General features: G+C 40.4%; 2 protein-coding genes across 2 annotated transcripts; both read left to right on the top strand.

The window, feature by feature from the left end:
• The first annotated feature begins 1103 nt into the window (after positions 1–1103).
• LOC131252744 (serine/threonine-protein phosphatase PP1) lies at positions 1104–26428 on the top strand. The gene is made up of 4 exons (XM_058253420.1): positions 1104–1474; positions 18431–18990; positions 19067–19288; positions 26082–26428. Exons 1-3 carry the CDS (start codon positions 1276–1278, stop codon positions 19250–19252), a joined length of 945 nt encoding a protein of 314 aa, XP_058109403.1. The 5' UTR covers positions 1104–1275; the 3' UTR covers positions 19253–19288; positions 26082–26428.
• A 33913-nt stretch (positions 26429–60341) lies between these two features.
• LOC131252746 (mannose-specific lectin-like) lies at positions 60342–60999 on the top strand. The gene has a single exon (XM_058253421.1). The coding sequence runs from the start codon at positions 60350–60352 to the stop codon at positions 60860–60862; it is 513 nt and encodes a 170-aa protein (XP_058109404.1). The 5' UTR covers positions 60342–60349; the 3' UTR covers positions 60863–60999.
• The last annotated feature ends 11090 nt before the right edge of the window (positions 61000–72089 follow it).

The raw sequence follows: 72089 nt of genomic DNA on the forward strand, positions 1-72089 counted from the left end.
TTTCTTCCTTTTGCTATTGTAGAGCAACTTATAGATGATAAGTAAGTTGGAAATGACTTCAGTGTCTTTCCCATAGATGATGCCAATTGCTGATAAAGTTTTCCAAAAATTCTCAGTAAACTGTTGCGCACAAAAGCAAATAACAATAGAGACCCTGACTTCAACAAGAGACCCTTTGATGCCTAAGTTAGGGTCGGGAATCCCGATATAGTAGAACTTAGAGTTTTAGTGCATACCTTTCACCGTAGGTGTCGTTCTTATTTATGGTCGTTTAGTGCTAGTTATGTACATGGTAATGAATCTGCCATTCAATTGCATATCACACCGTCATCAGAATCCAAGGCATTATCCTTGGTGTGATTCTCAACGAAGATCTCGGGAGATTGATTTTCTTCGGATTTGAAAGAGATCTCCCAGTGGTCAAGTTTTGAGGAGAAGGAAATCTCTCGGTGGTCGGCTTCCGAGGAGTTTGTGATAAAAGGCCTAGGCCGACCTCCAAGTTGGATTGACCTTGGTCCTATAAACCGAGTTGAATTATCAATTATGATCAAGGCCCTTTTTTGAGATAGGTCTCGTTAATACTTAAGGTCGTTTATTGGTCGCAATAGCAAGACATTAACCAGAGTTGATGTAATCGTTGGGGGCTAGTGCCTAAGATGCTCGTGGAGGTCGTACTTGATTATCGGGACTGAGCTCTTATTTGACCTCCTTTGCTCGTGCTTTATGTTTTCTTTTATTACAGTTGTTTTGGTCAATCCATTTATACCCATAACAAATGTATACAGAATATGAGCCCAAAAATGCTTTTAATTGGTTATTAAATATTATATTGTGGGCTGAAATGAAAATATATTCAATGACCTTATTTTAAAAATATCCTATGTTCAACCAAGCTGAATTTTATATTGTAACTTAAAAGCGGTCGGTTCAACAATTTAGTCCGTTTAATTTGGTTATTGTATGCCACGTGTAACATTTATAAATCAAACAACTTCCTTAAAGCAAAAGGAGACATCAAAGTCCCGACGAAAGACAGAACATCCAATGGCATTTCCGAAATATTATCAAAATAAGAACGCCATTATCGTCCATTTAAAAGTCCAAATTTAAGAAGCCAAGCCTCTCCTATGGGCTCCTCCACGACATAGGAGTTGCAGTACTCTTTCTCTCTCTGATAATCGAGACCATTTCTAGGGTTTCTCTCCTCTTCGATTCTCGGCCGTCGGATCGGTAGGCCGAGCAGATCGAGATCGATCGGCTGAGAGAGATCCGTCAATGGCCTTGCAAAAGCAGGGGATGGACCCTGCCGTCCTGGACGACATCATAAACCGCCTCCTGGAGGTCCGATCTGTCAGGCCGGGGAAGCAGGTCCAGCTCTCGGAGTCCGAGATCCGGCAGCTCTGCATCGCTTCCCGAGACATCTTCCTTCAACAGCCCAATCTGTTGGAGCTCGAAGCACCGATCAAGATCTGCGGTAGGATCTCGATTCCCGATCTGTGAATTCCATCGCCTTTGCATTTTCTCTCTCTCTTCATTCTCTGGATTGAGATTGGAGCCCCCTTTTTTTAGTATTTCTGATAAGATTTTTAGCATTACTGTATGAATTCATGTGTTCTTAGGATTTAGGAAGGTATATGAATGGTAATGTAGGCGTGTTGGATTGCGCTGTGAATTAATTGTATTTTTTAATTATCTATTTTTCTACTGCTTGCTGTATTACAATGAAAAAAGAAAAGTTTCATCTTTGAGAAAACAACATGATAGAGGGAAATTCTTTATTTAAAAAAAAACTCTGTTCCTTTTGCCTCCAAATGGATATGATTCAGAGAACCAACCTACGGGTGCTATTGGAATTCCTGAAACTCCTGGCAAAGTTGCCGACTTTATTGCAGACAAGTCTATCATGAAGAGAAGCCTATTAGAATATTCTTAGATCTTTTAATCTTTCTTTGGCTGTTGAAACATTTGAACCCAAACATGTGAAGCTTCTTTAACCGTCTTCTTCAGAAAAACCTAAAAAAATGGTCATGTAGCAAACTACTTGTAGAATTTGACACTTAAAGGGTTGGGGTAGATATTATGTTCGGATTGAAGATAAAAAAAAATAGTCATATGGCAAACTACTTGTAGAGCGTGACACTTAAAAGGTTGGGGCAGATATTATGTTCCGATTGAAGATAAAAAAAATGGTCATATAGGAAACTACTCGTAGAATGTCACACTTAAAGGGTTGGGGCAAACATTATGTTCGGATTGAAGATGTGAAAGACTATTGGCAGGGAGGTACTTTGTGCAAATGGTAAACTGGTTTTTCTGAAAGAAACAGATTATGATCCTTTTGGATGAAGTAGATTCCCTATTGGATGAAATAGATTCCAGGGCATAGTGTGTTGTAACGGCCGTTATGGAGCTGTAAAGGCTGTTACATAAAGGTTATGGTGGCAACCATTACACGTTACGGGGTCTTAATGGCCTTTACGGAAAAAAGACCCGTAAAAACCGTTACAGCTCTTTTAATGGCTTGTTACGTCTCCCATAAGGACTATAATGGCCCCATAAGTAGGGCTGATACAATTTTTTATTTTTTTTAAATAAATAAAAAAGAGAGACCGTAATGGTTGTTACGGGGGCCATAATGGCCATTACAACTCATACCATAAAGGTAACGGTGGTGGTCGTTACGATCACTGTTACTGTTACGGAATACCTTGTTCTAGGTGGAAAGCGTTTCTAGGTGTTTCTATGCATTAGAATGGGATAACCAACACAACCTATGGAAATGGATTCCATAAGTTGCCGTTTCCATGGGAGAAAAAAAGACCCCCTAAGCATTTTTACTATAAAACAAGGGATTCATTGGGCTACATGGTAATGACGATTTATCGAATCTGTTTCTAGAAGTTGTCCTTTCTTGCGTTTAGCTATGTGGGAACAACTTGAAATAATTTCTCATAGGAATGCCTTTTCTCCAAAATGGATGCTTCTTACTTTCATATAATCTAGTTTATTGTTTCCATATTAGTCCTTTCCTTAAGACTCTTTTTTTTTTTTTTGAAATTGTTGAAGCTCCCAATCATTGATTGTTTGGTGCAACTCAATTATCGAGTCAATGAGATCTCGATAATCGAATCCCGAATCGCAAAGAAATGGATAAGAGTACACCCACAAGAATATTTGAGTAGAGAGGGACGAATATTTTATTGATATCAAACTTTTTTTTATTTTTTTATTTTTTTATTTTACAGAACTTAAGAAAACTCACATATAGAAAATTTTGGAATGTCTACTTCCCATCTTTAATGAGAATCCCCTCAATTAAGAGATTGATTTTAAATCAATCATGGTTGACTTAAAATCAATCTAATCTACTTAATATGGCAAAAGCCTAATGGTAAAAGCAAATAAATAAATAAAAAAAAATTCTAATTATATCTCTAAATCAGTCCTATTTCTTCAATCACATCCCCCCTCATATCTCCAATCACATCTTTAAATTAGCTCCCCATCCCCCCCCTCCCCTCTTCCTCTCTTTTTTTTTTTTTTTTTTTTTCAAAAATGGTAAATTGCAATCTTTGATTTAGGCCTCCAAATTTATAAATAAACAGTCTAAAAATCAGCGCATGTTGATTACTATGGCAGGTTGTGGACCTAGGTCATTGTTGGGCCCTATGGTGGGCCTAATTGTGCTATGGCCCTACATCATTCCTCTTTGGTTGGAAAGAACTTGACTTCGACTAGTTGGATGCTTTATACAAATAGTAGCGGTTCGGATCCAATCTTTTCAATTCGTCGCTCATGATCTATGTGCATTCAGAATATAGCTCGGTCTTCCATTTTACCAAGTATTGCCTATATTGGCCATGTTAAGTGTCAATAGTCTTCGTTTGCAACACTTGTTCAATTTCTTCCTTCTTTTTTCTTTGGGAGTTGTTTATTTATATCGATAATGGCTTCATCTTGCATGTTAGATGTTTTTTCATGGCACTTGAACAAATTCGTCGCATTGAAAGTCGACAAGATATCTAAGGGCTTGTTTGGTTCATGGACTACGACAATATTGTGGTGTAAAACTCATATAATTACATCTTATCTGTGATATGCGTAGCGTCCATTGACTTTTTTGCATGGAATGAAGTGGGCCATTTTCAAAAAATGGTTCACCATAATGAAATTCAAATTCGCCCCCATTGAGTTTTTAGAATACCCCTAATGAAGTCCATAAAAATGTCCACCCATGGTGTGATTCGAATGAGAAGCGATGTATAAAGGCCGTTATTCTACATGTGATCTTTAGAGACTTGGCATCGGCGACATAATGCTATGAATGTCTCCCGCTTATTAGATGAGCTGGTAGGGACAGGGTAGTGTGTGTGAGTGATATATGGTTCAAATTCCTGGTAGTGTTATCTTAAAAAAAAAGACATCGTGCTACGAACTGTTTAACGTCATGGTGTATACAAGTCCAATAGAATTCTTCCTCCACCATGGCCAATGTCTTATCTCTTCCAAAGTATTTAACTAGTCCTTGTAGCTCAGGAATGATCTTCTCTCACAACGATCCTTTGGGAATGCATAGGTGATAACTCTTAAATGGATATCCGTTGTATGAGATGAATTCACACTTTGGATCTCAGCCATCTACACACCTTTCAAGTGGGGTCCAAGGTATTCTGTAATGGTAATGGTGGCTATAACGGCCACAAGGTGTTCCAAAATAGTAACACTGTTACCGTTATGATACGGGCCGTATCAGCCTTATGACTCTTTTTTATTTTTTGAAAAAACTGTTATAGGACCGTTATAGGGTCATTCCGGTCTGTTGCGGGGCTGTTATGGTCTGTTACAGGGCCTTTATGGCGGTTTTGACCTCGTAACGCGTAATGGTTACGACCGTTACCGTTATGTAAATATTTGCAGTCCAGAGTAGTGCGATCAAGGTGAATAAATGGATCAAGACTAAAAACAAGCACGTCATCAAAATAGACAACTAAGAACTTTCACATAAAGGGGGCAAAGTATCTTTGTTAGTCTTATGAAATTGCCCGATGCATTTGGAAGGTCGAATGATATGATGAGCCACTCGTATAACCCATCTGAAGTCTTAAATGCAGTCTTCTACTCGTCCCTGAGCCAAATACGTATCTAATGATATTTGCTCCTCAGGTCGATATTTGAAAAGTCATTTGTTCCATGCAACATGCCCTGCATATCGTCCAAGTGAGGAATAGGAAATCGTTACTTGACAGTAATCTAGTTAATCGTACGATTGTCCACACACATCCTCTAAGATCCATGATGACATGCTTTTTTGAATTAAATCTTTCTATAGCAACTTAGTAACTTATTGGTGGAGCTTGGCATGTTCAACTGGAATCTGGATTCATCCAGCAGTTCGCAAGATTCCATAGACTCGAACTCGACGTTAAATCAATGTGGAACTAAATGTTCCTCATAATAGGAAGTCCAATTGGGAGTTCTTCGGGCACCAAGTCTCCATATTCATAAAGGAGCTCTTACATAGGAGACGGAATATCTCACTAATGTATCTTCTTCAGCAACCAAGGTATAAATGATGTCAGTCCCCTTGCTTTTCTCATCAAACTTCTACACACGGAGTGATTTTTTATCCTCCTCTTTATCAAATTTGGGTGTTGGAGATGTTTCATTGGGTGCAATGTGATATTAACACCATCCTTGACAAAGGAATAGGTGGTGGTTTGAGTCAAATGTACCATATCTCAGTCCCACAGTCACGGTCTCCCTAACAAAATCTGGCATGCATCCATGGGGATCACATAACACTAGACCTCATCCTTGTATTTAGATTCAATAGAGAAGAAAATTAAGCATCTGGAGTTAACAGAAACTTCCCCCCCCTCTCTTGAACTAAAAAATCTGATATGGTTGCAGATGCTTATGTTTTTTGAGTTTTAATTTATTCACTATTTCTTATGAGAGAATGTTCTCATTGCTTCCACATCTACCAAAGTTATGCAAATCTTCCCACCAGAAGCATAAGTGGTGCGTAAGATATTGAGTTGCAACCATTGCCCCTCATTAACCACCCGAGGCGTTGATAGCATAGTCAGTTGGATAATCAATGACTCTCCTTTTACCATATGCATTTATTACATTTTTCTCAATATGCATCTCATTCTTATATGCATGTTCTTCATATTCTGTGTCCACTTCAAATTTCATTGTGGTCGGGAGTGTCTTCAACATATTATTCTTTTTTTTTTTTTGGAAAGATGACGAAGATTTTATTAAGAAACAAAAAGGAAACAAAAGCTACAACAAGACGGGGACATCAAGAGAGCGACCAAACTATATCCCAAGAAAATCTACATTACAACCTTTAACTTAGAAACACAAGAAGCCCATTCAATGATCAACACTCTAGCCCTTTGGAGATGCCTTCCACCAACTTCATAGCATTATTAAAGCATCTCTCATTCCTTTCTTCCCAAACAACTAACCAAATAGCGAGCAAAGCCATTCTCCAAAGCACTTTCTTCCTATTCCCAAGGACCACCCCATGCCATTGATTTTGGAGCTGTCCATATCATCAAAACCTACTTAGAATATCCCACATCGGTCTAACAAAAGGGCAGTGCACAAAGAGGTTGTCCACTGTCTCCTCATCATGCGTATATAAAATGCAAATATTTGGGATCACCATAGATCTTTTCCGAAGGTTGTCTATGGTAAGGACTTTCTTCATTCCTACCAACCAACCAAGAATGAGAAAAAAAGAAATACAAAAGATCCATCTTTCAAAAAAAGAAAATGAAAACAAAGAAGAGAAATACAAAAGACACAAGCTTAAGAGGACCACTCCCTTATACGAAAAATGGCTTTGCTAACCACCCAATGGTTGGATCAACCAAATTTATTTTAATTTTGGACTGATGTTCAGGACAGTGAAAAGAATAATGTCCAGGTTGGCCACACTTAAAGCACGTGAAAAGAGTGTTGCCTTTTCCTATCTTGGGTGCGCTAGCCTCTTGTCTATAACTACCTCCTCCCGTGTTGGGGCTTGGCTTCATTATTGGACTTTGGCCCATTGTCCCTTGACCTATGGTCTTGTTTGGGAGCTTGTATTTGGAAGGCATTGGAATCCAAATAACAGTTATGCTGGAATCAAGGTGATTCCGAATCCTTTGTTGTGTTTGGCAACTTGTAATGGGAATGCATTGGAATCCACATCCGAATCCTTCTGCTTGGGAGCTTGTATTTTAAATGCATTGGAATTCTTTTGTATATTCATAGGACCCAAATTTGATTAACTAAATCAGCTTTAATATCCCAAATTAGTATACGTATGCGATATTGGTTTGAATGATTGTAATAAGCTCTTCGAAATATATACTTTAGCAAAAATGAGGAAATTCCGAGCCAACATTAAGATCACAAATGAGTGACCAACATTTGTAACTGTCCATTTAGATGGCCAATGTTTAGGCAGTTCGGATCATTCTATTGATTTGATATAGTGTTGTAGCCGATAATTAGATTGTTTTGGGGTATCATTAGCATGTCGCGTGTAAAGTAGATTAGTAGCCTAGTGTCGCCTTTTTTACACATGAGACTCTCATGCCTTTAAAAAGGAAGCCAAGAAAGGCATTTCACTCTAATTACACTCAGACCACAAAGGTGAGATTTCAAAACACACAAAAATTGTGTATTTCAAATACCTCCGATTCCATTTACCTCCAAATACACGGCACCAAATGATGATTTGGTGCAAAATCCCCTCAAATACACTCAAATACAAGATGTCAAACGACTCCTATGGGAGGCCTTGTGGTTGCCTTACGTGGGAAGTGAACATGCTGCCCCATCATCGATGACGATCCTTGTGGAGCGCCAAATCATCTCCCGAGTCCCCTTAATTATCTCATCGACTTTCAATGCAAGTGTATATTCATAAAAAAATTTAAATACATCTTTAAAAACCAATTCATTTATGATGTTTGGGTTAAGAACTTGAGACCATTAAGATATCTCGAAATCTTTGGTCTTCATACTCATGATTCATGAAACCTTGCTCGTGATGTTAATGTATGGAACTCCTTGGTGCAAGGTGTACCATTACGTGTCCACCGTTACCGATATGGTTACGGGCCGTAACGAACAATACGACCCCATAATGGTTGATACTTGATACGCCCCTTGTAATAGTAAGAAGTTTTTATGTTCTCAAAAAAATCCAAAAAAATATCCATTAAATTCAGAAAATTTTAAATATTCCAAATATTCATTAATTTATAATTTTGAACGTGTTTATGGTAGTGTAATGGTTCACTCTTTGGTGAGAAAACTATATCGGGTGGTTTAATGAATTTATAAACCTAACAGCCTAGAATTGATTGCAAAACTCATAGAGTTAATTTTCTAATTATCTAATACTAATGATAGATATATTAGAATGAATTTAATATCAAAATATCTCACTTGTGTAGGTGTTTGCTAATTTTTAAAATTGATCGAAAATAGTCTGAAAATAAAGAAATACAAAATAAAAAAAGAAAATCGATTGCACAATCTGTAAAATACATATTCATATGTTCTAAGTTGAATAATGCATCATATTTAACCACAACATCGGAGATTTAAAAAAGGTATAAATACCTATTTTTGAAGATTTTTCGAAAAATGGCCTATGGAGCTTTGATTCAACAAAATCCTTGAAATAATATGTTTTGATCTTCAAAATTAAGCTAAGAGTGGTTGGAATTTGTAGTAGAATAGTCTAGGAAAAAATTTGGAAGAGAAAAGTGTAAAAAAAGTGAGAAAATCATAACTTAAAAAGACAAAAAAAAAACTAGCATTTATGACCGTTACGGAGCAGTAATGACCGTTATGGGGTGTAACGGACATTGTGGCTCCCGTAACGGCCTATCCAAGCCAAAAAACTAGGGGGGTCACCGTTTCGACCCCCGTATCGCGTAACGGACTCGGCCATTACCATTATGTATCAGCTGTTACGGCCGATATGTAACCGATTTGGTATACCTTGCCTCGGTGTATTAATTTACCGACTTGTTCTCTTGATGTAGATTTTGACATCTTTGATATAGGTCACGAGCATTAAGTAGTAGGTAGGAACTTTCCTTTTAACTTCTTTTTCCTCTTTTTTTTTTTTTGGTGCTCTTGTTATTCTTTTCCTAAGAATTTATTTTTATCTTTACCTTGACAGATTCATCTGGCTTTGAAATCATCCTACAATGCTAATGTGTGATTGGAAAACTTCAAAGCTACTAACTTCGCTTTCCAATTATCCATGGTTTCCTTGTACCCGAACACATTTTCCACCTTGCTTAGCCAATTGAGGAAGCCATCAACGTGCAACTGACCATGGAATTTTGGAATGTCTACCTTTATTCTTTGTTCTCTGTCTCAACAATCGAAGGATTTGATCGTTGGTGCCTTCACAAGCCGGGGGGCCGCCCATTGTTTGTTAAAATCTTGGTGGGTAGATTCCCCTTCGTATCCACCTGCTCCAACTTTAGTCTCTGGATTCCATCAATGTTAGAGTTCTCTTAATCAATTAGTGAGATTGCCTATCGTATGCGTGAGTTGATCTACTCGCTTAGTGAGTGCATGAATCAATTGAGTTGCACAAACTCTTCCTGTATTACCCCTTTCAACACCATTAGGAGATGACTTGGAGTTGAAAATCCCTAAAGAGTCTAATAACAAAATGGTGCAACTCGGTTATTGAGTCGATGAAATCTCGACACCTGAATTGCAAAGAAATGAACAAGAGCACACCCACATGTACATTTGAGTAGAGAGGAAGGAATATTGACATCAAACTTCTTCTTGCAAGACTTAAGAGAACTAGCACTTATATTTTTATAGACTAAGTAAATCTTTAATGAGAATCTCCCAACTAAGAAATTGATTTTAAATTAATCATAGTTGACTTCAAATTAATCTAATATACCTAAGATGATGAAAGCCTAACAATAGTAAAAGTGATGTAGGACAGATGACCTAAACTAGGATGATGCAAATAAATTAAATAACGGATTATGAGAGTAAATCAAAGCATAAAATAAAGCCAATCTACTACAAATGTAGAGAAATTAAATATTCAATTAAGCTCAAGTTCAAGACCATATCACAATCCTGCAAAATAGATCGTTAAGGCTATCGATCGGACATGGCCCAATGGAAGGTAGAACTTCCATCTAGCAATGATTCGTTCTACATTTGAGGATTCACTTGTGTTTTGCTAGGGTTTGAATGGATTAGGGTTTGGAAATCAGGAAATTGGGAATCTAGGGTTTTATAAAAAGGCTAGGGTTAGGGTTTTATAAAATAGAGAAGAAGAGAGATGATCAATGAGGGTACGGACGGGTCTGTGTAGTGTACGGGCACGTCCGTACAATTGTACAGATGATGTGGTGGGGCTAGGTCGGTTTGGTCGGTGATGGGTTGGGTTGATGATGGAGTTAGGGTTTGAGAAAGAAGAGAAAAATATACATTGGAAAAAGAGAAGGAAAAAAAAACCTTGATAGGAATAAGAAAGATAACTTGGAATCATACCAATGACTTCACACCAAATTCTATTCACAGGAAGTTTTCTTGCTCAAAAGAAGTAATGTAGAGAAATTTCATTCAATATGTCCATAATCTCAAGTCTCAAACAAGTATATATAAGAAAACCTAAGCAAATCCTAGGTCTAGAAATATTCTTGACCGTTCGAATCTACTAATAGTCAAGATCAAAACATAAATCTCTAATAACCTAAAATAAAATTGAAAAATAAAGAAGAAATAAAGATGTGCTACATGGCACAAAGATGATCTCTAATGTGCAACAGGTACGTCCACAAGTCCACATGTGATCAACGGCTAGAATAAATGTGGTCCAATGTGTCCAATGCTCGGATGTGCAGACTAGAGTATTCGTACACCTAAACCGTAGTTTCCTAACATATCCAATGGTTCGGATGTGGTCCAGATGTGGTTCAGAAGGGATTGAACCAAAGTCCTTGTTTTGGAATTATTTTTTTTAAAAAAGTAACAAAGAAATAATATTAAAAGAGAAGAAGGATACAAAGAGAACTGCTGAGATAACAGCCAGAAAAAACTAGGAACCTAAGAAAAGAAGATTATAATCTTTTAGACCCGTAACATTCGAAACCCACTCAAAGACCAACTTTTTGGCGAATGAACCAACTGATTTGGCCGTGGCCTTAGAGTCATTGAAAACTCTGTCGTTCCTTTCCATCCAAACTGCCCACCAGATTGCAATGATCGCTATTCTCCAAATTATGGTTTTGACTTTACCAATTTTGTGACCACGCCAAACTGCGAGTAAGGATGCAACAGATTTAGGAATGCATCCAATAAAATTGAATCTAGACGAAAAGTCCCACAAGATAAGGTTAATAAAAGGGCACTGAACCAGAAGATGGTCAACAGTCTCTTCTTCCCGCATGCAGCAGCTACAAATGTTGACAAGCTGCATCCCCCTTTTTCTGAGGTTATCAATCGTGAGGATCTGATTCATGGCAGCGAGCCAAGCAAAACATAAGAACTTAGGAGGAGCAACATATTTCCAGACAAAAGGGATGACTGAAGACGCCGTGGAGGAGATGGGAGCCATTGCAGCATATAATGATTTCATCGAAAATTTACCGGACCTATGGCGATTCCAGGATAGCTTGTCAAGGGAGGATAAATCCAAGGAGACGGAAGAAAGACATTGAAGCAGATGGGCATACTTGAGGACCTCCCCATCATGCAGATTTCTAAGACAATTGATTTCCCAAACCCCACTGGATCTCGAATAGGAATAGTTGCTGGCAATGGTGCTGTTTTTGTTAGCCGCAATTCTATAGATGGCCGGGAATCTATTTCTGAGAGTCTGCTCTCCCGTCCACTGATCTTCCCAAAATCGAATTCTCATGCCATTGCCCGGAACAAAAGATATGTTAGAAAGCATAGTAGATTTGTGGCGCAAGATGCATTTCCAGACAAAAGAGGCTCTGTAAAAGGAAGAATCAGTTGTCCACCAACCACCAGGACTGGTCCTGTATTTTCCTTTCACGATGATGTTCCATAAAGCTTCGTTTTCATTGCCCAAACACTAGTGCCACTTACCCAGAAGAGCCGAATTCATGATCTTAAGATTTTTTATATTGGTTCCCCCATTCCTGAAGTGAGAGCAAACTTCCTTCCAATCCATTAGATGAAATTTGTTGTAATTTTCCTTGCTGCACCAAAGAAAGTTTCTTCTGAGCATATCTATATGCTTCAGCACAGGACCCAGACATTTGAACAGAGACATGAAATAAAGAGGAAGGTTGGATAGTGCAGCCTTAATTAGAGTGATTCTACCCCCAATCGACAGATAACGACATTGCCATGTAGCTAATTTCTTTTGACTTTTAGTAACAATCTTTTCCCACATCACCGGGGGGGGGGGGCGACCAATAGAGAGGGGGAGGCCAATAAAGGACATAGGAAATGAAGCCGGCGTGCAACCGAGAATATTAGCAAAGTCAGAGAGCTCCTCATCAGAAACGTGCACACCATAAATTTTGGATTTAGCCATGTTAATTTTCAGACCTGAGACAGCCTTAAAGCACCTTAGCGTCGTATGAAGATGGTTGATAGAAGAATCAGCTGCGTCGATCATAATTAGGGTATCATTGGCAAATTGGATATGTGAAATATGATTTACATTGTTAGCAACAATAGAGCCTCCGTATAGACCTGCAGCCTTCCCTCTAAGCAACATTTGCGACAAAGCCTCAGCAATGAGAAGAAACAGCAGAGGGGAAAGAGGGTCGCCTTGGCGTAAACCTCTCGAACCAGGAAAGAATCCATGAGGAGATCCATTTAAGAGAATAGAGAAATGAGCAGACTGAACACACGATCTGATCCATCGTCGCCATCTATCACCAAAGCCCATTCTGAGGAACATGTAATGCAAAAAATCCCAATCAGCGTGATCATAAGCCTTTTCTATGTCTAGCTTATAAAATAATGTTTTTGTGCCAGATTTGTGAGAAGAATGCAAGCATTCGTTGGCGACAGCGCCCCATCATTGATTTGTCTTCCTTTAATGAATGCATTTTGGTGGATTGAAATGAGGTTCCCCATAACAGCAACAAGTCTTGTGGACAGAATCCTGGCCAGAATTTTGTAAGGACTGCCGATTAAACTGATAGGCCTATAATCTGAAAGGGAAGAGGGACTGGAGACTTTGGGGATCAGAGTGATGAAGGAAGCACCTAAACCTTTAGAGATCGTACCCCTTTTATGGAACTCGTTTAGAAAAGCCATGATGTCTGATTGAAGAATGTCCCAGAAAACCTGATAAAAAAACACAGTGTAACCATCTGGACCAGGGGCTTTATCTCCTGACATAGCAAAAACAGCTGCTTTCGCTTCTTCGACAGAGAAAGGAGCCTCAAGCAAATCCGCTTCAGATCTTTGAATAGCAGAGAAAGTGATACCATCAAGTCAGGGTCTGATCCATCCTTCAGAGGTAAGGATAGATCGAAAATGATTGATCGCACATTGTGTTATCTCATGTTTGTCTTCGATCTGTCTATCTTCCACAGTGATGGAACAAATGATTTTACTACGAGCTCTTAATTATTGGCAATGTTGTGAAAATATTTGGTATTTCTGTCGCCTTCTTTGAGCCACTTCACACGGGATTTAACCTTCCAATTAAGTTCGTCTTCCAAAGCTTGGGCCGATAAATTCTGAATAATATGAATCCGCCTTGATAAGAATTCGGACGGGATTTCCTCGCCATCAAAAGAGACATCGATCTGCTATCGATCTGCTGTAGTTCAGCTAAGAGAGAATCAGTCTCCTTCTCTCTTTTGTTGAGATCATTGATCTTCCAATCCTTGATCTTATCTTTAAGCAATCTGAGCTTACATAATAGACGGTGACCCGCGAATCCTTCCACCTGACAAGAGTGCCACCATTCCACCACTTTTTCCTTAAAACCTTCAACAGAGAGCCAAGCCGGATTAAATTTAAAAGGTTTAGGGCCCCAATTAGCGTTGTCTGTGGCTAGCATGATCGGACGGTGGTCAGATGTTGTTCTGGGGAGGGTGACCTGATAGACTGAAGGATAGGACTCCAACCACTCAGGTGATAGAAAGAACCTGTCCAGTCTTGATTGGATAAGAGATCGGCGACAATTAGACCACGTGAATGAGGCGCCTGACAGAGGAAGGTCGATCAGTTCTTGAGAGTGGATCCAATCGGAGAATTGGATCATGGCTGGAGAGGTTCTCCTGAGACGAGAGTGGTCCTCAGAGAATCGCGTGACATTGAAGTCTCTTACGAAGCAAGTAGGCCCTGAGAAAGACTGTCTAGCCGAAGTGAGATCATTCCAAAAAGAGGACCTGATAGAATCGTCATTAGGACCGTAAACATTTATAATATTACAGTAGAAATTAGAGAACTTAGCTTGAAGAATGACGGAGACGGAGAACTGTCCTATCACAGAGGATTGCAGAGCCCAATTGGAGGATTTCCAAGCAACCAAAATGCCTCCCGAAGATCCCACCGCATCCAAAGAAACTCGGTTAACATCACCATCTCTCCAAATCGATGACATGAGCTTGTTTGAGAAGCGGGGTACTTTCATTTCCTGAAGACAAACAATGTCCGGATTCTTTTTCCTAATGGATTCCCTGATCAGACCCCTCGTTTGTTTAGACCCCAAGCCCCTAACATTCCAGGAGATTATAATCATTGGGGAACTATGCTGCCCCGGACTCCTTTGCGACCACGACGACCCGCCGACGAAGATGCCGGATTTGGACTCAAATGAAGACGAAGGAGTTCTCTGTTGGAGGACCATAAGCTGGGTTTGGAAGGAGTTAGGGAAGCAGGAAGGGGTCTGCCACGATCTTCAATAAACTGGAACAAGCTAGTGAAATCTTCTGGTCTGTTCCCGAAAGATAATCCGAGGGATCTTCCAACGTGTCTGATCGCATCACGAATCCATTTCTTATTCTGGATTTCGTCGAATATAGCCTCTCTACTCTTACCTTCCAAGCTATTCCCTGAGCTGTCTTCCAGTTGCATGACTGGAGGTGATATAGTGAGGTCTTGCTGATGAGGGTAGCAGTTGGGATAGGCCTGCAGCGGTTCAGCGTCTAGCACTTCATTGGGTTGGTTCTCGTGAAACAGAGTGAGGGGGCCCATTTCGGTCCAGTCGGATATCTGCACAGGGGATAGAGGCGGGGAGCTGGAGGTCTGACAATCGGAGATCATACTATCAGAGTCGGCTCCCCCAGACGAAGCGTCTCCCCACCTGATTGGAGGAGAACACCCAGAAGGACCGATAAAGAGGGAAGGACTAGAAGGGGACCTTTAGATGGGGTAGATATTTTAATCGGACCCCAATTGTCCGGCGAAAAATGGAAACGGGTCGAACCCGGACCCGGACCGAAAGACCCGTGCGGAGATATGGGATCGGCGACGGGCTGCGAAGGCTGATCAGACACGTGGACGGCCGGGATGGGAGTTGAAGCAGCGTTAGAGATGAGATGAGTTGAATCGGGAGGCATGCCTCCTTCATTAATGCAAGCGTGCTGACAAGATTTACGTGTCGTCTCCGGAGCGTTTAGCAGTACAGGATCGCTGGGAAGGCGAGATTTAGAAGCAGGATTGAGGACACGTGTAACGTCCTCCTTAGCGCGGGATAACATGGCGGCGAAGCGAAGTGACTCATCTGGCAGAGGAGGCGGATTTCCGTAGGAGGGGACACGTCTCATTCAGAAGGAGACATTGATGGAGAGTCTTGTTTTCCCGCTTGACAAACATCCGGTAATCCGCAGGAGCTCCGAGGGAGTACACCATCGTTCAATGTTGACCGCTCCACCATTGTCGAGCACCCCGATTCTCTCAAGCTCCACACTTCTCCTCAATGAGGATGGGAAACACCAGGAATCTCCATTTCAACAGGAAGAAAGATTGTTTTGGAATTATTATCCAAAGTCTTTAGTTGGATATTTGATCAAATGGAGTGCTTTGAGCTTTTGTGTTCTTTTGTTTTCTTTCCATAACAAAGAATAGATGAATTTTCTTCAAACTTTTTTCTTCAAAACTTTTTTGTTATTTCATAGAAAACCGTTGCTTTATACTGAGAAAATAGCTCTACCTTGCAAAAATTTGATTCAGTCTCTCCCCACATGAAGCATCCTAGAACCTGTATATGCTATGAGTATCATTGTCGAACAATTGAATGTCGATTATTGTACCCTGTATTCATAGGATGCATATAGGATATGTTTTAACCAATTATCATACCAAGCAGGGTATCTATATTTTTAAAGACCATTTCCAGGTAAGGATGACCATTGAATTGATTCTTCTGATGTCATATCTTGGCCTCCTAATGTGGTTTAATGTGCCTTTGAGGCCTCCTTTAGTTTTAGATGAATTTCGTGATTCCATTTTTATGAAAGAATCTATTTTTTTTTTTTTTTTGTTTTGGGAAAGATGAAGCAATTTTATTAGGGCCAAAGGTCAAAAAGAAAAAAAAAAAGAAAGAAAGAAAGAAAAAAAAGCAAAAGCAAAACAGAAAACAAGGAAGAACCCAACTAGAAACAACACCCCATAAAAAACATACCCTAGAGAGTAGAACTTAGATTGCTCAATCCTCCAAATACAACATAACCCTATTGACTCATTTGATTTTGGAAACCATGGTTTTTTCTTTCCAACCAAATCGCCCAAATGACGACAAGCAAGGCTAATCTCCATTTGGGCCACAGCCTAAGCAACCTCTTCCACCACCGTGCCACATTCTATAAGGGCATTGATCGAACGCTGCATCACCCAACAAATGCACGAAACTCGGAAGATACTGGATCACGTTACTCTGGAAAACGAACAATGCATGAAAAGATGGTTGGCTGACTCCTCGTCGCACATCAAAGAAGGCCCACGTTGTGAAGAACCATTGAACGTTTCTGAAGATTGTCAGTAGTGAGGATCCTATTCCTCCTAACTATCCCGGCTAAAGCTGAGATCTTTGGAGGAGCCCCATAGGACTAGACAGACAGTGTGATAGCAAACTCTCCCTAGCTTGGGCCGAGAAAGATGCAAATAAAGGGAGCAAGCCAAAAATCTACTAGAGCTTCCATGGCACTAGACCATAGAATCTTCCACCCCCGGAGAGATTGATATCCCCTGCAACTGAGATCGGAGGCAAAGCAAGTCATTGATTTCAATATTATTTAAATCCCTTAGGTGAGGGGAATGCAAACACCCCCAGAATCCAGAGATAAGCATCTAGCGACCAATATATTAGCCACAGGACATATACCAGCCAAAGCCAGAAAAGATGATCTCAACGAAGAGTCAACGCACCAAATATCATCCCAAAATCTCACCCTAGATCCTTCCCCCACAGCAAAGCTAAAGCCTTCGAACGCCTTAGGGACCACCCATGCCACAACCTTCGAAAGAAAGGAAGCACAGTAAAGAGAAGACTTTCTGATCCACCAACCTGTGGGGGAAGTACTGTACTTGGAAACAACAAATTTCCTCCACATGTTGGAGAACTCAACCCCAAAACATGAAACCCATTTTCCCAGCGGGGCCGTTTTGACGACCTCCATATTTCTAACCCCAGCTTCCCCCTCATCACAGGGCTGGCATACCTCTTTCCAATTAAGGAGGTGGAATTTACCTTTATATACACCTTGCCACAGGAACTCTCTCCTCAACTTATCAACATGTTCAATGACTCCCATAGGGCATCGAAATAAAGATAGATAGTAAAGGAGAAGGTTGGAAAGAGGACCTGATGTTCTAGTGGACTCAGCTAAATCAGGAGCTCATGGGGAATCTCTCTTTCTGGGCAATCTCTGCCCCCAATATAATGTGTTTTGCTGTCTTTTGTGTTTATAAAAATTGCTGTTTCATAAAAGATGTTGGTGAATACTAACACTTCTGTTAAATTTAGCATTCTATGAAGGCTGAAAAGAAACACTTATTTTAATGAAGCCAAATGCTTTCCTAGAATGTTTCTGGTGAAAATAATAAAGCCAAATATGATGGCATGTTAAGAATGGAATGCCCATGTGCTGGATTTTATAAAGTGTTAACCCTTCTCCTTTTATTCATCTCCATATCAATAGCTGTACCTGGATGTCATATGCCCCCACAATTCAGTCTTAAATGATTCAAGGAAAGTGGAGTTCCAACTTAAGTGAATCTGCTTGATGTTGTCAATTGACTTAGCCAAGTCTTTCCTGAACTTGCTTGTGTCCTTCTCATCATTTCTAGTATAATTGGTTGGCTTGCTCTCCACTGAACGTCTGCATGTTAAAGAGAACAGATATGATTATTCCTCCCTCATTCCTTGTGATAGTTGTTCTGGAAACATTGTCTTACCTTTGTTCTATTGCTTATTGATTTTCAGGTGACATTCATGGGCAATATAGTGATCTTCTAAGGCTCTTTGAATATGGGGGTTTACCTCCCCAGGCTAATTATTTATTCCTAGGGGATTATGTGGATCGGGGCAAGCAGAGCCTGGAAACAATATGCCTTCTTCTTGCATATAAAATCAAATACCCAGAGAACTTCTTTCTTCTACGAGGGAATCATGAATGTGCTTCGATAAATCGAATATATGGATTTTACGATGAATGCAAAAGACGGTTTAATGTGAGACTATGGAAAGTCTTTACTGAATGCTTTAACTGCCTTCCTGTGGCTGCTCTTATAGATGACAAAATATTATGCATGCATGGTGGCCTTTCCCCAGATCTGACAAGCTTGGATCAAGTTAAAAACATAACTCGTCCAATTGATGTCCCAGACACCGGTCTGATTTGTGATTTACTTTGGTCAGATCCTGGTAGAGATGTTCAAGGGTGGGGAATGAATGACAGAGGGGTCTCATACACATTTGGTCCTGATAAGGTGGCGGAATTCTTACTAAAGCATGATCTGGACCTTGTCTGCCGTGCTCATCAGGTTATCACCTGTTAAACTATCTACTTTATAAGATACGAATCCTGCTGTCATAATAAGGTGTTTGTGCTGTTTGCAGGTCGTGGAAGATGGATATGAATTCTTTGCTGATAGACAACTTGTTACAATATTCTCTGCCCCCAACTATTGTGGTGAATTTGACAATTCTGGTGCAATGATGAGTGTTGATGAAAGCTTAATGTGCTCTTTCCAAATTCTTAAGCCTGCAGAGAAAAAACCCAAATTCATGGCGGCAACGAAATAGGATGACAAGAAAGCCCCAGTTATTTGTGTTATCAAGGTTAGTTCCATATCAGAATTCGAGTTCCCCAATTTCTGTACATGAAGTAGTTGCTTGGTGATGGTTCCTCAGAAGCCCTGGAATTTTGGGGGCTAAGGTTGCAACTGGGCTGAGTGGGTCTGTTGTGAGTCCAGCCTTCTTTGTGTTGGTTAGGGCTTTGCCTAGAAAACTGTGGGTTGAACATGGGCCTGAATTTTGGCCTAATAACTAATTGGGCTGCATCTAGAATTGAGTGTGCCTAAAGGCCCACAAGTGAGCCCCAATGTTACCAGATCATGGGCCACTCTGGTACTTTGTATGGGATGGGTTAATGTTATGCTTCTTCCACTAGTTCATCCTAAGCTAAGGGTAGGATCATGTGGCTTTCTCTAGCATAGCTACCCATACATTATATATATATATATATATATATATATATATATATATATATATATATATATATATATCAGAAATTGATATTGTGATTTTCATACCAAATGTTGAGTGTTATTATTGGAAATCCTGAATTTGTAGTATCACATTGTGTGATATTACATAAATCAAAGTATAAATTGGCATTCCAATATGAATTCAAATTACAACTTCAATCGACAATAAGAGTAAACCATAATTTCAAGCTCCATACATAGGGCATGGTGCAGTGATAGAGGTATGATGAGCATGGTTGCCGAGTCTCCATTCTGGGAGGAAACCCAAGGAAGTAGTCGGAGCAGTGAGGAGGTGACTTTGGGGGAGGCTCAAATGTCTGTTGTGTTGGCATTGGAGAGGAATTTTGCAAATTCTAGTTAGTTGACTCAAGTTTTGTCAGAGGAAACCCTGTTGATTCCTCCTCTCCAAATGGTTAAGACAAGTGATCTCAACAGATAGGCAATTGTACCTCTATATCAGCATGGTGAAAATGTTCTGAGTAAAGATAATCATCTGGGATCGATAAGGGGGATAGTTGCAAGGTAAGGAGTGGGCAATAATCTTAAAATGTTTCAGGGCATGTGAGGAGCTGTTGCAAGTGTCAAAAGGTGAATCTAGTGACTTTGCTGGAAACAAAAATTCAATTGATGTCAGACAGGATGATTGATTCTCTGGTGTGGCAAGTTCAGAAATTGGACTGCACTATATCGGTGCCACAGTGGGGGGTCTAGTGGTGATTTGGGATTCCAGGTTGTGGAACAAAGAGGATTGGTGGATAGGAGAATTCTTGGTATTGGTTCTCCTCAGAACTTTGACTTTTGGATTCAAATGGGCATGTTTTTTTTGCAGTATATGGGCTGAAACTAGAGGACGACTCTCTGGTTGGATTTGGACAAAGTGCATGCAAGATGGAAAGTTCCATGGTGTGTGGGGGGAGATTTTAATTTTGTAAGATTCACTTTCGAAAAATCTGATGGTTCTAAAATAACAAGTAACATGAGGGTTTTTTTTTTTTGGATTGGATCGATAGGAATGAAATGGTGGATCTTTCTCTGAGCGATGTGAAATTCACTCGATTGAACAGTTGGGCGAGGCTGACAATGTCCAAACTTGGTCAGTTCTTAGTTTTGGCAGGTTGGGTGGAAGTCTTTCTTCTCGTCCAGCAGTGAGGCATGTCAATGCTTATTTCTAATCATTGTCCCACCACTCTGTCGATGGAGGAAGAGAATTGGGGTCTGAGGCTATTTCATGTGGAGCTAATGTGGGTCGAGGTTCAGGGATTTGCTTATCAAGAGAAGGAATGACGGAGTTCCTTCAAGGTGGAGAGTTGGGTAGGTCACAAATTGTTGGTTAAGCTCAGGCTTCTAAACTAAAAGTTAAGACAGTGGAGTGAAGAAATCTCTAGTAAGAAAGAAGAAGAGAGACTGAAATCTTTAAGAGATTTAGGTTATTGATATGAAGGAGGAAAGGGTTCAGTTGTCTGAGGAGGAAAAGGCTCAGCGATCATCCAACTCATGTTTAGTATAAAAACTTATGGAGGCAACAATCAAGGGTAGTATGGCTCAAAGAAGGGGATAAAAACATGAAGTTCTTCCACGACATCATGAGTGCAAAGGCTAGAATTAACAAATTCCATAGCTTGGTAGTTGACGGGGTTAGAATCAAAGAGAAAGAGTAGTTGTGTGATTCCATCATCAAGTTCTATTAGGAACTTCTTTCAGAGGAAGGTTGGAAGCGTCCTAGGTTAGACCTTTGGAGGTGGAGGATTTGGAGAGATTGATAGAGGAAAAGGGAGTCAAAGACGAGGTGGATTCTTTGGGGAGAGACAAGGCTTCAGGTCCTGATGTGTTCCCCTTGGCATTCTTCCAAATATTCTTGGATGATGTGATGGCATTTGTGTGGGAGTTTGGTGAGCGAGGATGGTTATTAAGAGAGTTGGGTGCTTCTTTCATTGCCTTTATCCCCCAAAAGGAAAGCTCAGAGTGCTTGAACCAATAAGCCTAATTTGGAGCCTGTTCAAAATTCTTGCCAAACGTTTAGCACCTAGATTCCTTACAGTGCTGGGATTGGCTATCTCTAAGGATAAGAAAGCTTTTGTATACGGTAAGTGAATCCTTGATGGAGCTTTAATAGCACATGAATGTATTGCTTCCTGCCATTGGGGAGATGGATTTTGTATAAGTTGGACTTGGAGAATGCATATGTTCATTTTTTGAAATTTCTCGTTTACATGCTCACTAGGCTGGGTGATGCAGGACAATTAACCACTTGTTCTAAAAGTTCGAATTGATAGAACATAGCAAATTAATCTTTTTATCTCATAGCCCAGGCCCCAAATCCATAGGTTAGGTCCTTGGTCGAACCCTTCTCAGGGACCCCAAATCCATGGATTCTGCCTCACGCGAGCCACCCGCCTCACACTACCCCTCGAATTGATAGAGCAAATTAATCCTTTTATCTCATAGTCCAGACCCTAAATCCATGGGTTAGGTCATCGGCCGAACCCTCCTCATGGCCCCCAAATCCATGGGTTCCGCGGGCCGCCCACCTCGAGTGTGCCCGTACATCCCACTGGCCACCCCACTTGAGCCCGGTGTGAAAATGCTCCCGCATTAATCACCATTGGTGAGGAGTCTTGAACACAAGATCTCTCGCTTTGATACCAATTTAATGCAGGACAATTAACCACTGGCTCTAAAAGCTCGAACCAATAGAGCATGACGAATTAATCCCTTTATCTCATAAGCCCAGGCCCCGAATCCATAGGTCAGGTCCTTGGCCGAACCCTCCTTGTGGGCCCCAAAGCCATGGGTTCTGCCTCATACGAGCCACCTGCCTCACACGGGCCCTAAATCCATGGGTTTCGTGGGCCGCCCACCCCGAGTGTGCCCTTGCATCCCACAGGCCATCCCACTCGAGCCTGTTGTGAAAATGCGCCTACATTACTGGGTTGTGGAAAGAAATGAAGAAAGCGGAGGAATATATTAGTTTTGCCAGGTTTTCAGTTCTGGTTAATGAGGCAACGAAAGGATTCTTATAGGCATCCACGGACCTTAGATAGGGTGATTTGTTATCTCCGTTCTTGTTTGTGACGGTGGCGGAAGCGTTGAGCAGGATGATGGAGAGGTGTTGAGTCGAGCCTTGTAGAAGTGTTTAAAATGGAAGGCTTACTACAACAAATCTCACATCTTTTGTTTGCAGAAGATCCGCTCCTATCTTTAATGCGGAAAGAGAGCAGATTGACATGTTAAGGAAAATCAGGTGCTTCGAGGTGGTATCAAGGTTGAAGATAAACAATCACAAGATTGAAATCTTTGGCATCAGGACATCAGTTGAGTAGGAAGACATCATAGCCAAGATTTTTTAGGTGGCTGCCTTATGTCTTCATATCTTGCCCTTTTGTTATGTATAGGCAAAATCGGCAAAACACTTGTGGGATGAAGTAATAGAGAGAACCGAAGGGAAGGTATCGAGCTGGAAAAGTCATCATTTTTCTTTAGGGGGTAGGACAATGCTAATAAAATTAGCCTTGTTGAACATGCCGGTGTACTAGTTCCTTTTACATTGTCTTGCATCGGTAATAGGTCGGTTAGAAAGGATTGGGTGCTTTTCTTTTCTTTTTTTTTTTGTGAGGGACAAATGGGGGTTACCAAGGTATCAAAAAACAGTTAGATAATGGTAACAGAATGCACCTTATGCGTTATGGGGCCGTAACAGGCTAATGACGGTCTTCGTTGCGAGTTAGGGTTTTGAAAACCCTCTTTCCAAAACTCTTTCAAAAGCTAAGGACGGTCTTCGTTGCGAGCTAGGGTTTTGAAAACCCTCTTTACAAAACTCTTTCGAAAGGCTATTGATTTTAACTTTACTTCTGAGTTTTTCTTAAAGTGTGAGTTCTGCACCATATTTTACGAGAAAAAAAAAGTTGTTTCCAACTTTAATTTTAAGTTATTTAAGGTATGAATTCCAGACTATTTAATAGAGCTGTACACGAACTGAGTTAGCTTGGTTAACTTGCTCGACTCGACTTGGAAAAGCTCGATTCAACTCGGTTCGAAACTGTGTTCGAGCCGAGTTGAGCTGATTTTTGGGGCTCAAAAAAATTTCGAGCTGAGTTCGAGCTTGTCCGAGCTCGAATCGACTTGGATCAAACCTCAACTCGAATCGAACTCGGATCGAATCAATTCGGTGAGTCGGTTATTTTGATATTGACGTTGCTCACTAAGTGTTTGATGAAATGACTCAATGAAGTGGTGTTTCGGGTGCATACATTCTTTGCAAGATCAGCTGGTGGCGAGGAAGGTATGATACGAAATAAATCACTACAAAAAAAAAATAAAAAATACATGATAAAACTACCCTTGTATTTTGATTTTGATGTTGCCTATCGAGTGTTTGATGAAATGCCTGCAAACTGTTGCTGCTGTTTTGCATATTGTGAGAAATTGAAGGTGCATTCCATGTGTTTGAGAAAATGTCGCAGAGGCTCGAACTGGCCCGAGTTGCTGACCGAACTGAGTCGGGCTGGCCAGTCAGGCTCGAGGACCGAACCGAGCTGGGGTCAGCTACTGGCCGAGCCAAGCCGAGCTGTCCTAAGCTCAACTCGGTTCGACTCGTGTACAACTCTACTATTTAATAAAACTAGTTCACCACCATTTACACGAAGAAGTTTTTTATTTTTATTTTTCCAACTTTTAACTTTACTCTTATGTTTATTTAAATTGTGAGTTACATGCCATTTAATACCAATGGATAGCCACCATTTTACATGAAAATAAACATAGTTTAAATGACACTTAAAAAAAGTACATTCATGAAAATTAACTCATGGTTCAAAGAAAAACTAATTTTGCATTTGATTTTTTTCCTTTCTAGATGCATGGTTGCATGTGTGTGTTGCATGCTTGGATGTATGAATGGATCATACATGTGTGATTGTATTTAATAATGGATGGATGGTTGTGTCTATGTATGTATGTATGGATGGATGTGATGGTTGATGGATGGATGATTGTATGGATGCATGGATGGGATGGTTGTATGTATAGATGAGTGAAAGTATGGATGGATGGTTAGATGGAATGGAATGGATGGATGGGATGGGATGGGATGGGATGGGATGGGATGGTTGTCTGTATAGATGAGTGAATGTATGGATGGATGGATTGAGGGAAGGGAAGGGATGGGATGGTTGGATGGATGAATGCTTGGTCAGTTGGATGGATGGATGCATGGGATGGATGGGATGGGTGGATGGATGGATGACATGGGTGGATGGGATGGTTGGATTTTTGGTTAGATGGACGGATAGATGCGTGGATGAGATGGGAGGTTGGAGGGATGGGATGGTTTGGTGGGTGGAAGGATGGTTGGATGAATGAGATGGATGGGATGGGATGGGATGGGTGGTTGGATGGTTCAAAACTTTATTATGTATGCATCATCTTTGCAAAATTTTTTTCCTAAATATGCAAATATTTTTATTTTAGCATCTCTTAAGTTTCATTGAAAAATTTCATTGTTTTGTCCATATTTCCCAACATTTCAACCGACAACACATGCTTTTAAGTTCCCATTAAATGAAAACTTATTATGTGTGCATTGTTTTTGTAATTTTTTATTCTTAAACATGCAAATATGTGTATTTTAGCATCTCTTGAAGTTTCACTGGAAAATTCCACCATTTCCCCCATGTTTCCTCGCATTTCCAGTTATCGGCGGTATTATCGAAGATAATGATATTGTTTCCGTATCCCTAGCCAGCGAAACTTGTAGCAATCCCGATACTTCAAACACTGTATAGGTGCTTACTTTTTATTTTATAATACTTGTACCAAAAATAGATAAGTTGAATATTTCTTAGCATTCTTTCTATTTTAACTTATAACTATCAAATCGAGTCAGGTCGTGTCTTCGAGCTGACCCAACCTGAATGAACATTTGAGTCTAGCTTTCTGGTTTTTAGACTATGATAAGATTTGTGCAACCCTTTATTGATAGGAACTCGAATCACCTTAGTTATGAAAAAGCTGATTGCATGGCAGAGCTATGCATGTTAAACTAAACTGTTAAGATGCCAATGGCTGTCATTACATCTCATCTCCCTCTGTATGTTTAGGTTTTCTGTTTCCAGTTTGACAGTTTCTAGCCTGCCCACTATATAACAGTCTGCTTTACATAACGCGCTGCACTTATATTGGATACACACACTGAATGAAGTCCATACTCGGTTTTTAGTCAGCAATCACCCATTTTTATGTACGGATCTTCAACTTCTCCGTTAATTGTCAGTCTGTTATGATGATTGCAGTGCATGTCCTAACACTTCTCATGTGGTAATTATTTTTTAACCTCTTCTCATGCGGTAATTATTTTTTTCCCTATGCAGCCTGTGGAAGAGCTTGAAAAAAATCAAAGCGCTGAATGCATGCAAACTTTGTGGCCATCATACATCTTGGTGGAATGATCATTCTGTGAGAATACAGCTGTGGAGTTTCAGGAAACTGGCAGTCAGGAGGCGACGTTGATTTTTACAGCAAATGCTGGTTTTTTTCTTTCTTTTTTCTTTCTCAATGCTGCTGTGTTAAAACTAAAGGGGTGTTGTCCTGTACATACATTGGGTCGTCTTGTAACCGACTGCAAATGGTAGGTTGTGTTACGCCGGAAAACGGTCCGGTCACACGGTCTTGAAACATTTCTTTTTGTGGTCAAGCCTCCCAAGATCTGTTTGAGGTATTCCTCATGGATTCGGGTACCACTATTCGGATACCGCTCTCCCCACGTGTGCCAATGCTGCATGGAGGAGAGACCTGGCACGTGTGCCAATGTTGCTTGGAGGAGAGACCTGGCTCTATTCATCTGGTGGGCCCTACTGGTATTTGCCTCGGTCCGAAAATCAGGCTGGTCTGGTGATTATACGCGTGGACATTTGAATATATGGAGCATTGAAGCGGGCCCGGATCTTGCGCTGAGAATTCCTCCTGTCTTCAACAAGCCTGTGGAAGTGCATATACGCGCGTACGCACTTGTGCCGGAGTGCATGGGATTGTTATTTTATTCTTGCAATAGTTGAAAAAAGATTAAGAATATCAGACCTTCAAACAAGACGACAGGCTTGCATGTTGGTTTTGCACCATTTAGAAGATGGTAGTCTCTTCAACCGTACACATGGCATGGTCGCATGGCAATCCATAAATGCTGAAATTGCTGACCCAATTGGGGTGGAGCATAATGAATGACAAGATGGTGTTAGATTTTTCCCTTCCAATGTGGACCACTTGATGTTTTGCTTTTAAACATCTATTGGATGGTTAGGATTGAATGATCGTTGTTGTTTTGGCGGTTCACAATGGAACTGACAATTTGGATGGCCTGGATTAGCTGTATGTCAGTATCACACGCTAAGAGATACTTTCCAACATTTCTATATGATGCAAAACTAACATGGTAGTCTAGTCCATCCACGTGAAAGTGTGGTGATTGGATGAGGGACTCTTGATCGGGCAGAACGCCCATCAATGTGGGCACACTTTTAGAGAGATCAGGCCCATTCATCGGGTAGAGTTCATTGCGAACATGCAATATATAAAAGATTTGGGTAGTGGATTCATCAAAGTGAGCAACACATGTTCCATCAAATTAGGACCGTTGGACTTATTTTTTAGTGCCCATTTTCTTCTTACAAGCGTCACCTGCCTGATAAGTTGACCATCAATATTTTTGGTCCATGGCATGTAGACATTGTACTCTTACCTGATGCATGGCCTAGATATCTAAATATCCACCTTGGTTGGATTTATAGCATGTTTTCCACCCCTTCACACCAGAGCTGTGAGATTAAGCTAAATCTGGTGGGTCCGACTGTTGATGATGGATATGTGCATTGCATGACCTAATGGGCACTTTACAACGATTAGGGATGGGCTTCAAATAAACATCTGGGGCCAGGCTCGGGATTATTTGGTTTGGTCTGTCATGGGCCAGGGTCGGGTTGAGGCAACGTTCCACCTTTTGCACGGGCTTGGAAAGTCAGCTCGGCCCCGGCTTGGCCCATTGAAAGCCCTACTGGCACAAAGAGCCACGTGGACTATTAATAGTCCGTCGTTAAATCCGGTTTTCTAGTTCCGACACATTACAAGACTTGAGCTTTTGAATTTGATTTATATTCCATTAATGGTCCAAACCGTTTATATGATGGGTGGATACCATTTAATAATATATCCCAAGATGGCAAAAACCACATTCCCTGTAAACAAAAGGACTTTGGACGGCTCACCGGGATTTAAGGGAAGGAGAGAGCAGCAAAGGGGCGTGGGTAGACCCCACCCGCGGAAACTCGGGGAACAAATTTACCCACGGCACCGATGAGCATCGACGAGCATGGACGCGGATTAGCTAGCGAGACTCCGTACTGAAGTGACGTCACCAAGTTCTGTGGCCCACCATTATGTATGTTTTGTATCCACACCATCCATTCATTTGGAAGGGATCATTTTAGGGCGTGAGCCAATGAATGAGGCAGATCCAAAGCACGAGTGTACTCCACGGAAAAAAGTGGGGAGAGTGATGACCACTGTTGAAACCTTCTAGGGTCCACCATGATGCCTATTTTATATCCAACCTGTTCGTGAGTTGACAAAGACGTGAACGAAGGAAAAGCAAAAATATTAGCTTGATTGAAAACTTCTATTGCCGCTAGAAGTTTTTAATGGTAAGCGTTCAATCTCTAATGTTTTATGTGGTGTGATCCACTGGAACTTTGAATCAGCCTCATTCTTTTGGACCGTGCCATAAAATTATATGATCTATTCAAATGGATGGATGGCGTGGGTACAACTTATACACCATACATCATTGTAAAGCCTATACATCATAGTAGAGCCAAATAACTTGTTACGTCACTTACAACCTTGATCCATAGCTCAAGTGGTAGAATCAGTGAAAGATACCTCGTTTCAACGCTAGGTTTCGGCATCGATTCCGGATGGCTAACAGTGTAGTGTGAACAATGGGGTGTACTAACGAGCTAATAAAAAAAAATAAAAATTTACGTTGCTACTCAACCTGTCAGTAGCTATGGCTAACAGTGTAGTGTGAACAATGGGGTGTACTAACGAGCTAATAAAAAAAAATAAAAATTTACGTTGCTACTCAACCTGTCAGTAGCTAACTGAAGTGACGTCACCTAATTATCTGGAGGTATGTTTTATACCCACCCTGATCACCCATTTGGAGAAAATATTTTAAAGCACAAGCCAAAGAATGAATCAGATTCAAATTTGGAGTGGAACTCACTATAGGAAACAGTGGAGAGAGTCAGGACCATCATTAAAAACTTGTAACGGCCACAATAGTTTTCGATCAAGCTGATATCTGTGTTTTATATGTGTTAACTTATGAATATGTTGGATCACAAATAAACCACGACCATCATTAAAAACTTATAATGGCCACATTAGTTTTTGATCAAGCTGATATGTGTTTTCACTTCTTTAATATCTGTGTTAACTTATGAATATGTTGGATCTCAAATAAACATCGGTGGACCATAGGAAGGTTTCGACGGTGGGTGTCACTCTCCCCATTGTTTTCTGTGGTGGGGTCCACTCCAGCTTTGGATGTGACTCATTCTTTTGATCACGCACTAAAATGGATAGCATAGATACAACACATATATCATGGTGGCCCCCACAAAACTTGGTGACGTCACTTTGATGGAAACGGATTGGCTACTCCCCTTACACTGGCCAATGGCTGGTGGTGGGTGCTCGGTGGGCCCCATCATTATTTATGTATTTCATCCATGCCTTCCATCTATTGTTTTAGATCATTTTATGGTTTGAGACCAAAAATAAGGTATATCAAAATCTCAAGTGGACCACATTGCAGGAAGCAGTGTTGAATGAATGTTGACCATTAAAAACTTTTTGGGGCTATAAAAGTTTTGGATCAAGTCGATCTTTGTTTTTTCCCTTCATCTGTGTCTGTATGACCTAATCAACAGATTGGATGTCAAATAAACAGTACATTAGGCCATAGGGGAATTTTAATGGTAGATATCCAATCACTATTGTTTTCCTATGGTGTGGTCCACATGAGATTTATATCCCTCTCATTTTTCGTATCAAGCCCTAAAATGATCTATAAAAATAGAGGAACGGAATGGATGAAACACGTACATTATGGTGGGGCCCACAGAAAACCAACCATTAGCCACCGGGCTGGTGGCATGGAGAGTAGCCAATCCGTTTCCTACTTTGATGGGCGTCACTCTCCCCACTATTTTCTGTGGTGGGTCCACTCGCTTTGGATTTGCCTCGTTCTTTTGATCACGCCCTAAAATGGACAGTATAGATAAAACACATACATCATGGTGCCCCCCCCACAAACTTGGTGACCTTGTCACTCTCCCCGCTATTTTCTGTGGTGGGTCCAGTCCAGCTTTGGCTTTGCCTCATTCTTTTGATCACACCCTAAAATGGACAGTATAGATACAACACATACATCATGGTGGCCCCCCACAAAACTTGGTGACGTCGTCACTCTCCCCACTATTTTCTGTGGTGGGTCCACTCCAGCTTTGGCTTTGCCTCATTCTTTTGATCACACCCTAAAATGGACAGTATAGATACAACACATACATCATGGTGGCCCCCCACAGAACTTGGTGACATCACTTTAGTAGCGAGTCTGGCTACTCAACCTGTCAGTAGTTAATCCGCATCCACTCAAGAATTACTACTAGAGATGGATTGTGGCTATTATAAATCACTGTAATAATCTGATGGTGGTTGCATTCCCTACTCACTGGCATTCCACACTAACCAGGTAACTATTCATCAGTCACACATCCTGAATTCATGGCATGCACTTCAGCCTTCTCAACCTTTCGTACCAGTCCACATAATCCAAAACAAGCCCCGTTTTTACTGCTCTAACACCCTTCCCTGCTCTCTTTTTAACCTGCTGGGGTCCCCCCACAAACTGCCATTCTCTCATCCGAACCTGATGGAGGTGGTTGATTAATATCCTCTCCCTGGACAACTCCCGGGTCTTGTCTGAAAGAGTCTTCCTGATGTCCCGTGTCTCAAAAAACTGTTGAGATTCTTGTCTGACCCATTCGAGATCTCTCACCCTGCTATCCTGGCCTTACATTTCTCCCTTGTTTAGAATTTCTCTTATCAAAGAATGGGAAGATACATCTACTGTATTTGGGATTAACTTTTCAATTATGGCACATTTGCTAGTGGCCCACTTGTATTTGGGATGTTGGCAGTGGTAGAACGTGGTTCATTTTAGAGCAATCGAAATAGCAATCCAGCCCATTTATTTACTTAAGCTCGACATGAAGGCAAACATATAACGGATATATATAAGGGATGCAGATTGCATTTGTCTTTAACTCTTCATAAAGCATTATCACACATGGTAAAAACCCAATGCATGAATGAACCCAATTGATAATTCAATAATTCATGCTAGACTCACCGTACGTGCATCAATCTTAAATGGTGCGAGACGTGAATGTACAATCCTACGGACATTTGGACTTTTAACAACTGATTAAATCTTCGTACACACCTTGTCTTTTACTTTAAGAATCTGGATTCTTACTGCTTTAAATGTAGGGTTAATAATTGTTTATAAATCCAGTCGGCTATCCACTAGCCCTATCATTTCTAACCATTTTTTCTTTACGTGATGAATGAAAGAGGGAGATCTAAATAATTACACCGTATGGATTGATTGATTATGAAAATGGGAGCAAAATTTGGCTGACACAATTGTTGATAGATGTCTTAAATCTGTAAATCAACAGGCCTGTCGATGTTAGTTCAATGTCGTCGAACAGATTTCGATGCTATTGAAGTGTTGCTCGATGCTATCGGAAAATTTTGAATTTTCTCATGTTGGTTGCTGGATACTTCGGTATCCTATTCGATGCTATTGAAGGTTATTCGATACTATCGAAGTTAGTTTTGATAATATCAAATGCCTCTTCGATGCCCTTGAAGTTAGTTTCGATGACATCAAAGGCCTGTTTAATGGCATCAGAAAAATTTGAAATTTAGATGTTTAGTCACTGGAATGTTTTGGTGTTAGTTTGATGCCATTGAAGTGGGTTCAATGCCATCGACAGTCTGTCGATGCCATTGAAGTCCTGTCAAAGTGACATTGAATGGATTGCGCAAAGTTACGTAGATTTGTATATCTGTAGGATTTGTTTTCGATTTCTTCCTAAGGCTATATATAGGCATGTAATTAGGATCAAAGGGCATCGAAGATGTTTCTAAATCGTTCTTAGTGGTTTCAAGGGCTTGCAAGGGGAGATTTGAGGCTTGTTCAAATCAGGTATTCTCTCTATCTCTTGTAATTTCTTCTTTCATATATAGTGCTATCTATCGCTTTGTGCTGTGGTTTTTTCTCGTAAGTGTTTTTCCACGTTAAATTATGAGTCTTTGGGATTGTGCTTGATTGTTGCTATTAGAATACTTTACTTAATTTATCTCTGTGTACTTCCGTGGTCCCTAACAAATGATATCGGAGCAGTCATTGGAGCGCATGTTGAATATGAAAGTAGAGTATCAATGACATATAATCCTAAGTTCGATGTTGAGAAGTACTCTAGGAAAAATAATTTTGAATTATGGAATATCAAGATGATTGGCCTATTAGTTCAACAAGGATTGGACAAGATCCTTGAAAAGCGACCGGAATCTATGAAAGATGACGAATGAAACAAGTTGGATAAGAAAGCGAGAACCTTCATCCAATTGTGCCTAACAGATAAGGTTTTTTATAATGTCATGAGAGAGAAAACTACAACAAGTTTATGGGCAAAGTCAGATGACATTTATGTGAAGAAATCTCTTGAAAATTGCTTACACTTGAAGTTGTACTCATTCAATCTAAAGATGACATATGAAGGTGATGTTGGAGCCCTTATTAGCAACTTTAATAAGATAATTTGTAAATTGCTGGATGTGGAGGAGACAGTTAAGGATGAAGATCAGACACGTATCTTGTTGAATTCTCTCCCAGCTACGTATGAGTCTTTCAATGACTCATTGTACATCGATAAAACGTCTTTTAGTGTTGATACTGTTATCTCAACCATTCAAGGAAAGACAATGAGAAATAAAAAGGGTAACATGGGCGCCTCTACCGATGCATTGTTTATGAGGGGGCAGAATTCTGAGTGGGACACAGTATCTTCTCGATCGAGATCCAAATATAAGGGCAAGGGTAAGGGAAAGTTAAAGTGTTGGAATGTGAGACGTTTGGACATATGAAGAAGGATTGTACAAATTCTAAGGCAAGAAAAGAGATATCAGAGGCTTCTTCTAGGAAAGCCAATACTACTAAGTTTAATGAAGGTACAAGTGGAAGTGACGTACTGTCAGTATCTTGGTCGGGCACTCATGATCGTAGAGATGAGTGAATTTTGGATACTTGGACATCATATCACATGACTTCTCATCGGAATTTGTTCACGAGTTATAGAGAGTTCGATGGTGGCCAGGTATTTATGGGTAATGATAATGCCTGTAATGTAGTGGGTATTAGATCAGTGGGCAACAAGATGTTTGATGGCATGGAGCGCGCCTTGATCGAGGTGAGACACGTTCCTGATGTAAGGAGGAGCTTGATATCTTTTGGAGCACTCGAGACGTTTGTGTGTAAGTTCACCGGTTTTGATCACGTCCTTAAAGTTTCAAAAGGGGCATTCGTTGTTATGAAGGTACATAGGAAGGAGAACCTTTACTACTTGATTAGAAGTACTTCATTGGGTGGAGCTGAAGCATTTGTAGTGGATTCTACGCCTACACGAATGTGACATACACGTCTATGCTATATGAGCAAGCATGGTATAAAGGTACTTTCTGACTGTTGTTTAATTCCAGCTTTTAAAGTTTTGAATTTAAGTATATGCGAGCATTGTATATATGGTAAACAGTCAATGTTAGTTTTTAAGTCTGTTAAACATGTATGCAAGGGTGTTCTTGATTATGTGCATTCTGATGTATGGGGACCGTCGCCTGTGGTTTTTGCTGGAGGGTTGTTTTGGTTCGTCACATTAATTGACGACTACTCAAGGAAAGCATGGGTTTATTTCATGAAAAATAAATCTGATGTTTTACCAATTTCAAGCAATGGAGAGCTATGGTGGAAAAGCAGTCAAGTCCAAAGGTAAAGGTTCTAAGGACAGAGAACGGCAGAGAATTTACTTTAGATGAATTTAATCAATATTGTAAGGATGAAGTGATCGTGAGACACAATACAATATACTACACACCAGAGCAAAACGGTGTGACTGAGAAGATGAATCAATAAAACAATTCACCATTTAAATCAATGAGGCACATGGGTCCAATTGCATAGGATACAAAAAATTCAACTAATTATGTAAAGTAGTCTAAGATGTGAGATGTGAAAATTACAATTGTGTGTGATCTAAGTTAAGTGCCTAACATACAATTTATTTTTTGTATTCATATATGCAAATCATTCACAAAATCATTCATATATGCAAAATGCGTTCTCCTTCCCTGATTATCGCCCCATTAGCCTATGTAACTGCATCCACAAGATCCTTTCTAAAATTCTAGCAACCAGGCTGTCCAAGGTCCTCTCTTCAATCATTTCTAAAGAACAAAGTGCGTTCATCAAATACCGATCCATTGTGGAGGGCATCTCCATAGCTTCAGAAATGTTTAGCGATACCGACCGTAGAGTGCATGGTGGCAATATCATCATGAAACTTGATATGGAAAAAGCCTATGACAAGTTGGAATGACTGTTCATATGCGCCATCCTTCTTAAATTTGGCTTACATCCGTCCTGGGTCCAATTGGCTAGGCAATATTGGGAAGGATGCTGGTTCTCGATTATCATCAACGAAAAACCGCATGGTTTCTTTCCTTCTTCTAGGGGTCTCCGTCAGGAGAACCCCCTCTCATCGGCCATCTTCATCATTGCGGCGGAGGTCCTTAGTCAAGGCCTCAAATCCATCTTCCTGTCGGGGAGATGCCTCCCCTACAATCTCCCTAGAAGCTGCCCCATCATTTCTCACATTCTTTTTGCTTATGATACCATTATTTTCTTGAATGACAGACTCTCTTCAATCCGCTCGCTGCTAGCTTTCATCAAGTCCTATGAGAATGAGTCAGGCCAGAAAATTAACTTCTCCTAAAGCAGCTTCATTCTTCCTAGGAAAACTCCTCTCAATAGAGAGAGGCAGATTGAAAGAATGACAGGATTTCAGCGAGCTTCGTTCCCCATTTCTTATCTCGGTGTTCCCTTACTCAAAGGGAGGATCAGATATCGCCACATGCTGTCCCTCATTCAGAAAATCGAACACAGGATTGCCAGATGGAAGGCTAAACTCCTTAACCAAGCTGCTAAGATGGTTCTCATTAAGCACGTCCTTGCTAGCATGCCCATGCATATCCTCTCTTCAGTCAACATTCCAATTAGAGCCATCCATCACATCGAGAAATCCATGGCCTCTTTCTTCTGGGGATCCTCAGAAGGGTCCAATCGCCATCACTGGGTCAGCTGGAAGGAGATATTGTACCCAACCTAGGAGGGGGGTCTTGGGCTCCATCGAATGCGTGACGCCATGCAAGCTTTCCGCTGTAAGATGGCTTGACAACTCTTCCAGGGGAAATCCCAATGGGCTAGGTTTATTTCAGCGAAGAACTTTCGATTAGCTGAACCCCTCTTCCGCCTAAGCAGGAGCAGCGACTCTACCCTTTGGAAGGACGTCAACAAAAACGTGCAATTTTGCATCCTTAATTCCAGATGGCTAATTGGCTCCGGGAACGTCAAATTTTGGCTCCAAAATTTGATAGGAAAGGGCCTCCTCCTTCATGCAGCCACCACTCCCCCTCAGCCCCCTCTCAGAGACATGCTTGTTTCTGAATTTTGGGACTCGTCCAGCACCTGAAATCTCTCCCAGGCAGCTTCTCTCCTCCCCCCCTTCACGCCATCCAAGCTATTTCAGAATGTGGTATAGTTTTCATAGACAGAGAGGACAAGCTTTGCTGGAACCTCTCTAAGGACGGCAAGTTCTCTGTTAAATCAGCATGGCCCAGTCTCCGCTCATCTCAGCCTAAGCAAAGATGGCCCAACTGGGCCTAGAACCAGTACATCCCTCCCAAGATAACTATTTTCTGTTGGAAGGTAATGCACTCGACAGTCCTTGTTGACGCGGTTGTCCAACGCATTGGGATCAGTCTTGCCTCCAAATATTCCTACTGCGATCTCTTCTCCCCTCTTGGCACTGACCTCTTCACCTGATCCCAACTCCGGCAAAATGCTCTCGGCAGCCCGCAACTAATCAGCCCAAGGACCCTACCTCCTAGGTCTCAGCATCACCTCACCTTCCATATCCCATCCCAAAATATGGCCTCAGCCCCCCTCCCCACAACCCCCTTGCGGCCCTGCGGCAATCATCCCTCTCCCATTCCCAAGCTTTTCGGCCCAACCACCCCTCATCCCCTAACAGTTCAACCACCTCTTGCAGGTACTCCTACAGGCCCACCATCAACGCCCCTTTCAATCCCTAGGCCCACTCCGAAGATATCCAACACCTGTTCTCCCACAACAAGATCGCAACTGCGGTTTGGACTCACTTCGCTAACCTCTTCCACATGCCAACCACTCAAAACCAGTCCATCCAAACCATCATTCATCAATGGTCCACTATAGCCTCTCATTCCTCTTTGCATTGTTTTCTTATAGGCTTGGCCCCTCCTATCATTGTTTGGGAAATCTGGATGCATAGGAACGACGCTAGATTTGAGAATAAGACTTTTAAGGCGGACGATACCATTTTCAGAATCTCTAACCGGCTCATTGAGATAGGGACGCTTCTCCATGACATCGACCACTCCACCTGACAAGACCTAGTCCTCAGAGGCTCCCAATCGATTCCTGTTGCCCCCTCCTCCTCCATGACTGCCTCCGTTGTCAAGTGGGTTATGCCACCTGATAATTGGATCAAGTTGAACGTTGATGGCTCTGCCAAGTGCAATCCTGGGCTAGGAGGTGGGGGAGGCGTCTGTCGCGACCATTGGGGAAACATGATCTTCGCTTTCCACAACTGGTTTGGCCACGTCTCCAACATGGTGGCTGAAGCCCGTGCTATGGCAGACGGCATCCATCTGTGCAAAACATTAGCTATTATTGTTGAGACGGATTCCCGCAATCTCTTTGACATGGCTTCTTCCCCTTCCTCCTCGTGCGGCTCGAGCCTCTGGTACTTCCTTGGCTACATACATCAGCAAACCCAAGCCCTGAACATTCGGTTTTCTCATACGCTCCGTGAAGGGAACTCTGTGGCGGATGGTCTTACTAATCTCGCTAGCAACGGCTCCTCCGATCATCTTTATCTCAGGTCTTCTGACCTTCCCCATCTAATTAGAAGCAATCTTGTCTTGGACAAAGCTGGCATGGGCCGGATTAGGCAACGTAAAATCAGGAAAGGTGCTAGGTAATCGGCCTTTCTAATCCACCCAACCCCCCTCAAGCCCCATTATTCTCTTCCTGCTGACGAGTTTGCTCCGTCCAGTCCTCCTCGCTCTGCCTCGACCTCTTTTCCATTTCCTTTTGTATTTTTCTTTACAAGATGATAGTCAGGGCCCACTTTTTTTTTTTTTTTTCTGCCTTGTGGCCCCGGCCGAATGTTTGTAAATTGTCTCCTCTATTCAATATACAAAGAATCTTTATATATATATATATATATATATATATAAATATATATATATATATATATATATATATATATATATATATATATATATATATATATATATATAGAATTGCAATCACATAAATAATTACAAACATGATGATATTTTGTTTGGATCAGAATAAATGATAGAATTGCAATCACATAAATAATTACAAACACGATGATATTTTGTTTGGATAAGAATAAATGAAATACATTGAAATCCAAATATTTTATCAGGATGGAAGTAAACTGGAGTTATTGGAATGCATCAATTTTTTTTAATTTTATTCACACATTCATATATGATATAACAAATATGCTTTAATATATTGAATTAGTGTACATATGTGACATTTGCATAATGATTGTAATAAGCTCATTAAAATATATACTTTTAGCAAAAATTAAGGAAAATTTTGAATTATCATTATATTCCAAGCCTCGATCGAGTAGACCACAATGTAAAGATCACAAACAAGTAACTTGCCAATGTTTTTTTTTTTTTTTTTTAAAACCATCTACTAAGATGGCCACGTTTGGATAGTTTAAATAATTCTATTGGTACAAATTTAGTGGTGTAGCTTATAATTAAATTATTTTGAATTTTAGTGTGTCACATGTATGGCATACATGTGCATAGTAACACCTTCATTTACCCATGTGACTCTCCCAGTGGTCCAAAAGGCATTTCACCCATTTACTCCTAGATCTCTCCTCTTACCCCATTTACTCCCCTATCCAACAGCTCCTCAAATACAAGGTGTCAAATGGCCCATACCCTAGTAGATTGACAGAGCTATGTGGACCATTCGTCTTCCATACAAGCCCTATCCACCGTAAATACAGCTAGTAACTCACCCAAACTTCTCCCCAAACCTCCATTTATAAATACATGCAAGCTTTGATGACCAAGAACACACTCCAACCGTCCCTTTAGCCAATCACATTCTCTGAGACGATGGACCATAAACTTATGGGCCTTTCTTTGATCCTAGTAGCCCTTGTGATGGTGAATGGCGCCACTGGGATTCCTAACATCATCAATGACGGCGTCGCCTTTCTTGAAAACGAAGATGCATGAAGTACCCTATTCTGGGGATGTGTTGAAAAATGGGGAGTATACACTAAGATTAGAGGATGATTGCGACTAGTGCTGCTGAAGGAGGATGGGATGATATGGAGCTCCGACACCCATCGATCGTACCTGCAGACATGCTTTCTGGAATTCCAGCAAGATGCTAACCTTGTGATCTACAACGGTCAATACATTTCCGAGTGGGCCAGCGCCACGAACAGGAAAGATGGGAATTACATCCTGGCCTTAACAAAGAGCGGCAATCTTGCCATCTACGGCCCGAGGATATGGGAAACGAAAATGGGTAAGTTGGACGGTGGGGATTTCAAGGATCATAAGGTTAGACAGGGTGGTGGCATGACTGACGGTGACGATGGTGCGTTCGTGGTGATCAGTGGTCAAGATAGAGAGAAGGTGATCAAGCGTGCGTGATCAACGGCGTGTTTTGAGTGTAGTATAACGTGATGCTAAAATAAGCTGTCCAAGCAATATATATATATATATATATATATATATATATATAAAATTTTGGTATTTTACTTTCCATGCTTTAGATCTGGGCATGTACTGGATTAGTGTATTCAGAGCCGTTCAATTGATTCATGCTCATTTCATGTTAAGTATAGATAATTGGTCATAAATATCCAACCGTCCATTTTTATTCTCGAGGATCGTAACCCACACGTGTGCAAGGATTGCCAAAGTCGCACACAGATGGGTTCCACGATGTAGACGTTCTAGCGCAAAAATTGGGCTGATCCGCCGATCGGATCCAAACGGGCACATTTTATTATAGCAATGGGTCGCTGAAAAAGAAAAGCATGCACGTTGCTTCTAACATTGAGACCAATTTGATGAGTGGACCGTTCTCAGATTTGGATAAGGAAATCTACACGGTGGGGCCCGTGTGATGGATGGCTCGGATCACACATGCATGAGACGAGTTAGCACGTGAGGTGACATGTAGGCGGGTGGGTTCCCTTCTACACGTACGATCGTGGGCTAACCTATTTTCTTTCGTAAACGTGGGGCTTGCCTGACGGGTGTGGTCCCACCGAACGAATGGATCAGATCTTACACGTGTACTATTAGTGTCCCTTCCAAGTTCCATCTGCAGATTCTCTTTTGAAGCAAGTGCAGATACGTACGCAACTGATCACACTAGTGCACTTGTAAATGACATCACTTTGACAGGAAGTTAGGGCGATAACTAATGATGTCCCACCTTTGATCAGTCATCTTGACCATTGATCTCATTGCTCCGTACTGTCTATGCTGGGAATTTCTCGATAGTCTCCAAGATCGCAAGTTGCCAACACTTTGACTAGTGGCGCGCACGCGCGCACACACACACACATGGAAAAATCCAAAATTTTAATGGCTAGGATCTTCTAATCTGTAAACTTCAATGATAAAGATAATCAGTTCATTAAAATTTTCTTACCATGGCCCATCTTGGGTAAAACTCAGTAGATGAACAGTTCTGATCATGATCTAGCTAAGCAGAACTGACTTGGGAAAGAGATGATGATATTTAATCCAACAAAGTGGTAAGTGGGTCATTAATTCTCCACACAACTATTAATCCACATTTAAGGCTAGTAGATAAGAAATGTTGCAGCGTCTCCAACCCACGTAGATTGCCCACAGAATAAATAAAAAAAGAAGAAGAAATGTCCACGGAGTCAATGGACATGATCCGGCCCTGCAATAGCCCATCCAACTATCAATCAGCTCTTCAATGCATGTTCATAGGTAGAAATTGTAAAAGAGAATACATTGTAGAGAACACTTGCTCTGATACCATTGAAAAGCTCTCCAAGTGAGAACATTGCAGAAATTATAAATTATTTATTTCATTGAGAATAACATGACTTTGGATACAGGTGGGAAAGATTTGTGATAATTTAGAGTGATCATAGCATATATATATATATATATACATTTTAACAAATAATAAAATATCATAATTTAAAAATTACCCTAATCTACATTGTATGAGCCATATTGATCTTGGGTTGAATTTGAGATCTTTGTTCAAAAGCTACTTGCATCACCAATGTTTAACAATGTAATATCTTTTATTGCTACCTGCATCACACGTCAAAATCAACCCATACAACCCATCTCCAACCCAAATCAGTACCCATTTCTAATGTCGGTAGTGGCTTTGATGCTATATATGTTAAACCTAAAAAGACTACATTGTGGAAGTCATACTTTATTTATTTTTTATTTTTACGGAAAATAACATGAATATATGAAATATAAGGGAGATCTGCAACGATTTAAATAGAATCTAACATATACACATCTGAAAAAAATCTACTCTAAAATTCTACAAAAACTGTATAATAAGCTTGCTACGATTATAGATTATTATTATTATTATTTTTTTGAAGAAAATAGTGTTTTGCATGAAATGTCATTTCTAGAAAATAAGGAGAAATGATATGTTTGTTTCCTTGAATTTTTTTCAACAATATTTTCTTTAAAAAAGATTCATTTCAAAATTTAGTGTATGGAAAAATAGAAAATTTTTTGAAAAATTTATGCCAAGGTGAAAGAAGACGTGTGTTGAAATCGTACCATGGCAAATGTGTTACATTGTCACACATGATACATTAGTATATGTGGGACATTGACACATGAGAGGCTTGAAGATGAATAATATTGTTGGACTTTGTGCTGCTCATTAAATTATTATTGACATGTGTATATATTTATTCATTTAGTTACATTCAGATTTATTAATATTTGTACTTGTCTATTGATATAATAATTTCATGATAATGTATGCACATTGATATTCACATTGACCTTAAATACAGGTGTAATCAACATTTGTCGACTAAAGGCTTGGTACACTTCATGCACGATGTAGACCATTATACAAGTATGTATAACAACACTAATAAATGTTAAGGTGCATGTACATATGAGATATCCATTTTCCTGATTTATGAGATGATAAAGATGAGATTCATGAGATCCCAGGGTGGCACACTCATCTCGCTACAGTGTGGATGGTTCATTGGTTGATGGTATAAATCCTGCACACTGATCACATAGTACAAAAGACACTCATTCACAATATTTTATTTGAGCTGCATATGTTGCAAAATTAAGTATTTAAGAGTTATGAATCAATTCCAATTCAAGCACTATTTGAGTATGCTATCATATATAATTTCTCGTCCTTATTACTCTATACTATATGATAAGGTTGCAATGAGATACTACTACTTTGTCGTGGATTCTTGTTGCCCACCCAAGTTTTGGGTTAGCCTATTTTTTGGGTTTCGATCGGGAAATGAGGCGTAGATCAGATAGAGTGGATCTCATTCACACATCAGGGTGAGCATGGAAAGCTTGCATGTTGTCACTAGAACCAGTGTCGTAGAGGATTTCAATCCTCCAAACACCCGACAGCCTATTGAATGTCAGAAAAAAGACAGCAAACAGACAGTCAGATGTTATTTTCTTGGAGATTGCATCATGGCCTACAAGATATTTCATAATTTACTATCGACAAATGATTTTCATTTCATGCCTTTCCAAATCCAATCCATATCAGTTGTCTGGAAAAAGACAGTCAGATGTCATTAACTTGGAGATTGGATCATGGCCTCCACGATATTTCATAATTTACTATCGACAAATGATTTTCATTTCGGCCCTTTCCAAATCCAATCCATATCAGTTGTCTGAAAAAAGACAGTCAGATGTCATTATCTTGGAGATTGCATCATGGCCTACACGATATTTCATAATTTACTATCTACAAATGATTTTCATTTCGTGCCTTTCCAAATCTAATCCATATCAGTTAGGTGTACGCTACTTATGGATAAGGGGAGATGATCTAAGGTGGGACATGATCAAAATGACTTCGGTAGATCAATATCTCCACATGACGTGGCAGGCTAATGTGCCAAGCAGGTCCACATATATGTAAGGCCTAGCATTTTTGGTTGATTACTTAAAAAAATACACTTACTAGACAATCCTATCTATGATCTGTCCATTAAAGAAACTGTGAGAAACAATCATATTACCAGTGGATAAACTGTAGAAAAGTATTAAACTGGGCCCATTTGGCCGGTCGGATTGGAAGGGATTGGATGGTATTGGAAGGGATTGGAAGTTAAATCCCGGGATTCGCCGGCCGTGCCAAACAGAGTCGGTGATCTGATTCCAATCCCATGGGTCTCAAGACAATCTACTGACAACACCATCATTGCCTTTAAATCCTATCCCATCCACCTTAATCCATTCAAATTTGCAGTTTGGTTCAAGGGATCGGAAGGGATGGGAAGGTTTAATCTCAGGATTGGCCGAGCGTGTCAAACAGACTGGATATAGCAATCCAGGGATATAGCAATCCCATGTATCTCGAGACAATTTACTGACAACACCATCATTACCTAAAAATCCATGCCATCCACCCTAATAACATTCAATCCCTTTCAATCCACCCGGCCAAACGGGCCCTAAAGAAATGGGTTGGACCACTCATAACTTTGCAGCGCGTAGAAGTATTATCAATGTGAATAAGAGGGTGAATAGATGAGTGGAGGCTTGAATGTTGGTAGCCCCATATGAGTGCTACGTGCCCTGGCCCACAAGTGAGGATAGACCAAGTGATCTTTTGAGTCACACATTGAATGTTGAAACTCAATCATGTCTTCCAACCGTCCATTTTTCTTATACACGTACATCGTGAGTGATGCATTGACCATTTCTTCGTTAAGGCCTGTTCATGTGGGCCCCTTTGATGCTAGTTTCTCATACACCGTCCAGTTTTCTCATACTAATATAGACCAATCAATGATTCAACTTGCCTGGTTTTTGCACCCGCGCGTGCATGCTCATCGCAATCACCGCTTGATGAACGTCCGAGATCTTACACACATATTACACGTGATGAAAGTCAACTCGGTAAATTCCTCCTCCCACGAAGTAATTCACCGGATAAGATAAAAGATGATAGTGTCAGTAGTGCCTGCCTTGTTCACGTGCCGTGGGTCCTTGTTTCTTCACCGGATAAGATAAAAGATATTAGTGTCAGTGGTGCCCGAAACGGATTTGCTACTCCCCCTGCCACCAGCCCCGTGGCTGATGGTGGTGATCTGTGGGCCCCACCATGATATATGTGTTTCATCCATTCTGTTAATCAATTTTTACAGATCATTTTAGTGTTCGATTTCAAAATGAGAGGGATATAAATCTCAGGTGGACCACACCACATGAAAACAATAGTGATTGGATATCCACCATTAAAATCCTCCTAAGGCCCACTGTACTTTTTATTTGACATCCAATCTGTTGATTATGTCATAGAGGTCCAGATGAAGGTAAAAAAATAAAATCAGCTTGATCCAAAACTTTTATGGCCCCCAAAAAGTTTTTAATGGTCGACGCTCATTCAACACTGTTTCTTGTAACGTGGTCAAACTTGAGATTGGAATATATCTCATTTTTAGTCCATGCCATAAAATGATCTGTAAAAATAGATGGACAGCATGGATGAAATCATACATCATGGTAAGGCCCACAGAGCACCAACCACCAGCCATTGGCTGCTGCAAGGGGGAGTAGCCAATCCGTTTCCAGTAGTGCCTGCCTTGCTCACGTGCCGTGGGTCTCTGTTTCCATGGATAGGATAAAATATAGGGCGAGGAATACCTCTGGGCTCAGTGGATGCAAAATACCCATGCATCTAGTTGTATTTAGAATATTTGGCATAACATCACCTATCTGGACCGTCCATTAGGTTCAGACCTCTCTTCTCCCACTACCATGCAAGAACCACAGCAATTGGATATTTTAAACATCTTTAATAGGATCTATCTTACAATGAACGATTTTGTTCATTCTTTCTTGCATTTCCGGATCCACTGAATAATGGCTTGGACAGTCCAATATGTATGATTATTTAAAGGCCACCTATGAAGAGTAAACTCAACCCAGTGGACGATCCAGATAGGTGAAATGAATGCCAACGAGGCCAAATATAAGTAGGTGAATGAGAAGTGTAAATAACAACGCCGATTAGGTGATGTTGCCCACACCACCCCTGCGGTTATGTGTTGGCCCTGTGGTGACCACTGTGATGCATGCCGTCCCATTCGTTTCGCCAGATTATCCGAGAATACGAACCCAAAAACCGAAGATATACAAATCTAAGGTATACCCAACCATAGGAAACAGTATTCATTGAATTCTCACCGTTAAAAACTTATTAGGGGCCACAAAAGCCTTGGATCAAGCTAATATTTGTGTTTTCCGTTCATCTAGGTTCACCTAATCAACAGCTTAGATGGAAAATAAACATTGGCCCTAAGAAATTTTCAACGCTGGATGTCATTATCCCCACTGCTTTCTGTAGCGTGGTCCACTTGTGCTTTGTATCTACTTCATCTTTTGTCTCATACCCTAAAATGAGATGGAAAAACGTTTGGACGGCGTAGATAGAAAACATATACATCACTGGGCCCCAAATAGCCCGACACATCAGGACAGGGGTGGTGTGCGCAACACAACCTAATCCGCGTCCCTTGTCTATCTATAAATACACGCCCTACCACCTCATGCACTTGAGTAGAGAAAACATGGCTACCGTCCCTTCCACTGCTCTTCTCAACCTCTTTTTCATCCAGGGCGGCTCAACATATTTGGGGGACTTAGGCAAGTCATAAAAATAATGTTTTTTAGTTTAAAACATAAAAAAAATTAACAAATTCAAAATTAAATCATAAATTTGCTTCTTGCATTTTTAGATGCAAAATTACTGATTAAACTTTTATATTCAAGTTTACTCAATAAATTAGTTTCGATAGATAAAATTGCTAACCGTTTAATCTATCTTGAGACATAATTATTCGTAAATAATTTTTTATAATATTTAGTTTTGAAAAACTTTTTTCTACATGTAACAGGTAACAACCTAGTTCTTTTGTTAAATTAAGTATTTCAATTGGAGTATTAATTTCTTTTTTTGCAACTTCTTTTAAAACTTTTGATTCCGAAAATAAATCCTAACCATCAATTTAGAATTTAATTTAAAAAAATAATGTTAGAATTTAATTTTTTGAGAACTTAATTAGCAATAAAGTAAGTAGTTGTGGTCCTAGGTTTTAGGAGAAGAATTTATCAGGAATGATGCTATTATTTTTGAAAAGACACGATAGAGTTAAGACTGTTATTATTGATAGTGTTAGCTTCTATGATTTGCTTTTTATTTTAAATTTCAAATTTGTAAACTAATTTTTAGATATTTCTATTTTGTAGGCCTTTAGGACCTTCATAATTAAGAAATTTTAGTTTTGCTATAATATAGGGCCTTCATAATTAGGAGCCTTAGGCGATTGCCTCACTTGCGTACCTCTTGGAGCCGCCCCTGTTTTCATCCCATCATTCTTTCTCATTCTCCTTCTCAGCCCATCTTGCAAGGCTAACAGCTCATCTTGCAGGTCTAACAATATCTTGTATCATGGCGAAACTCTCAACACTGAACTCTGTCTCCAATATGAGAGCTATATATAAGTTTATAATGCAACGAGATTGCAATCTGGTTTTATATGTAACGTGAACCCTAGGGCATCCAACGCCAGCGGGCTATCCGAGAATTGCCATTGCACCATGCAAACTGATGGAAATCTTATGGTAAATGATCCCAACGGCCGTGCTATTTGGGCTAGTGATACTGCCAGAGATGAAGGCTCCTATGTTCTCATCCTTCAAGATGATCGAGATGTGGTGATCTATGGTGGGGACGTTTGGGCCACTGCGACTAATGTATGTGGGAGTGGTGCAATGCCGGTGATCACTGGGGTCAGCTCTGGGGACCCCAATCGTACCGCTGTGGTTGATGGATCTGGTACCATCATAGATATGTGAGAAGATCAATGCATTATGTATCGAATGGATCTTAGTAATGTATCGTGGTACTTTTGAGTTAATGCGTTGGGTTAGTGGCTTTTTTTTTTTTAAATTTATTTTTTTTAAATTTTTAAATTTTTATTTTTAATGTTGAATGGATCTGTGGTCATGTTTAATGATCCTAACCATTTATAAGATGGGTCAGACTGACAAGGAAAATGGGTCCCACACAGACATGGAGAAAACACCAATATCAGCTTGATCCAAAACTTTCATGACTCCAAGAAGATTTTAATGGTGGGCATTCAATCCTTACTGTGTGGTCCATTTGAGATTTGGGTCTGCTTAATTTTTTGGAACACGCCCTAAAATGAGCTGGAAAAACTGATGGACGGTGTGGATATACAACACATACGTCACGGACTTCATGATCTGGGCCTGCCCCACTGAGCTGTTACCCCGGCCTCGCCTAATCTGTTCCCGATGCTGGGAACCCTGGCCCACCCAATAAGTGTATTTTTCTGATTGTCAAGACAGTCTTCGTGGCAGGGGTCAGATCCCTTCAAGTATGACGGTAGGAATGTGAGCTGTATGCTTGGTGATCGGTTCTATATTTCCTTTTCAGATGGATAATCTTAGGTAGATAGTCAGTGAGGCCACAAATCTAACGGTTGGGATTTGCGTACATGAAAGCTATGTGTACCGGGGATGGGTTTTACGGTATGGGTCCGTCCAATATAAAAGATGCGGGGCACATCTACCTCAATCTAAACCGTCCAAATTGCGGTTCATTACCGCATGTGGAAGGACCTAGGTAAAAATTACATTGGAAGAACAGCCCTAACCGTATATTAGGTGGCAATCAAACAGATGATAGTAAATAAAAATCGTCAATTAATGGATGGATGTCAACAAGCAAATGTACATTTATTGGATGGCCCATTTAGGGTTTCAAGGGTATTTTTGTCATGTATCACGTATGGTGGGGCACACTTACTGAATAGTCCAGATCTGTCACAAGTGTGGGCGATGGGGCTTGGGTAGGAGATATGCACGTGTGCCCATGAATCACAGTTGTAAAGGTTCTGGGCCACCATTCGGCCAAGCCCAGATGAACATGTCCATAGCCCAAAAATTAGGCTGGCCGACACGTAAGATAAGAAGGTATATCTCTGTTCCTTCTCTTTTAATCGTCACATGGGCCTCACCGGATGAGGTGATCTGCCTGTAAAACTTGTACTGGGCAGGGCATGTTTGCCATGGGCGTTACTGATTAATGGCTGAGATCTTGCACACATGTGCCAAGGCTCCCGTACACCATTTAATTGGTGGATAGTTAATGGACCACCAATTAAAAAGCAGTCAAGATAGATATTGAGAGAGACATACATGACCAGCCTCTTTATTTACGTAAATATACCTTTGTTTCAGGGTGGCTTAGTTCAATGAATATGTACTTATGAGTTAGAGATTAGGAATGTTAAATCAATTTGAATTTGAATAGTAAAAAAATGAGAGAGAAAAAAGAATGAGCCAGACCTCTTCTTTGATTATATTAGTTGAATATTTCAATTTTAACATAACATTTATGTTTAATATTTAATTGAATCTTTCTTTTATTCATTTTATTTATGACTATGAATATTATTAGCCAGAGAGTCAAGAACAAACAATCCTCCAAACCAAAAAAAGTGATTGAGTCCGACTCAGGCGAGTGAGTGAAAGGCATGGCAAGAGAGCGAGCTCGGCTCGCGAACGATCAGCAAGTGAAGGACCGATCCTTTAGCTAGCACCAGTACAGTTGAGCTGTAATTGTAAGTGCATGTAAGGAACTCAGACGTGACAACAATATGATAATACCATATGATGACAATGCAGCAATTGTCATTGATTAAGAAGGAAATCCAAAAGGAACTCGGGTTTTTGAAGCGATCGCTCGAGAATTGAGACAGTTGAATTTCACTAAAATAGTCTCAACCCATAGATTGAGCTAATATACGCCATGCATGCAAATTTCAAAATGCATATGCTCAACCATGACATTTTGATCATAGGGTTATTTGAGTAGATTGCAAGGTCTGAGAAGGTAATGCAAAACAAACTTGCCACATTAGTGAAATGCAAAGTGACATCACTATTAAGGGAAGCCAATATATCCTTATATTTATTTGTTTTGTTAAAGAGGTTCTAGCCCCAAAATTGAGCTGATCAGCTGATAGGATCCAAACGGGCACATTTTATGATAGCAATGGGTCGCTGAAAAAGAAAAGCACGCACGTGGCTTCTAACATTGAGGCCAATTCGATAAGTGGACCATCCTGAGATATGGATAAGGAAATGTACATATGGTGGGGCCCGTGTGATGGATGGCTTGGATCACACATGCATGAGACGATCGAGTTAGCACGTGAGAAGACATGTAGGTGGGTTCCCTTCTACACGTACGATCGTGGGCTAACCTATTTTCTTTCGTAAATGTGGGGTTGCCTGATGGGTGTGGTCCCACCTAACGAATGGCTCAGATCTTACACGTGTACTGTTAGTACTATTAGTGTCCCTTCCAAGTTCCATATGCAGATTCTCTTTGGAAGCAAGCGCAGATACGCAACTGATCACACTAGTGCACTTGTACATGACATCACTTTGACAGGAAGTTAGGGCGATAACTAACAATGTCCCACCTTTGATCAGTCATCTTGACCATTGATATCATGGTCCGTACTGTCTATGCTGGGAATTTCTCGATAGTCTCCGAGATCGCAAGTTGCCAACACTTTGACTAGTGGTCCGCAGATATATAGGGAAAAATCCAAAATTTTGATTGCTAGGATCTTCTAATCTGTAAACTTCAATGATAAATATTTCTTACTGTGGCCCATCTTGGGTAAAACTCAGTAGATGAACGGTTCTGATCATGATCTAGGCAGAACTGACTTGCGAAAGAGATGATGTTATTTAATCCAACAGTGGTACCACACAACTATTAATCCACATTCAAGGCTAGTAGATAAGAAATGTTGCAGCTTCTCCGACCCATGTCGATTGCCCACAGAATAAATAAAAAAGAAGAAGAACTGTCCACCGAGTCAATGGGCATGATCCGGCTATGCAATAGCCGTCCAACTATCAATCAGCACTTCAATGCATGTTCATAGGTAGATATTGTAAAAGAGAATGCATTGTAGTGAACACTTGCTCTGATACCATTGAAAAGCTATGGAAGTGACTACATTGCAGAAATTATAAATTATTTATTTCATTGAGAATAACATGACTTTGGATACGAGTCAGGAGAGATTTGTGATCATAACACACACACACACACACATATATAACAAATAATAAAATATCATAATTTAAAAATTACCCTAATCTGCGTTGTATTAAAGCCATATTGATCTTGGGTTGAATTTGAGATCTTTGTTCAAAAGCTACTTGCATCACCATTGTTTAACAATGTAATCTTTTCTTGCCACCTGCATCACACGTCAAAATCAACCCACACAACCCATCTCCAACCCAAATCAGATCTCTTTTCTAATGTTGGTAGTGGCTTTGATGCTATGTTAAACCTAAAAAGACCATATCGTGGAAGTCATGATACTTTATTTATTTTTACTGAAAATAACATGAAGATACGAAATATATGGGAGACCTGCAACGATTTAAATTGAATCTAACATATACATATCTGAAAAAAAAAATCTACTCTAAAACTCTATAAAAATTATATAATAAGCTATCCTATAATTTTTTTAAAGAGGTTGCTTGGATGTCAGGGATTTGGAGGGGCCCACGATATCCCGGTACTGCTTCTATCACGCTGGTGGCATAAGACCGTGTGACAGACCTGTTGAATATTCACACATGCAAAACGCTGGCCGACCGAAATAAAAATACAATGAGGTTGCGTGCACCCTATCCAGCATTCACGTGCTCTAATTAGCAGAAGTAGACCCACAGTGGAAAGAGCAAAATCGAACACAGACAGTGGGGATTGAACGGCCGCCATTGAAACATTCAACGGGCCACAGAAGTTTTGAATAGGCTGATATTATGTACAACTTATATATGAACGGTTTGGATGGCATATAAACTTCACCGTGGACTCCAAAAGGTTTCAACGGTAAGCATTTCCCTACACAATTTTCCTTGTCGCGTTGCCCACTTAAGTTTTGGATCTTCCTCATTTTTTAGCACATCTCTTATAAGAAGAGCTGGAAAGATCGATGGATGGACCAGATAGATTTATCACAAAGATCACAGTGGCCCCACCTAGCTTTGGACCACAGGAACTTCCTGCGGTTGGCTGTCCCAGTCAATCCGCTTCCAGCAAAATTAGAGCTGGCCATCGGACCAAGTCGGATCGGACTTGGTCCAACTCGGTTCGGTCCGAAAGTTACCTGGACTGATTCAAACCCGATCCGATCCGTGATCGAGTCCGGAACACCTTACTCGAACCGATCCGTTACATGCTTGGCCTGACTCGAACCGAGTCCGACTCGGTCAAGGAAACCAAGTCGGATGGGATTGGGTAAGGATCGAATTTTTCAACGGTAAAAATCATTATCCTCGCTGCTATTTTTAGTGTGGTCCATTTGAGCTTTAGATATGATTCATTTTTTTTTTCCAAATGCTTTAAAATGATCACAAAAAATGGATAAACGGTATGGATATAATAAATGTATTATTGTGGGGCCCATGTAATGTGGATCTCATTTGAGCCATTCGTACAACTCGGAGCTCAAGAATACAACTGACCTGTATTGACGTGCACGACACGCTAGCAGGGACACGGATTTCCTGCGAAAGCCTTTCGCAGAAAGTTCCTAGGATCATAGGTGGGGCCCACCGTGATGTTTTTCAAGAATCCACTCCATTCATCTGTTTTTTGAGATCATTTTAGAACATGAGACCAAAAGCGAGCAGGATCCAAGACTTAAGTGGGTCGTATTAAAGGAAAAGGTGGTTAGGTAAATTCCTACCATTGAAACCTCCCTGAGTTCGACGATGATGTTTACATGACATCCATACCGTTAATAACGTCATTCCTATTGGGATGAACTGAAAAAATAAATATTAGCATGATTCAAAACATCTGTGGCCCCACGAATATTTCAACTATGGACGTTCAATTATCACTTTTTCGACCCACTTACTCATTGGATGCAGTTCATTTTAGTGAACTCACAAAACGTATGGACGGGGAGGATTTCGCTCAAACATCGCAGTGGGTCCCACATGGGTTTCCAGCGCAGGAACTTCCTTTTGCAGGAAATCCGCGTCCGTCTTGGCACGACACGTACCTACAACTAGCTATAGCTAGCTATATAGCTAGCATTATGTGGTACACCGGCGAATCCTTTTATTGTATTGAGTAAACTCTGTTGGGGCCCACCTTGAATGCATGTGATTTATCCACGCCGTCCATTCGTTTTTCCATATCATTTTAGTGGTTGAACCTAAAATTGATGCATATCGGAGCCTTAAAATGAGCTTGCCAAATGGATGGACGGTTTGGATATAAAACATACCTCATGATCAGACCTAGAAAATGGATGATCCGAAAGCTGCGACTCTCTTTCTCTTTCCCTCTTTCTCTCTTCCGTATGCGACTATAGATCATTTCTCAATATATTTCTCTTCAGCAGAGAAATCCAAGCTCCAAAACCTTCTTCTTGCCTTCTTCAACATCTCTCTCCAACAGAGAAATCCAAGCTCCAAAACATTTTTCTTGCCTTCTTCTTCAATAGAAATAGAGAGAGAATCACAGATATAGAGAGATCGAGAGAGATAGAGAGTAGAGTTGACGGGTTTGGGTGTACATTGGGCGGGATTTTTTGGCGCCGAACGTAAAGCCTAGGTCGTAAAAGTAATATATATATATATATATATATACAGTCTGAATCGGGTCGGTTCGGAACAGGGCCTATTTGGATTCGACTCGAAAATAATTCGAATCTAGATTACACTACTTGATCCTGACTAATCCTGACCATTGGTTTTGTTCGAATCGGGTCGGATCGGGTCTGATCGGGACGGATCCACCGGTTCGGGTGTGAAATGCCCAACTTTAAGGATAGGGTTGGAAACTTCTAAATTTCAATGGTCATCTGGACCACACCACAAATAGAAGCGGAGATAATGATTTTCATTGTTAAACAATTCGTAGGGCCCACCATAAAGTTTATTTTCCATCCAATCGGTTCATAAGGTCACAAAGACCTGAATTAAGAGGAAAAAGAAATTTCATAGTGATCCAAAACTTCTGTGACCCCAAAAAGGGTTTCAATGGTAGATGTTCAATCACCCACTACTTTTTGCAGTGTGGTCTACTTGATGGCTAGATCTATCTTATTTTTCGTCTCAAGACTTAAGACGAGTTGGCCAAATGAATGTACAGTTTGGATATAAGCATACCTCATGATCAGACCCCTAGAATTTGTTGATGTCAATACTGCAGCTATATATCGGAAACAGATTGGCTGCTCCCCTTGCCACCAGCCCCGTGGTTGGTGGTCGGTGCTCTGTGGGCCCCACCATGATGTCTGTTTTTCATCCATTCCGTTCATCCATTTTTAAAGATCATTTTAGTGCTTTATCCAAAAATTTAGAGGGATAAAAATCTTAAGTGGACCACACCACAGGAAAATAATAGTGATTGGATATCCAACATTTAAATCCTCCTAAGGCCCACTATACTTTTTATTTGACATCCAATCTATTAATTAGGTCATACAGACCCAGATGAAGGAAAAAAACAAAGATCAGATTGATCCAAAACTTTTATGGCCCCCCAAAAAGTTTTTAATGGTCGAAGTTCATTCAACACTATTCAACACTGTTTCCTGTAATGTGGTCCACTTGAGATTGGGATATACCTCATTTTTCGTTTCGTACACAAGATGATCTAGAAAGCTATTTGGACGGAATGGATGAAACACATACATCATGGTGGGCCCATAGAGCACCGACCATCAGCCATTGGCTGGTGGCAGGGGGAGTAGCCAATCCGTTCCCCTGTATATCTGCTGAGGTACACCTTCCCTTCGGACCACAGGAACTTCCTGCGGTCGGCTGTCCCAGGCAATCCGCGTCCAGCAAAATCAAGATTCGTTTGAGAGTATACTCACAGTACCTCCCACGACTCTCATGCGCACATGCTGTACTGCACGCACTCCGTCCATACAATGATATACAAAAAGATAAAAAGATACGTAGGTGTCATTACGGGCGCGGATTGGCGAGTCCGGGGTGACAGCTTAGTAGAAAAGTTCTAGACTGTGGGGCCCACCTTGATGTGTATGTTGCATATCCACTCCGGCCATAAGTTTTTCCAGCTCAATTTGGGGCATGGTTCAAAAAATGAAGCATGTCCAAATTTCATGTGGACCACACCACAAGAAATATTTCTGATTGAACGCGCACCACTAAAAGTTCCTACGGCCTTCCTTAATGTTTATTTTCCATCCAACCTGTTTATAATGTCACACAGACCTGATTGAAGGAGAACACAAATATCAGGTTGATTCAAAATTTTTGTGGCCCACAAGAAGTTTTCAATGTCCAATGACCACTATTTCCAATGCTGTGGTCCACTTGAAATTTACATATTCTTAATTTTTTTTATCCATACATTAAAATGATCTGGAAAAACTGATGGACGTAGTGGATATAAAAAAAAAAATTTCATCAAGAGGCCCCACAGCCAGGTAATCACCCACTGAGCTGTTTCCCCACACTGACGTAATACGCGCCAGCCCATCACTGCCTTATCTTTCCGACAGCATCCATAAAAGGCAAATAAATATTCAGTAAGTGACAAATATGTGATCAGATCTGACCATTCAATCAATAAGACAAATAATCCTCGAAAATCTCACATATTTTTTAGGGAATTTGATTAAATAATATTATCACAAATATATCAATAGATCTTCTTGTTCCTCTGCTATTCAAAATTCGTGTAGAAGTTAATGTGTAGATATTCATGCCATCTATTCGTTTTTTCATATAATTTTTTGTCATGAAACCAAAATGAAACTAAAATGATAGAAACCCATATCTCAGGTAGACCACACTAAAGTTCTTATGAGCCACAAAAGTTCATATGGACAGTTGTGGTGATTGTTCTTAAAAACTTACTATGAGCCATAAAAGTTTTGGATTAAATTTATATTTATTTTTCACTCATCCGATGATATTATCATCATGTTAAATGGAAAATGAACATTGAGGTGGACTTTGGGATTTTTTAATGGTGGGTATTCAGTCACCATTATTTCCTGTGGTGTGGTCCACCCGAGACTTGTTTCTACTTGATTTTTGGGTCTAGGCCCTATAATGAGCTTAAAATAGATGGACAGTGTGAATGTACTACACATACATTAAATTGGACAACAGTCAAGGCCGTATTTAATCTGTTCAAGTTCTATAGTGTGGCTAAAAAGGGATGCTGATTGCCTACTGAAGAGTAGATACTTTGTCACTGCACCATAGTTTCCACCATGATGTATGTATTTTATCCACACACTTCATTCATTTTGACAAATCATTAATTAATGACATGAGAATAAAAATGAGGCAGATCCAAAGCTCAAGTGGACCACAACATAAAAAATAGTGGTGATTAAATGCTTATCATTAAAAACTCTTTAAGCCCCACCAAAGTTTACCCTAAAATGATATGAAAAAAAAAGGGATAAACAATGTAGATAAAACACATACATTACACTGGGGCACATATAACACCGATCAATAGCCACCTTAATATTGGCCGCTCACGGTTAGTAGGCGATTTGCACCCATGGCGGAGGTAGCAATTAGTTAGACTTATTTTTGTGCATACCATCATTATGGTGGGCCCCACTTAATATGTAGATTGGATGGAATACACCCATTCAACCATTATGTGGGCCACCACGTTACATTTTGGGTGATTGTCAATTGTATTCTATAGTGTGGCCAACATATATAGTGATTGGATGGAAATGATTTTCAGCATTTCCATCCACATAGCGGAGCTAATTTAAATGCATGGGTTGGACCACTCACAACTTTGCAGCGCGTATAAGTATCATCAATGTGAATAAGACGGTGAATAGATGAGTGGAGGCTTGAATGTTGGTAGCCCCATATGAGTGATTCATGCCCTGGCCCACGAGTGAGGCTAGACCAAGTGATGTTTTGAGCCACACATTGAATGTTGAAACTCAATCATGTCTTCCAACCGTCCATATTTCTTATATATGTATATAGCGAGTGATGCATTGTCCATTTTTTCTTCAAGGCCTGTTCATGTGGACCCCTTTGATGCTAGTTTCTCATACGCCTTCCAGTTTTCTCATACTGGTATAGACCAATCAATGATTCAACTTGCTTGGTTTTTGCACCTGTGCATGCTCATCGCAATCACCACTTGATGAACGTCCGAGATCTTACACACATATTACACATGTGATGAAAGTCACCTCGGTGATTCCTCCTCCCACAGAGTATATAATTCACCAGATAAGATAAAAGATAATAGTGTCAGATGTGCCTGCCTTGCTCACGTGCCCTGGGCCCTTGTTTCTATGGATAGGATAAAATATAGGGTGAAGAATACCTCTGGGCTCAGTGGATGCAAAATACCCATGCATCAAGTTGTATTTGGACTATTTGGCATAACATCAACCATCTGAACCGTCCATTAGATTCGGACCTCTCTTCTCCCACTACCATGCAAGAACCACAGCAATTGGATATTCTTAAACATCTTTAATCAGATCTTTCTATGGATAAGGGACGTAGAATTTAAAATGGTTTTTCAAAAAGCTACCTCATTGAACAATATGATTATCATCGCACTACCTTTCACTTACATTTCTTTACCCGGCGCAGGTTAGGCCCGCGTGCAAGTGAATGGTCCGCAGCTTAGGTGGGCTCCAACATGATATCTATGTAAAATCCACTCAGACCATCAGGTGTGTCCCTTCATTTTAGGATAATGGTACAAAAAATTACTACATTTGTGAATTAGCTGGACCACATGATTGGAAATAGTGTACAAAGTAACAATTGCCCTCAAAATTTTGACCTTAGTATGGTCCACTTGAATCACTGATGGGCATGAATTTTAGAACTCGGGCTTAAATGTTTGTGTGGCATCTAATGATTGGATTGGATTTCATATAATCATTATGGTGGTCCCTATAAATATTAAGAGTGGACATCTCTCTTAGATGTTTTCTTTGGTGTGATCCACTTGAATTACAAGTTAGCCTAATTTTTTGGTGTTGGGCTTAACCTAGGATTATGCATCTAATGGTTGGAGTAGATTTTGAATACACTAGGATCTTTAGAAATTAAGTTCTGCATTCTCTCTAGAGGTGGGCATCAAGTCGAGTCGGATCGGATTGGGTCTAACTCAACTCGATCCAATCCGGGACTGAGTCTAGCATGGGTGACTTGATCCGATTCGAATCCTTGTTGGCCTGACCGGAATCGAGTTCGACTCGGTGAGGGAAATCGAGTCGGATCGAGTTGAGTCTGTCCGAAAACTTTTGTGCTATGAAGGAAACATGAGGAAAATTGGGATAGAGAGGGAGAGAAAAGAGGAGACAAAGAAGGAGAGGAGGGAAATCGAGAGAGAAAGAGGGAGAGAAAGGAGGAGAGAAAGAAGGAGAGGAGGGAAATAGAGAGAGAGAGAGAGAGAGAGAGAGAGAGAGAGAGAGAGAGAGAGAGAGAGAGAGCCAGGGTTGGACGCTGTAGCCGAGCCAGCGAGGTCCCGACCTCGGCCGGACCACAGTGAGCCAGCGAAAAATATACTGATTTTTTTTTTATAAATGGAACCTACTTGATGAATGGAAGAGAATGAACGGTGAAAATGGGTTGTTGGGCTGCTGAGTGGCCGGATCGAGATGGGTGGGTGCGGCATCGATCATTCGGATAGAGAAGATGAGTTAGGGATTAGGGCTTTCGTTCGAGTGAGTGTAATAAAAAAGTTTTTTTTAAAAGTAAAAAAAAAAAGAGAAAAAAATATGTTATATAGGTCCCGACCAGATCAGATCTGATCGATCCAGATTGGCTATTGACCAGAACTCGACTCTATGTACAGTAAGATTTGAGTGGGCCTACTCGATCCGACCCGATCCTGGCCTTCGGTTTGGGTCAGATCGGATCCGACCAGTTCGATCGGGTCAAATCTGCCAGATTGGGTTAGATTGTGCCCAGCTCTAATTCTCTCTCTAACTCTACCAAAAGATTATTGGGATAAAAAGAAAAGAATGGTATGAGACGCTGTAATTGATCTTGGTGAGGCCCACTATGATGTTTCATGTACGAACCACTCTGACTATAAGATATTTAGTCTCATATTATGTCTAGAGGCAAAAAATCAAGCTGTCTTGTGATTTTGGGGGCCACACAAAAGAAAATAGTTGTAAGAGTGATATCCACCTTGGATTTTTATTAGTCCACATAATTATGTGGAATCCACCCCATCCCGAGGTATTAAATAACTCGTTAGATCCTTACTCTTGCTCCGGTGGTAGACTCTCAGGAGTTTCAACCCCCAATCAAGGGTTTGAGTATCCATAGGTGGCAAAATCCCACTACGGCGTGAGTCTGTTGGGAGATGCGTGCCTGTGTTAAAAAAATAAAATAAATTAAAAAAAAAAAGGCTATAGTATACTAAGTAAACTCTGTAGGGCCCAACACGATGTGTTTGTGTCATATCCACACGGTCCATTCAATTTCCTGGCTCGTTTTAGCATATGAGCCCAAAATTAAAGCATATCCAAAGCTCAAAATGGACCACACCACAAGAAAAGTGGGAAAATAACATATACTGTTGAAAACTTCTCGGTGGCCAAGGACATTTTGGATCGAGTTGATATTTGTGTTTTCCTTTCATCTATGTTCATGTAACCTTATGAATAAGTTGGATGACATATAAACACTCATGTGGCCCAAGAAAGGTTTCTAAGGAAGACATCATTGATCCCTCTATTTCTATGGTGCAGTCCACTTGAGCTTGGGATATACTTTAATTTTTGGTTCATGCCTTATAATAATATGGTAAGACAGATGGACGGTTTGGATCAGACACATACATCATGGAAGTTTCCCAGAGAGTTTCCTCAGTGCACCATATTGTATGAGTTACTCGGTGAACAATGCCCGTCTACTCCCACCATTAGATTAAAAAAAATAAATAAATTAGCTTAGTGGCTCAAAAGTCGTACCGATTCATGATTTACGTGGGAAGCGGATTGACTGGTGTACCTTGCACCAGCTATATTGATGTCAATAAGTTCTAGATCTGATCATGAGGTATGTGTTATATCCAAACCGTCCATCCATTTGGCAAGCTAGACTTAAAGTTTGAGAGGAAAAATAGACAGATTTAACTACCAAGTGGACCACACTGCAAAAAGAAGTGGGGGATTGAACGTCTACCATTGAAACCCTTTTTGGGGTCACAGAAGTTTTGGATCAATATGAAATTTGTTTTTCCTCTTAATTCATGTCTTTGTGACATTATGAACAGATTGGATGGAAAGTAAACGTTATGGTGGGCCCTATAAATTTTTTAACGGTGAAAATCATTATCTCCATTGCTATTTGTGATGTGGTTAAGCATATCTTTGGATATGATACATTTTTTGGATAATGGTCTAAAATAATCTCTAAAAATAGATGAATAGTGTAGATATAAGAAATACATCACTGTGTGGCGCATGTAACTTTCATCTCCTTTGAACCGTTCCTACAACTCGAGCTCGAGGAGCGTCAGTGCTTGCCCACGCACGACACATACCTACAGCAGCTATATATATGGTGCAGCCAAACCGCTCCCATCGTAAGCCAATCTGCGGCCGTGTTGCAGCTCCAGGATATCCCAGTTGTACGAATGGTTCAAAAATAGTTCAAAGTTAAACGTGCTCTACCAAAATGATTTATTTACTACTGTAACCACACTATTCAACCATTTTGTGATATCATTTTAAAGCATTATACTAAAAATGATTCATATCCAAAGCTTAAGTGGACCGCACCGAAAATAGTAGTGGGACAATATTCTCATTGTTAAAATGTTCATAGGCCCATCATAGCATTTATTTTCCATCAAATCTATTCATAAGGTCACACGGATGGATGAAAAGCAAAAACATATCATATTGATCCAAAACTTTGGTGATCTCCAAAAAGAATTTCAATTGTAGACGTTCAATCTCCCACAGCTTTTTGCAATGTGGTACACTTAGATCTTTAGATCTATCTTATTTTTCACTTCAACCCTTAGGCCGAGCTCCCAAAATGAAAGGACGGTTGGGATAAACACAAACCCACATAACTTGGTTACATCAACACACCAGCCAGATGGTGGTGTGTGGTACCCCAGCCAATCCGCTTCCAATCTGAATCTTATCGGTACCACACCAAATTAAAAAGAGGTTGAACGCCCACCCTTAAACCTTCTGGAAGCCCACCAAAGCTTGGGATCAACTTGATATTCATGTTTTCATTTCTTCAAGTCTAAGTGACCAGATGAACCAGTTGACAAATAAACATTATAATGTGCCCTGGGAACGTTTCAGCATATGTCATTGTCTCCACTGTTTCCTATGGTACGGTACATTTAAGCTTCGGATCTATTTGTGTGTGTGTGTATAGTGTGCATTCCCAGGGCAAATAAACATTATAGCGTGCCCTAGGATTGTTTCAGCATGTGTCATTGTCTCCACTGTTTCCTATGGAATGGTACATTTAAGCTTTGGATCTATTTTAGTTTTGGGCCATGCCCTAAAATGAGATATATATATATATATATATATGACAAATACAGTCCCATGACACATCACCACACCACCGGTGTGGGTGGTGTAGGCAACACCACCTGATCTGTGACTACTCGTCTCAATCTATCTATAAATACACAGCGTGCAATCTTATGCACCCAAGAACTGAAAACATGGCTACTATCCTCTCCACTACTCTTCTCAATCTCTTCTTAATCCCATCTTTCTTTCTCGCTCTCCTTTTCAGCACAGCTTGCAAAGCTGACAACGTCTTATATCCTGGTGATACTCTCGGCACTAACAACTATCTAGAATATGGGAGTTATCGTTTTATAATTCAAGAAGATTGTAATCTGGTCTTATATGATAACGGAAACCCCATTTGGGCATCCAACACCGGCGGACGGTCTAGGAATTGCCATTGCACCATGCAAACTGATGGGAATCTTGTGGTATATAATCCTAACGGAGTTGCAATTTGGGCTAGTAATACCTCCCGAGGCGATGGCTTCTACGTTCTAATCCTTCAAAGGGATAGAAATGTAGTCATCTATGGTGGGGCCATTTGGGCTACTGCTAGTAATGCATATGGAAGCAGTGCAGTGCCAGTGGTCACTGTGGTCAGCGCCGCTGAAACCAATCGCACCGCTTTGGTTGATGGATCTGGGATCATCACAAACATCTAAGAAGATCAATGCATTGTGTTGAAATGCATACATTTTCCTTTGGCCTAAGTTCTATATTAATCTATGTGCGCGCTGTGTGTGTCTTTTTTGAATATTTGAATAAATCTCAGTAATATATTAGAGTACTTTTGGGTTAATGTATTGGTTAGCTGCTTGCTCTCCTATTTTTTATTTTTTAAAATTTAGTTATGATATGATGGGACTATAAGGGTTGGATCTGTGGCCATGTTTAGTGATCCTAACCGTATATAAGATGGGCCTCATCGTAGATGGAAGACGCCTGATGAAATTCTCTAATTGGACTACTTTAGTTTTTTTTTTATTTAACTTTTTCTGTTGAATATGTGCTGTGTTCTTGACCGTTGCTTTGTGGGTCATTTATTTGAAAGTCAAGGATTTTCAGATTTTGAAGATTTTTGAGGCAGCTATGGGGACCTTCATTATTGCTGAATCATATCCCATCAACTGTTTCGATCACAGAATATGGCCCTAGATCCAACGGATGTTTTACGTTCTGTAGTTAGCCTGATACTTACAGTGACAGGTCTAGATGTATTCTAGCAAATTTTTTCCTTTCCTGCAGCTAAGGGGCCCACATCTCAGAAACAATCAATAGATGGGGCCAACATGCAATTATGGTTGGAAGGTGGGGGGAGCGGATTATGTGAGGCAGGGTAACATGCAATTATGGTTGGAAGGTGGGGGGAGCGGATTATGTGAGGCAGGGTAACAGCTTAGTCGATGAGGACCTGACCATGGGGCCTACATTGATGTATGTGGTGTATATCGATACTGTCCATCAGTTTTAGCACCTCATCTTTTGGCATGATCCCAAAAATGAAGCAGATCTAAATCCCTAGCAGACCACACCAGATAAAACAGTAGTCATTGAACACCCACCATTAAAAAAATCCTAGGGCCCACCGTATTGAACGAATATCAGGCTGATAGAAAACTTTTGTGGCTTACAATAAGTATCTAATGGTCAATCACCACTGTTTCTTTAGATTCGTCCACCTGATATTTTGATCTGTTTCATTTTTTGGTTCTTTCCTAAAATGAGCTGAAAAAACTAATGGACGGTTTGGATATACAACACATACATCAAGGTGGGCCCCATGGTCAGGGCCTCACCCACTAAGCTATTACCCGGCTCTCAGGATCACTGCGGGTACCATAGATGCTATTTTCGGGTTACATCCACTACATGGCAGGCCCATGATCTTGAAGGTTTTTTCAATGGTCAGGGCTGGCCCCCATTGAGCCGGGCCTAAAATTTTATCATATATCATGTATAGTGGGGCACACTTAATACATGTATGACAGGTTGGCACGCATGTAGAAAGGCTGCTATACAAGTGTGGAGGCTGTTATGCCCTCTCTCTCTCTCGCTCTCACAGGTGGGGACATGCATGGTGAGAAAAGAGAACGGGTAGATGGAAAGGAAGGAGGAGGAAGAGGCGAACAAGCGGGGATGGGCGTCCATGGTAGGAGCGGATTAGATACTGAACGCGCTTCAGTAGCCAAAATGCTATTGAAGTGACGTGGTGACGTGACGTCGGTCGCAAGAATCGTTACCTCTGTTCAGTAGCCATCCTGCGTCCCAGCTCTATTTAATTTAAAGAATTAAAACTCCTGTAACATGAGTATTAAAAGTAGTAATATGTGTAAGTGGCATCCACCTTAATATTTTTGATAAATCTATCCTGGCCATTAATTTTTTTAAATTATGCTACAACATGGACCTAACAATGATATTGATCCAAACTTCCAGTGGGCTACACCATAGGAAAAGGTGAGGATTGAGCTTCTGCCATTGAAATATTCAAGCGGCCACAAAAGTTTTGGATTATGTTAATGTTTTTATAATTTCAGTTCATCCCAATAAGAATGACCTCATGAACCATATTGATGACATATATACATCATGGTGGACCTAGGAAATTTTCAACCACATGAATTCCCTCACTTACTGTTTCCAGCTTTACGACCCCCATGAGTTTTACATCTGCCTCATTTTTTATCCTACATTATCAAATGATACGGAAAAAATGATGGAAAGAGTGGATTTCTCAAAAATATCATGGTGTGCCCCGTTCGAAGGAAGTTCATGGAGATGGCTTTGGCCGCAGTTGAAAACGTAAGCAGGTTGCCTTCTGAACCAGTAGGATATCACTTCTTCTTTGGGCCCCACTATGATGTATGTGTTGTATCCACACCATCCATCCATTTGGAGAGATCATTTTAGGGAGTGACCAAGAGAATTAGGCAGATCCAAAGTTCAAGTGGACCCCACCGCAGAAAACAGTGGGAGGTGATGGCCACCGTTGAAACCTTCCTGGGGCCGACCATGATGTTTATTTGAGATCCAACCTTTTTATAAGTCAAAAAAGACATGGAATAAGGTAAAGCATAAATATTAGCTTGATCGAAAGCTTCTGTGGCCCAAAGAGGTTTTAATGGTAGGTGTTCAATCTCCATTATTTTCTTGGGGGTGCACCAAATGGGGTGCACTTGAAATTGAGATCTTTCTCACTCTTTGGATTATGCCCTCAAATGATATCACAAAATGGATGGATGGATGGACAGTGTGAATACAATATATGCATCATGGTGACGCCATGGAGAATGGTGACATCCCTTTAGTGGGAGAGCGAAGAAAAGAAATGACTTTAAAATAATATTTACCCTTATGTGGTCGAGTGGGGGAGCGAGCAAGCGAAGAAAAGAAATGATTTTAAAATAATGTTTACCCTTATGTGGTTGAGTGCGTGCACTGACAAACGGAGAGAGACACTGGGGAGAGAGCATTAATTGTTAGGAAACATGCTCTTGGTATTCAACCAATTGTATTTCAAAACGTCACTTCCATGGCATTTTGGCTACTGAAGCATTCAGAATCAAATCCGCTCCCGTCCATGGTGGGTGTCCTCCTCTCTCCCTCTTTCATTTTTGTGTGTGCGCGTGTGTGTAAATAGGAATTGGGAAATGTAGAACTTGGCATGGGAGAAGGGACTGGAGTCTCGATGGCGCTGGAGTTTTTTTTTCTAAAATAAAATGAATGCACTTGCAATCAAGCGTATGCAACATTTTCCAAGAGAAGAATTAATGAGTTTTGGGAGAATGGGCATGCAATGAATGTTGGAATGGCTAGGAGAGTGTGTTGGGTGTGGCCCACCTAGTGGGACCCATATACGGTGGGCCACACACACAAATATGTACAATTTTTAGTGCATTGATCGAATGCCCATAACTTCACTCTCGGGGTGTCGGATTGACACGCTGTTTTCGCCATTGTGACCACAGTTACTACACAGTCCTTATGAAAGAATGTTCATGGTCTTCCAGGACAAACTAACATAGTAATCTAGTCTATCCACGTAAAAGTGTGGTGATTGGATGAGGGACTTTTGATGGGGCAGAACGCCCATCAATGACGGCACACTTTTAGAGAGATTGGGTCCATTCATCAGGTAGTGTTCATTGAGAACATGCAATATATAAAAGATTTGGGTAGTAGATTCATCAAAGAGAGCCACACATGTTACATCAAATTAGGACCGTTGGACATCTTTTTTTGCGCTCATTTTTTCTTACAAGCTTCACCTGCGTGATAAGTAGACCAACAATATTTTTGGTCCATGTCATGTTGACACTGTACTCTTACCTGATGAATAGCATAGATAAATAAATACTCGCCTTGGTTGGATTTCTAGTATGTTTTCCACCCCTTCACACTAGAGCTGTGAGATCATGCAACATCTGTTGGGTCTCACTGTGGATGATGGATACGTCAGTGCATGACTTAATGGGCACTTTACAACAACTAGGGATGGGCTTCAAAGAAACATCTGGGCCAGGTTTGGGCTTATTTGGTTTGGCATGTCATGGGCCAGGGCCGGGCTGATGTGGGCGTAGAGGTGGGCATCAGTCTGGATCAGAACGGACTGGGTTTAACTCGATCAGATCCGAAATAGCAATGGTTTGATCCGAACTTGATCAGATCCGGAATCAAATCCGGGTCACCTGAACCGAACAGATCCAATACATGATTCGCCTTACCCGAACCGGGTCCAACTCGGTCAGAGAAACCGAGTCGGATTGAGTTGGGTACGATTCGGATATGTGTGAATTTAATTTAACTTTTCATGTAATGTGGTCCACTTCAATCTTTAATATATGCTATTTTTTTGATCGAGGCTTAAATTGATATGTCAAAATGAATGAACGGCGTAGATAAAACATATACATCAAGGTGGGCCCCCATGGCTCTGAAAGAGCTTTTCACCTTCATACTCATGTTTTCACTGGACATTAATTACTTTACGGGCACAGCAAGGAAGTTCAGGACTTGCTTTTCAAGTAAATGCATAGTTTTGATTTTGTATATAGTGAGTTGTGTGAGTTTAATCATGGAGTTTGTGTTATATCCAAACCGTCCATTCATTTGGTGACCTCGTATTAAGGCTTGAGACAAAAAATAAGATAGATCTAACCATCAAGTAGACCACACAAATTGTTTAACGGCGAAAATCATTCTATGCTGTTATTTGTGGTGTGGTCGAGATGATCTTTTGAGATTATTCATTTTTTTGGATAATGTCCTTTAATGATCTCTAAAAGTATATGAACAGTATAGATATAATAAATACATCACTGTGGGGCCCATGTAACTTTGATATCCTTTGAACTATTCGTACAACTCAGATCTCAAGGAGCGTCAGGCCGTCAGTACTTGTCAGTCGTCTCCTCATGGAAATCGGATTACGTACTGGGTTACTTAGTACGCTCTTATCATACTGAGTAAAATCAGTTGGGCCCACCGAGAATGTATGTGGTTCATCCACGCCGTCCATTCGTTTTTACATATCATTTTATGGGTTCAACCCAAAATTGATTCATTTATAAACCACAAGTGGACCATACCATTGGAAAAAGTGGAAGTATTGATTTCAACGGTTGAAACTTTCTAAGGCCCCCAGTGATGTTTATTTGTCATCCAACTTGTTCATAATATTAGAAAGACATGGATGAAAGGAAAACACAAATATCAGCTTGATCTAAAACTTCTTGTCCCCAAAAATATTTCAACGGCAGATGTTCAATTCACACTGTTTCCAGTGGTGTGGTCCATTTGAGGTTTGTATATACTCCATTTTTGGGATAAAGCCTTAAAATTATGTTTTAAAAGAGATGGACGGAGTGGATATAATGCATGAATGACACTGGGGCTCACGGAGTTTACTCAGTACGCTTACCATACTGAGTTAATCGGTATGCAATCCGCTTCCCTTCTCACGACACGTAACTACAGAAGCTCAGACATCAATGTATTATGTATACCTGACGTCGTTCCGGGTCGGGTCTGTTTGGGTTAGGTCGGACCCATTCGGTCCGAGTAATCGGACCGGATTTGTCCGGATACAGTGTTATCTGAGCCTGACTCGAAATAACATCAGATCTGGATGATCAGAATTGATCAGGCCCGATCAGACCGTCGGTTCTGTTCGGAACGGTACCGAGTCGGGTCTGGTCGGGTCGGATCCACCGGATCGGGCCCAAGTTGCCCACCTCGATGCGGGTGTTCTACCTTTTGCATGGGCTTGGAACGTCAGCTCGGCCCCGCTTAACCCATTGAGAGCCCTACTCGCACAAAGAGCCATGTGGACCATTAATAATCCGTCATTAAATCCGGTTTTCTAGTTATGACACATTGCAAGACTTGAGCTTTTGAATTTGATTTATTTTCCATTAATGATCCAAATGGTTTATATAATGGGTCCCACTTTGTACGGTGGATACCATTTAATAATATATCCCAAGATAGATCAGTTGAACCCATTAATAATATATCCCAAGATAGATCCATCAGTTCAACCCATTAATAATATATCCCAGGATAGATCATTGAATAATATATCCCAAGATAGATCAGTTCAACCCATTAATAATATATCCCAAGATAGATCGATCAGTTCAACCCACTAATAATATATCCCAGGATAGATCATTTAATAATATATCCCAAGATAGATCAGTTCAAGCCATTAATAATATATTCCAAGATAGATCAGTTCAACCCATTAATAATATATTCCAAGATAGATCATTTAATAATATATCCCAAGATAGATCAGTTCAACCCATTAATAATATATCCCAAGATAGATCAGTTCAACCCATTACAAAAACCACATACTCCGTAATCAAAAGGACTTTGGACAGCTCACCGTGATTTAAGGGAATGAGAGAGCAGCAAAGGGGCGTGGGTAGACACCACCCGCGGAAACTCGGGGAACAGATTTACCCACAGCACCAACGAGCGTGGACGCGGATCAGCTAGCGAGACTCCGTACTGAAGTGACGTCACCAAGTTCTGTGGCCCACCACGATGTATGTGTTGTATCCACACCATCCATTCACTTGGAGGGATCATTTTAGGGCGTGCCAATGAATGAGGCATATCCAAAGGTCGAGTGTACTCTACATAAAAAACAAAAATAAAAAAATAAAATAAAGTGGGGGGAGTGATGACCACATATGAAACCTTCCTAGGTTCCACCATGATACATGAAGGAAAAGCAAAAATATCAACTCAATTGAAAACTTCTATGGCTGCTAGAAGCTTTTAGCAGTAAGTGTTCAATCTCTACTCTTTTATGTGGTGTGAACCACTAGAATTTTGGATCAGCCATATTCTTTTGGATCATGACATAAAATGATCTATTCAAATGGATGGATGGTGTGGATACAACTCATACATCATAGTGGGCTAAATAACTTGGTTACGTACCTTAAGTAGAGTCTTGCTGCCCAACCTATCAGTAGCTAATCGGCGTCCCACAAGCATGGGATCAAGAAGGACACGTATTAGCTACTTACAGGTCGAGTACGGAGACTCCTCCCCTGGTTCCGTGAACCCCACCATCCTGTATGTTTTGTATCCACCCCGTTCACCATTTGGAGAGATCATTTCAAAGTATGAGCCAAAGAATGAATCAGATCATCTTGAGTGGATCCCATCACAGAAAACAGCGGAGAGAGTCACGACCATCATTAAAAACTTATGATAGCTATGAAAGTTTTTGATCAAGCTGATATTTGTGTTTTCACTTCTTTAATATCTGTGTTAACTTATGAACACATTGGATTTTAATAAACATCGGTAGACCTTAGGAAGGTTTTAAAAGTGGGTGCGCATCACTCTTCCCACTGTTTTTTGTGGTGGGGTCCAATCTAGCTTTGGATTTGCCTCATTCTTTTGATCACGCCCTAAAATGGACAGTATAGATACAACACATACATCATGGTGGCCCCCACAAAACTGGGTAATGTCACTTTGGTAGGTGTCACTCTCCCCACCGTTTTCTGTGGTGGGGTCCACTCCAGCTTTGGATTTGCCTCATTCTTTTGATCACGCCCTAAAATGATCAGTATAGATAAAGCACATACATCATGGTGGCCCCCACAAAACTTGGTGACGTCACTTTTGTGGGCATCAGTACTCTCCCCACTGTTTTATGTGGTGGGTCCACTCTAGTTTTGGATTTGCCTCATTCTTTTGATCATGCCCTAAAATGGACAGTATAGATACAACATATACATCATGGTGGCCTCAAGAACTTGGTGACATCACTTTAGTAGCGGGTCTGGCAATTCAGCCTGTCAGTAGCTACCCGCATCAGCTCAAAAATTACTACTAGAGATGGATTGTGGCTATTTATTAATTGCTATAATGATCTATGGTAGTTGCATTCCCTGCTCAAGGGCATTCCACACTAGCTAGGCAACTATCCATCGGTCACACACCCTAAATTCAGAGCTCAATACTTCAGCCTTCTCAATCTCTCGTACCAGTCCACATGGTTCAAAATAAGCCTTGCTTTTACTGCACTAACACCCTCTTTTTTTTTTTTCTTTTTTCTTTTTTTTTTTTAAAGTTTTTTTTTTTTTAATTATTTTTTTTGTACTAACAAGCTGCACTAACACCCTCAGATGCTCTCTTTTTAAACTGCAGGGGTCCCCCACAAACTGCCATTCTCTCATCTGAACCTCATGGAGGTTGTTGACTGATATCGTCTCTCCTGGACAACTCCCGGGTCTTGTCTGAAAGAGTCTCCCTGATGTCCTGTGTCTCCGGAAAGCTGTTGAGAATCTTGTCTGACCCATTCGAGATCTCTCACCCTGCTATCCTGGCCTTGCATTTCTCCCTTGTTTAGAATTTCTCTTATTAAAGAATGGGAAGATACATCCACTGTATTTGGGATTAACTTTTGAATTATGGCACATTCGGTAGTAGCCCACTTGTATTTGGGATCTTGGCAGTGGTAGAGTTGTCCATTTTAGAGCAATCGAAAGAGCAAGTAATCTGTTCCATTTATTCACTTAAGCTCGACATGGAAGGCAAACATATAAGGGATATAAGGGATGCAGATTGCATTCATCTAAATTTACTTTTTCGTAAAGCGTTATCACACAGGCACTTTTGATTGGTGTTGGTTGATTAGGGTGCGTCTTGGTCCTAGTAAAAACCCAATGCATGAATGGACCCAATTGATAATTCAATAATTCATGCTAGGCCCACCGTACGTGCATCAATCTTAAATGGTGGGAGACACGTTTGGACTACTAACAACTGATTAAATCTTCGTACACACCATGTCTTTTACTTTAAGAATCTGGATTCTTACTTCTTTAAATGTAGGGATAATAATTATTTATAAATCCGATTACGGCCAGACTAGAAAGGGCACTAGTTGGATTTCAAACCAAATCCCCCTAGCAAGATTAGGATTAGTGCAATGCAAGCCACTGGGATTTTGAATTGGGAACAATAAAACATTCTCCACTTAATAATCTTTGCCTAATTAAAATAATTTATCAATTAAATCAATAAGGCAAAAGTTTTCAATTACATAGACTACAAAATATTCAACTAATTGTGTAATGTAATCTAAGAGGTGAGATGTGAAAATACCAATTGTGTGTGCTTTAAATTAAGTGTCTAGCATACAATCTATTTCATGTATTCATATATACAAATTATCCACATGTATAAATAGAATTGCAACCACATAAATAATTACAAATACATGAATATTTTGTTTGGATTAGAGTAAATCCAAATTTTTTTTTGGAGGCAGTAAACAAGAATTATTGGCATGCAACAGAAAATTTCATTATATTCACGGAAACACATGTGATATCTGACAGAATGATTGTAATAAACTCATTGAAATATATATTTTAGTAAAAATTGAGGAAATTCTAAGCCTCGAGTGGGCCACAAATGTAAGGATTACAAACAAGCAATTTGCCGACGTTTTTTCATCATCTATTTAAATGGCCAACATTTAAACAATTTAGATAATTCTATTAATGAAATTTTAGTAATGTAGCCGATTATAAATGTATTTTAGATTATCATAAGTATGTCACTTGTATGGAAGACATGTGAACTAACACTTTCATTTACCCATGTGAATTAACACGGATGGACGGTTTGGATCAGACACATACATCATAGAAGTTTCCCAGAGAGTTTCCTCAGTGCACTATATTGTACTGAGTTACTCAGTGAACAATGCCGTCTACTCCCACCATTAGATTAAAAATAAAAAATAAATTAGCTTACTGGCTCAAAAATCGTACCGATTCATAATACGTGGGAAGCGGATTGACTGGTGTACCTCACACCGGCTATATTGATGTCAATAAGTTCTAGATCTGATCATGAAGTATGTGTTATATCCAAACCGTCTATCTATTTGGCAAGCTAGTCTTAAACTTTGAGAAGAAAAATAGAAAGATTTAACTACCAAGTGGACCACACTGCAAAAAGCAGTGGGGGATCGAACGTCTATCATTAGAACCCTTTTTGGGGTCACAAAAGTTTTGGATCAATATGATATTTGTTTTTTCTCGTAATTCTATGTCTTTGTGACGTTATGAACAGATTGGATGGAAAGTAAATGTTACGGTGGCCCTATAAATTTTTTAACGGTGAAAATCATTATCTCCGCTGCTATTTGTAGTGTGGTTAAGAATATCTTTGGATATGATCCATTTTTTGGATAATGATCTAAGATAATCTCTAAAAATAGATGATCGGTGTAGATATAATAAATACATCACTGTGTGGCGCATGTAACTTTGATCTCCTTTGAACCGTTCGTACAACCCGAGCTCGAGGAGCGTCAGTGCTCGCCCACGCACAACACGTACCTACAGCAGCTATATAGCTGGTGCAGCCAATCCGCTCCCATCGGTAGCCAATCTGCGTCGGACGGATTTCCTGCGGAAGCCTTTCGCAGGAAGTTCCTGCGCAAGAATTCTGGGTGGGGTCCACCGACATGTTTTTGATAAATCCAATCCGTCCATCCGTTTTTCGAGATCATTTAAAGACTTGAGATCAAAAATTAGATGTATATAGAACTAATGTGGGACACACGAGAGGAAAGAGTGATCATTCAGTGAGCACCGTTGAAGCATTCTTATGCTCAAATTTTTTTTGTAACAGTCTATATTTTTGGTTTTTTCACTTCATCCCATTGACAATGACCTTATAAACGGTTTAGATAACATATAAACATCAAGGTGAAGACTGGGAATATTTCAACGGTAGGAACTTCCTGCGAAAGGCTTTCGCAGGAAATCCGCGTCCAACTGCGTCCGTGTACCGTGCATAGTACGTGTCATGTTAGGACAAGCGTTGCAGCTCCTCGATATCCAAGTTGTACAAATGGTTCAAAATAGTTCAAAGTTAAACGTGCTCTACCAAAATGATTTATTTACTACACTATTCAACCATTTTGTGATATCATTTTAAAGCATTATACTACAATGATTCATATCCAAAGCTCAAGCGGACCACACCGAAAATAGTAGTGGGACAATATTCTCATCGTTAAAATGTTCATAGGTCCATCATAGTGTTTATTTTCCATCAAATCTATTCATAAGGTCACAGAGATTGATGAAAAGCAAAAAAAATATCATATTGATCCAAAACTTGGGTGATCTCAAAAAAAAATTTCAATGGTAGACGTTCAATCTCCCACAGCTTTTTGCAATGTGATACACTTGATCTTTAGATCTATCTTATTTTAAACTTCAACCCTTAGGACGAGCTCCCAAAATGAAAGTACAGTTGGGATAAACACATACCCACATAACTTGGTTACGTCAACACACCAGCCAGATGGTGGCGTGTGGTACACCAGCCAAT

The sequence above is a fragment of the Magnolia sinica genome, chromosome 8, assembly GCF_029962835.1.
Source record: "Magnolia sinica isolate HGM2019 chromosome 8, MsV1, whole genome shotgun sequence".
Taxonomy (NCBI): Eukaryota; Viridiplantae; Streptophyta; class Magnoliopsida; order Magnoliales; family Magnoliaceae; genus Magnolia; species Magnolia sinica.

Coding starts and splice junctions, on each gene's coding strand:
- LOC131252746 (XM_058253421.1), top strand. CDS start 60,350: ATGGCTACTATCCTCTCCACTACTCTTCTCAATCTCTTCTTAATCCCA.
- LOC131252744 (XM_058253420.1), top strand. CDS start 1,276: ATGGCCTTGCAAAAGCAGGGGATGGACCCTGCCGTCCTGGACGACATC. Junction 1,475..18,430: donor AGCACCGATCAAGATCTGCG/GTAGGATCTCGA, acceptor ATTGATTTTCAG/GTGACATTCATGGGCAATAT. Junction 18,991..19,066: donor TTGTCTGCCGTGCTCATCAG/GTTATCACCTGT, acceptor TGCTGTTTGCAG/GTCGTGGAAGATGGATATGA.